Here is a 72089-nt window from a genome sequence, read left to right as displayed (position 1 = left end):
ATGTGTTGGCATGAGGATGGGTAAGATGGCAGTGTTGTAGCATGCCAGGCTTATGCCAGACTATGTGACTTCAATGTCAACTCGTATCATTCCAGTTCCTTCCATTCTTCCTTCCTTGTACTACCACAGATTTTTCGTAAGGAATATGGCTTAGTAAGTTGTAAACCGCTTCCTGGTACACACCAAAAAGGAGAGGCCGTGATGATGGTTCCATGGCCCTGGATTAAAGCCAGACATCCGGTCAGGGGGCATGGGTGTTTCCGGTTGGGACCGAGAGGGGGGCACCCCTTAGAGCGCGCATATATAAATTTGATCCCATGTTATTCGAGATTGTGATCTCCCCGTCTCAAAAGTTTTTCTTGGACGATGTCTAGGGTGAGTCCTGGCATCGAGAGGTAGGATGGGTGTGTACTGGTTAGCTGTGTTTTCTCCCGAAAAACCGTAAATGGAACTAGTCCTTCGGGACTACGGAAATCCGTTGGCTGTGGGAAAAATTTTGTACAAACTCTGTAGAGTCATATATTTCCTCCAAATCATCTATTCCATGTCCAAGTTCGATATTAACTTATCTTGACCAAATGTCAGTTTTGATGATAGAGACTCCGGTGAACCGCATGAGTGCTAAGTCCGGTTAAATGATTATTCCTGTGGATGGACTAACCCGTTTATTCTCATGAATTGAATATTTATTATGAGCATTATTTCCTTGTGAATAAAAGCCCTTTATGTGGTGTCGCTAAGACGCCCGACTGTGGTATTTCTTTTAAAGCCCTTTCTGTGATGTCGCCCCGACGTCCGACTGTGGCATTTCTTTTAAAGCCCTTTATGTGGTGTCGCTAAGACGCCCGACTGTGGTATTTCTTTTAAAGCCCTTTCTGTGATGTCGCCCCGACATCCGACTGTGGCATTTCTTTTAAAGCCCTTTATGTGGTGTCGCTAAGACGCCCGACTGTGGTATTTCTTTTAAAGCCCTTTCTGTGATGTCGCCCCGACGTCCGACTGTGGCATTTCTTTTAAAGCCCTTTACGTGGTGTCGCTAAGACGCCCGACTGTGGTATTTCTTTTAAAGCCCTTTCTGTGATGTCGCCCCGACGTCCGACTGTGGCATTTCTTTTAAAGCCCTTTATGTGGTGTCGCTAAGACGCCCGACTGTGGCATCATTTCCTTATATTTATTTGTTCACCTTTCGAGGCGTCGCTTCAGACACCCGATCGGTCTTCATTTATGCTTTGTGGGATTTCAGGCGGACTACCGCCGTTTTCCCTTTTACTTACCTCGCTATGCTAATTTTTGAATGTACATTGGTGAATTAATCATGACGCATTCATGCATGCATTTGTTATGTCTTATGTCCAAACTGTCTTGCGAGTACTTTCAAAGTACTCACTGGCTTGTTGATTTGGCCAGATGCTGACGAAGGCGATCTCATGGATGGAGAGTTCGATAGTGAGTCCGACGCCTAGAGGAATCCCAGTCAGTCTCGTGCGACCCTGGATTTGGTCACTGTATTATATCCGCTTCCGCAACCCGAATAAATTTATCGAGCCTCACCTCGACGCTCGATGAGATGCCAGTTTGAGAGTCGTGTTATCACACTCCCCACTGTGTTATTCCACCATCACTTTATCCTCGAGTCAGTAGTATGCCACCACACCATTGTGTTATATCCGCCATTATGTATAATTATTGGCGCGTTTGTAATAATTTGTTGAGCAGCCCTAGCTCAACCCTGTAATATATCCTATGCTACTGGCTTATTGTATCAAGAATTTGTCTACCAGTGAGGAGGATTTCTCTCATACTGGACTCAAAAGATTGGTTTCTCAATAAATATTTTTATTGGAAAACCGGTCGTGACAGCCAACGTAGGAGCTTTGCTACCTTAGGGTCCGTGATATACCGCTGTAGACGAGGAGTGATCGGAAAGTACCACACCACTTTTCGAGGAGCTTTCTTCCTCTTCTTGTATCGAGTGTCGTCGCACACCGGACATATGGTAGACTCCGCGTGCTCGTCCCGATAAATGATGCAATTGTTCATGCACATATGGTATTTCACGTGCGGTAAATTCAGAGGACACACGATTTTCTTCGCCTCCTCGAAACTAGTCAGGCACTTGTTCCCCTTGGGAAGACGTTCGTGTCAGAATGACATGTTCTCGTCGAAGCATGTGTCTGTCATTTTGTGTTTTAACTTCATCTCCATAGCCATGAGCGTTACTTTCAGGCGGGTATCCTCGGGCCTGCATCCTTCATACAATGGAGTAACCGCGTCTATCTCCAGTTGATCCAGTTTGGCTTTCTCTCGGGCGGCAGCTCTTGCGTTATCCGTCTGCTTGAGAAGCAGCTCTTGAATATGGGGGTCCTGCACCCAGCCCATCGATGGTCCATCGTAGTCTGCTCCACCGGCATCTTCATCTTCATGATCATGCCCTTCGTCTGCTCCGGCATCTTCCTCATCATCATGTCCGGCATCTTCTACATAATGACTGTGTATAGCATCACCATCGTGATCATGTCCTGGAGATTCTTCGTCTTCTCGCCCGCCCGAGCCGCGGTGGTTGTCTTGCTGCCCTTCCTCATTTCTTGCCCGGCCCCCATGGACGACTTCATAGTCATCTTCATCACCTTGCCACCGATAGCCATCCATGAAACCACGCAAGAGCAGGTGGTCCCTCACCTGCCCGGAATCCGGGTCCGCAATAAGGCTCTTCAGCTTGCATCTTCGACATGGACATCTTATCTCCGTCTCGTTCTTTTGAAGCATCTCGGCCTTCGCGGAGCTCAAAAACCTATTCACGATGCCTTCGGCCATCGTGCGGACCATGGTCGCCTGCGGGGTAGAGCAAAACGATATTTTAGAACCAAGAAAAAATTTGGCATGACTTTCCCTAAAAATAGGACCAAAAAGAATGCATAGTGCCAAAATTCTTGCCGAAACGGAAATGAATCAACATTCCGGCAAAATATTGGCAACTATCGCATTTCAAATATCGGTACCTGCAAACACAAACATATATGCAACACCACAAACATATGCAACACCACAAACATACATAGATCTAGCTAGGCCACAAGAAGTGCATGTGCACGTTGTTGGAGCGAGTTAGGGAGAAAAAAAGTAGATCTACAACATGAAGATAGTTTTCCCCTTACTTACCTATAAAAAAAAGGTAATTTTACCACTTAATTTTGATGAATCTATGGTGCAAATGAGGTGAGGAGGAGGAGGCAGCCGACAAGCTTGGAGAAGGAGGTGGAGGGAATGAAGTGGGGAAAGTGAGTGTGTAGGTGTGACTGTCCAAAATATCTAGCTGGTCTCAGGTTACTAATGGCGCACCACAGAGCCATGCGCCATTAGTAACCCAACATACTAATAGAGCACCTGCTGCTGATGCGCCATAGAAGTTTTGCAAAAAAAATAAAAAATACTCCCTCCATTCCAAAATATAGTGCGCCCGCGCTTCCCGAGGTCAAACTTTGACCATAAATTTAACTAACAAGACCGACTGCGGCGGGAGAAAAAATTACATAATTAAAAACTTCTTTCGAATACAAATTCACTGATATAACTTTTGCTCCCGCCGCAATCGGTCTTGGTAGTTAAATTTACGGTCAAAGTTGAAACACGGGGATAGAGGAAGCACTACATTGTGGAATGAAGGGAGTATATATATATTCTAATGGCGCACCGTGGCATAGACTAGTAATGGCGCACTATACTACGGTGCGCCATTAGTAGTTTTGCAAAAAAAAACAGTAGTGGCGCACTGTGCAGCTGGTGCGCCATTACTAGTTAGCACTAGTAATGGCGCACCGTGCAGTGATGCGCCATTAGTATGTTCGGAAAAATAAATAAAAAAATTTGTTACTAGTGGCGCACCATATGCCAGGTGCGCCATTAGTGTCTTCCACACTAATGGCGCACCAGCACATGGTGCGCCACTGCTATATAGTAGTGACGCACCACATGACTGGTGCAACATGAGTGTCCATTCCATCTATAGCCCTTTTCCTAGTAGTGTGGCAACCAAGGTAAAAATTGCCATGTTACTAAGGTCAAATAAATAGTAAAATTTGCCATGGCAATAAAACTTAAAAATTGCCATGGGAATTTAGGTAAATTTACCATGATAATAAGGGTCGACTTGGCATCGGCAAATAAAAAGTAAAACTTGCCATGGAAACAAATGTTAAATATTCCCATATGGATTTAGGTAAATCTGACATGTTACTGAATGTATATTAGCCATGGCAAAATAAATAGTAAAACTTGCCATGACAATTAAAATTGAATATTGCCATGTTAATAAAAGTCAAATAAATATTAAACTTGCCATAGCAATTAAAGTTAAATATTGCCATGCGGATTTAGGTAAATTTGCCATGGCAAATAAATAGTAAAACTTGCCATGGCAATAAATGTTAAGAAATTGCCATGGGGATTTAGGCAAAATTCGCCATGTTAATAAAGTGAAATAATTAATAAAACTTGCCACGGTAATATTTGCCATTTTGTGTTATTTTTGATAATTTAAAGAATTATAGCGGACAATTATAAAAATCAAAAGTTGCCATGGCAAGAAAGCAATGAATTTACCATGATCCGGAAACTAAATTTGCCATGATTCGATATCTATATTTGCCATCTTACAGGAAGCAAATTTGCTACAATGCGTAAACTAAATTTGCCATGTTCAATTAACTAAAATTTTGAAGTTTACATGGAAAAACAGTATAAGATTAGTTGTCATGGTCTACCAATAAAATGCCATGGTAGAAAACAGTAAAATTGCACCATGATCCAAAATAAAAAGTTGACATGGCAAGAAATCAATTAATTTTCCATAATCCGAGAACTAAATTTGCCATGATTCGATAACTATATTTGCCATCTTCCAAGAAAATTTAAGAAAAAACATACAGTGAGACAACAAATTTAAGAAAAAAATATATAGCACGGTACATGCTTAGTCTTAAATCCTTCTCTCTAAATTATTTGCCATGACAACTATCTACTAAAAAGCAGAAGATGGTACATATACAAGATTGTGAAATTGCCATGTCAATTGATTATAATTAGCCATGGAAAACGATCTACAATGCGTAGTGAATCCCCCATGGTCATATTCAAATTAAGCGAAGTAAATCATGATAAATTTAGAAAAAATGATATGTATTATAGATCATTTGTCATGGCAACTTTAGAGATCTCTAATTAGAGTTCTGAAATACATGGCAAAAATTTGAGAACATACATGGCAAAACGATCTATAAAAGAGTGAATATAAATTTACCATGGTCTGAAAAAGAATCATAGCAAAAACGTGGCAAATTTGCCATGGCAACTATTCACTTTACGAAACATGGTAGCTACAATTTGTTGATGTCGAAAAATTGATGAGAATTTACTCTGTTGCTGCACAAGTACAAAAGCAACAACAATCAAACTAGACAATAAAAAAATACAAAAATCAATAGACTTTTAAGCCATGATGGCAACTTCATGTTTACACAAAAGTTGCCATGGCAAAATCACATGAATTTGCCATCATTTATGAACATATATGGTAAGAAATAATCCAAAAACACTGGTGTTTTCGTCATCAGTGAGTCAAAGTAGTGTTGCTGACTTGCTGTAGGCTAAAAATAGTAGGGATGTGGACTCATTTTTGCATCATCATAACTCAAATAAAAGTAGCTCTTCCGCTTGCTGAAAGAATACTTCTCTTGTATGCTTTGTTTCTGAAGAGTAATAACAGCGGATTTCACAAACTAGGAGTAGACCTGCAACTAAATGACTACGATTCTGGAGTACTGATGGGAGTGTATAGCAATTTCAATGGGGGGGTGGTTGGTGGTGGCAGAGGGAAAACAGTGGCAAAATACCTTCAGTCTCTTCGTCGTCGTCGGTAGCTGCATTCACCCGGAACGCATCGCCTTGTGCTCGCCGCAGCGCAAGAGAACCACGTGTAGATAGGCGGCCCCAACGTCGGTCACGTCAGCACGGGCGAGCAGGTGGCGCTCGGCTCTCTTCCCGCGACGGCACCTCGAGTCGGTCGGCGAGGAGCTTGCATAAGGAGGTTGACTAGCTAGGGTGTGACAACTCACCCCCACTCAAAAGAATCTCGTCCCGAGATTTGGGTTCCTCCGGGAAGAAGGCGGGATACTCGAGTCGAAGATGATCCTCCTTTTCCCAAGTTGCTTCATTCTCAGAATGGTGCGACCATTGAACCTTGAGAAACTTGATATTATGACGTCGAGTGGTACGCTCAGCTTGATCGAGGATACGAACGGGGTACTCTCGATACATGAGATTATCTTGGAGATCAAGCGTTTCGTGGTCCACTCCACGGATAGGATCCGAGAAGCAACGCCTGAGTTGGGAAACGTGGAAGACATCGTGGACTCTGGAGAGATGCGGAGGTAGTTCCAATTGGTAGGCAACTTCTCCTTGTTTTGCGAGAATGCGAAAGGGTCCAATGTAACGAGGAGTCAATTTGCCCTTGATACCGAAGCGATGGGTTCCCTTCAGAGGAGTAACCCGAAGGTAAGCCTTCTCGTCAACCTCAAAAGTCATAGCCTTATGTTTCGGTCATATTGACTCTTTTGACGAGATTGGGCTGTTTTCAACTTTTCACGAACGATGCGAACTTGCTCTTCTGCTTCCTGAATCATATCCGGGCCAAAGAATTGTCTTTCCCCGGTTTCTGACCAGTTAAGAGGCGTTCGACACCTTCGTCCATAGAGAACTTCAAAAGGGGCTTTGCCCAAGCTGGATTGATAGCTGTTGTTATAAGCAAATTCGGCAAATGGAAGGCATTTCTCCCACTCCATTCCAAATGAGATAACAGAAGCTCGAAGCATGTCTTCTAGAATCTGGTTGACGCGTTCCACTTGACCACTTGATTGAGGGTGGAAAGCGGTACTAAAAGAAAGGCGGGTTCCCATAGCATTTTGGAAACTTTCCCAAAATCGAGAGGTGAAAAGACTTCCTCGACCGAGTTAAGTTCCAAAGGAACACCATGGAGAGACACTATTCGGGAGATGTATAAGTCTGCCAATTGACTAGCGGTTATACTCTCGCGAACAGGTAGGAAATGGGCTACTTTGGAAAGACGATCGACAACGACGAAGATAGCATTATTCCCTCTCTTGGTCCTGGGAAAACCGGTGATGAAGTCCATACCAATTTTATCTCATTTCCATTCAGGAATAGCTAGGGGTTGAAGGGTGCCAGCAGGCCGTTGATGCTCTACTTTTACACGACGGCAGACGTTGCAATTAGCAATATACTGAGCAATTTCTCTCTTCATCCTAGTCCACCAGAACCTCTGGCGTAGGTCCTGATACATCTTGGTACTACCGGGATGAATGGTGAGAGGAGATTCATGAGCCTCCTTAAGGATCATGTACATGTAGCACCTCCGCTAGCAATGTTCTCCTTGATCTTAGATATTCCCTTATCTCGCTTTTGGGCAGCGATGACTTGATCCGTAAGAGTAGGTTTCGCCACCAAGGTGGAAAGAAATCCTTGAGGAACAATGTGAAGGTTAAGCTTCCGAAATTCCTCATGGAGAAGCGGTTGACTTTGTTGTAACATCAGGTTGTTACAATAAGATTTACGACTTAGCGCATCAGCCATGACGTTGGCTTTCCCTGGGTGTAAGTTATTCGTAAGTCGAAATCTGTGATCAACTCGACTCAACGTCTTTGCCTGAGATTTAAATCCAGTTGGGTGAATATATACTTCAGACTTTGGTGATCAGTGTAGATTTCGCAACGATTACCGAGAAGGTAATGTCGCCATGTTTTGAGTGCATGGACTACAGCTGCAAGCTCTAGATCATGAGTAGGATAATTCTCCTCATGTGGATGCAATTGCCGTGAAGCATAAGCAATTACGTGTCGATCTTGCATGAGAATGCAACCTAGTCCTTGTCGCGAGGCGTCGCAGTAGATAACAAAGTCCTTAGAGAAATCTGGCGATACCAATACGGGAGCAGATGTCAGGCGTCTTTTCAGTTCCTGGAAACTGTGCTCACATTGTGGAGTCCACTCGAACTTTTTATCTTTCTTGAGGAGTTTAGTTAGAGGTTTGGCAACTTTGGAGAAATTCTCGACAAAGCGACGACAATAGCTCGCTAGGCCAAGGAAACTCCGAACTTGCTTGACCTATTCAGGTGGAGTCCAATTAAGGACGGCTTGAACTCGCTCAGGGTTAACAGCAATGCCTTTACCAGAAATTACATGTCCAAGATAGGTCACTTCTGACAACCAGAATTCACATTTAGAAAATTTGGCATAAAGGCGATGCTCTCGAAGTTTCTTCAACACTAGCCTTAGGTGTTCGGCATGTTCTTCCTCATTCTTGGAGTAGATAAGTATATCATCGAGGTAAACCACGACGAATTTATCCAAATACTCCATGAAGATAGAGTTCATCAACCGAGAGAAGGTGGCTGGAGCGTTGGTTAAACCGAAGGACATGACGGTGTACTCGTATTGGCCATAACGAGTAACAAAGGCCGTTTTCGGAATGTCCCCGTTCCTGATTTTGATTTGATGGTAGCCCAACCTCAAATCCATTTTAGAAAAGACTGAGGATCCAGCGAGCTGATCATACAGGTCGTTGATCCTGGGGAGCGGATACTTGTTCTTAATTGTGACCAAGTTGACAGGTCGATAATCTACAACCATCCGGTCCGTACCATCCTTCTTCTTGACGAAGAGGACGGGGCAAGCCCAAGGAGATGAACTAGGTCAGATGAAACCCTTTTTCAAGGACTCATCGAGTTGTTTCTTAAGCTCAGCTAGTTCAAAAGGTGCCATCTTGTAGGGTCTTCTGGAAATCGGGACAGTTCCTGGAATGAGATCTATTACGAACTCGACATCTCTGTCAGGTGGAACACCTGGCAATTCCTCTGGAAAGACATCCGGAAAGTCACGGACTACCGGAACGTCTTCGAGGTCTGGCAACGGGCTGGCGTTAAGAGAATATAGCTGTCGCTTGGCTACTCGGGTCAAGACATTGACTATCTTCCCCGAAGGATGGGTGAGTTGAACAGTCCTAGAGAAGCAATCAATCTTGGCATGATGGGCTGACATCCAATCCATACCCAAGATGATATTAATATCCAAAGATTTGAGAGCTATCAAAGATGCGAGAAAAACAAGTATGTCGACTTGAATTTCATTTCCATGGCTTACTCTAGAGGTTTGCCATCTAGAACCAGGAGTAGAAATTTCCATAGTGGATGGCATGTCACAGAATGCGGTGTTATGCAAACGAGCATAATTTTCGGATATGAAAGAATGAGATGCTCATGTATCGAAAAGAACAGATGCCAAGTGGCAATTAACAAGGAGCGTACTGAGAACGACGTTGGGATCCTCTTGAGCTTCCTCAGCAGAGATACAGTTGACATGGCCACGTGCAGCGGTGGCCGGCTTGGCGTGGAACACTTTCCCTGTTGGCTTGCCGCGGTCAACAGTTTTTGCTGTCTGGTTGGGGTTGGTTTGGGGACACTCGCGCATATAGTGGCCTGATTCCCCACACTTGAAACAAGTCACGGAACTGGTGCGTGGGGGAGCATTGTTGGTTGGACCACCATAGGGCTTGGCTGGTGCATATGGCTGAGCTGGGCGAGGTGCCTGGAAGGATGGCCTCGGTGTGAACCTGGGTGGCAGGGCAGTATTAGGCACCCACACGCGGCGCTTCTGAGGACCAGCACCGGATGAGGAACCCAAGTCAGGGCCATGCTTGCGTGTTGCTTCATAATCAGTCTGACCAGTCTCAGCAATGATGGCCTTGTTAACAAGATTCTGAAAAGATGTGCACTCATGCAGACGGAGGTCACGGCGAAGCTCAGGACTAAGTCCCTTACAGAACCTTGCTTGCTTCTTGGCATCAGTAGAAACTTCCTCAGTTGCATATCGTGCGAGGTTACCGAACTCCCTACTGTAAGCATCCACAGAGAGTCGACCTTGAGTGAAACTGCAAAATTCCTCACGTTTACGGTCCATGAGATCCTCCGGAATGTGGTGTTCACGGAAAGCCTTGCTGAATTCAGCCCAAGTAGTGACATGGTCCGCTGGGCGCATAGCTCCATAATTCTCCCACCATAGGCTGGCGGGGCCTTCAAGATGATATGCAGCAAAGGTGACCTTGTCAGCCTCAGCTACTAGAGCAGAACGCAGTTTGTGAGAAATACTGCGAAGCCAGTCATCAGCGTCGAGAGGCTCGACGGAGTGGTGGAACGTGGGTGGATGTAACTTGATGAAATCACTAAGTGACACCAAGTTAGTCCTCTGATGGTGTGATGTGTTCTGTTCAATACGCTCCAACAAACGGTTGGTCTCCCTCTTGTTTCTCTCAGCCTCTAGCATAACTTCTGCCAGAGAGGGAGGGTGAGGCAGATTTGTTTCCCCAACTCTGCTGCCTTCGGCCTGCTCTTGGGGAGCAGGGTTGTTGCGGGTGTTGACCATTCTAGGAAAAACAAGACAATGGTTTAGTCCAAAATGACAAGATTCCGACATAGAATGTAGAATGTAATGGACAACTCAGAATGCAAGATGATCATCCGTATGACATGGTAGATACAGAAACTGCTTCTTTTATTCCATCGTCATACACACCATACAAGGTTTAGTACAAGACCAAACAAAGTACTACTACGGTGAAAGGAAGATTACATCTCATCGGAGGCATCCCAAGCTCCTATACATTATTTTTCCTACACCCCCGGAATTACTACACGCTAAGTCATATTCCACAAGTCACGCAGGACGGTGGAAATACAACTATTACAATACCTAGTGGAACTACTACTATCTCAGTCATCTCCGTAGTAGTTCTCATAGAAGTCTCCTCCATAGCCTGGAAGTTCAACATGAGCATCCGAAAACAAACGGTCCTGAGGAGCCTGTGGACCAAAAGGGCTAGGGTGAGGTCTTGGACCAACAAACGGTGGCCTGCGAGGACCACGAGGTGGGGTGATGCCTCCCACATCACGCCAATCCATCATGTCCGGCAGAGCAGACCTAACAGGATACAGATCTCTCATATCCATGCATCCAGCTTGCACAGCCGGTGCAAACCGAGTCAAGGTGGCCCAATGATCGGCGCGGGTGTTGAAAAGCTCCATTCTCAAGGCCCGATTCTCTCGGTCCTTACCCTCGAGCAACTCAGCAGTGGTGCGAGTTAGTGAGTCCTCTTGACTGGGGTCAACATAGATAGCCCGGAGATAACCGTGCGCTCCAGGAAGTGAAGCTGGCATATACCGGAAGTCGGTGTTGCGAAGCAGGCCAGACCTGACTCGCATGATGGTCATCATAGAATAAGCCGCATCTTGCACAGCCATCTCAATAGTAACACCGAGCCCATAGGAACAGTGAAGAGCCTCGGTAGAACCAGGATAAGAGGGAAATATCCGGACGGTGCAAAGATACTGGCTTTGGTTAAAATCTCGAAACTGCTCTTCGACCGTGTATTCGGGATACCAACGGTAACCCGTCTCGATCATCACTTGGACTAACATAGACGTATGACCGGTCACACCAATGCATCGGGTCAGGCGAACCGCTTGATTTTGGTCGCGAGTGGCCATCTGAAAGCACAACCATAATGCAAAGGCATTAGAATTTCTAGCAAAATTTTGACAGCATGACGGCTGTAAATGCTCAAGAAGGGTTTGAGACATTTATCGAAAAAAATTGCATAGACACTCAACAATATCATATCAAGGTTCTGGGTTCAACTTATCAGCATAACAAGGTAGTAGAACTGAACTAGGCTTGTAGTCATCAAACCTATAAGGTACTACTGATTCGTAACACGTGAACCTGATAGAGAGAGAAGATCCTAATCCTTAATCCCCGGTAGAAGAATGGACTGACTCAGATCAGAATGCCATGAGGTAAAGAAGTAAAAAGAGCCTTATGTACCATCCCACAATCAATTCCCCTACATATAACTAAAGCATTTCTAGACTCAACATCGACCAGTTTGGCTTGGAGAACCTACAGGCAGTTCGGCTCTGATACCAACGATGTCAGGACCCCGACTCAATGTCACATCGATCTAGCCTGTAACACCTCATATCACTTTGCGGCCTCACGCACGGTATTCCCACGGGTGTCGCCTTACCTTTGCCCGGGACCGTTTGCGCCTTTTGGCTCATGTATATGATGATGTCGCTAGCATCCATATGATAAGGAGCCCGGGCTGACATGACTAGTCGTAAACCCAAAGTGGCACAGACTTACAGGGACAGGCATCCATGACCCAGCATCGAACGTGTCGGTCATCAGAAAGTGGGTCCGGGCTGTAGCACTGGGCTAGCAGGACTCCGGTAAACCGGGCTGTAGCGGGCTAACAGGGCAACGGTACTCAATGCGTGACATTTCCCCGAAGGGACAGACACAGGAACGAAGAAGGACACATGCCGGCCAGCCTAAGTGTTCCGGAGCAGTAGCAAGCTACCATGGCTCAATGGAAACACTAGGAGACATTTCCCGGTAAGAGAGGCTACTAAAGATAAACAACTAGATAGTCAGATCCCACACATACCAAGCATTTCGATCATACACACAATATGCTCGATATGTGCAAATACAACAAGGCATCACAACATGACTCTACGACACAAGTACTTTATTTAAAGGCTCAGAGAGCCATACATAACATACATACAAGTACGGGTCACATGACCCACATTCAAATCATACAGTCATACAAACCAGCAGCGGAAGTAACTTGTCTGAGTACAGACAACTTGTAAAATAAAAGAGGCTTGGAAAGCCTAGCTATACTACGTGGACCTTCACAAGCTCAGGATTACCACCTGGGCCTTAGTCTACTCGTCGATGTCAACGTCCACGAAGAACCCATCAGAAGGGGTTGCAGCGCCTTCTGTAAAATGTAAATTATAGCAACATGAGTACAAAGGTACCCAGCAAGACTTACGTCAGATCCTACATACATGCACATTATCAAGAAGGGTTGATGGAGTTATTGCAGCAAGCCAGCTTTGACTCTTGGCTAAGCTATTCTACGAGACTCCAACTTGAAATGGTTTTGCGCACACAAGTCCACTACTCACCACTTCAATACACTACCAAGAATCCACCTCCGTCTTCCTACGGAGGGCCATCCTCGGCACTCACGCTTATCTTGAGGCTTTTAGTAGTATCCAGTTTACTTGTCTATGAACTGTATAGGCAACCAAGTAGTCCTTTACCGTGGACGCGGCTATTCGAATAGATCATGTTAACCCTGCAGGGGTGTACTTCTTCATACATGTTTCCACCACTTAGCGTTTGCACACGACATGTGCTCGGCAGACTTCAAGCGAAAGCCGACGTGGGTGTAGACCACGACCTACCTAAACACCTAAGTCTCTAGTCCAGGTTTATCGCCTATCCAGGTTCCATCCGCAGGGAGTCCGGCCGAGGTTTCCCATACGGCCCCGAACGATGTGTACAGGGTTCCGTGACACCTAACGGGTGCCCGGTATTCCCGGCCACGTACCTACCGCATCACAGCCCACCCCTACGGTCAGCGCTGTCCACGGCCTCCAGTAGGCTACAAACACCAGAAACTACTTGCAACTCCTGGACAGAGGACTAGGGTGAATAAGAAGTCGAGCGGGGTCATATTTCAGGGCCCAATGCATGGTAGTAGCTGTATCTTAAATCACATATACAGATCTCAGTGCTTAAGGTCGGCTTCAATGAAACAACCCACCATGTACTCCTACATGGCCTCTCATCGATACCTTTACCAATCGTGTTCACCACATCACTCTCATTATCGACATGATCATTTCACTCTAGCCCATCACCCAGATGAACCAGACCTGACACGACTCTAAGCATAGCAGTCATAGCAAGGTAGGAACAACACATACATATGGCTCAATCAATTCCTACACATGCTAGTGGGTTTCATCTAATTACTGTGGCAATGATAGGTCATGCAGAGGAAATGGGTTCAACTACCGTAGCACACAGCAGTTTGAAACGCGTTGTCTTAATGCAGTAAAAGAGAGCAAGAGCGAGAACATGGGATTGTATCGATATGATCAAATGGTTGGTTGCTTGCCTGATGGATCGATGCACAGATACGGTTCTTCGCTAGGGTAATCACGGTACTCCTCAGAGGCAGAACCTGCCGCAAAGAACACCGATACACAACCATCACCAAACAATGTGCGACAATATGATGCATGCATGAAACATGGCAATATGAGTCTGTTGGGCTAATGCAACTAAAACCAGATGGGTTTGAATTAATTTGAACCAAAGATTCAAATTTCAAACTCATAAATGGCCCTTTAAAGTGTTTTATCTTGTTCTGCACTAAACCCCAAGTTATCTTGTTTAAACATGCACGATACTAGTACAGATGAATAGATTGGATTTTTTTGATCATTTTTCATATATAATTTGTTTGATTTGGAGCTACGGTTGAATTTATATGAATTTTTGAAGTTTGCAACAATTTCTGGAATTTACAAATCATTTTAGATTTGTTTTAATTTTAGAAAAGGTTTACTGCGTCAGCATGAGGTCATGCTGACCTCAGCAAGTCAACAGACCCGGTCTAGGTCAAACCTGACGCGTGGGTCCAGGGTGTCAGTGGCTAATTAACTAATTTAATTTAGTTTAAACTAATCTGGATAATTAGCAAAAGGGGGCCCCACCTGTCATTGACTCAACAGAGTCAACCGGGGCCCACCCGTGGTCAAAGTCAAAACGGCTGCACCGGCGTTTAGCCGCCGGTGAGCCCGACGCGGCGGCGGAAGTGGTTTTTGCCGTTCCGGCCACCAAATGGGTCGCGGAGGTCATCGGGGTGGAGCTGAGGACGAGCCGCGGCTCTTGGTGGAGTCAGTTGGGGTCGGGTGGCCGGAGTTGGCGCCGGCGACGACCTAGGCGGCCACCGGAGTTCGGTTGGGGACGAACTCGAGGCTAGGGTGTGCGGTGAGGTGCGGGGAGTGCACGGTTGGACTCAACGCAGCATGGTGAGTGCGTTGGACACCGAGAGGTGGCCGGAGGATGGCCGGGAGCACGTCGGCGACGAGATCCGCGACGGTGCGTGCGGGTGATCTTCGTGCGGTGGCTACACGGATCGGGGCGAGAGAGGAAGGGTAGGAGGGGTAGCTAGGCTCACAGAGCACCCGTAGAGGCCACCGGCGAGGTCGGGGACGAGTTGATGCGGCGACGGCGTTGAAGGGGATCTCCGGCGACGGCGGACTCGGGCGAGGTCGGTGCGGTGGACTCGGGCCTTGCGAGCACACGGGGCTCGGGTAGCTCGACAAAGTGGACGGCGGCGGAGCTCCTGGACATGACGAGACGACGCACGGGCGGCGGGGAGCACGGCTACGGCGATGGAGCGGCGGCGGTGGCGTCGGCCATGGCTGGGGAGCGCGAGGGGGAGGAGCTGGAGAGGAGAGGGGACATCTGGGGGGTTCGGGGGAGAGAGAGGGGTCGATCCACGGCGTTAGCCGGGCGAGTGGAGCGGCAAGGCGGCGAGCAGGTGCGTGGCACCCATGCGGTGCTCGTCGTCGAGCACCTGCCTGCCTGCCTGGCCGGGCAAGCAGCTCGCTGGCGCGGCGCTGGGCTGGGCCGGCAGGTGGGCCGGGTTGCAGGCGCCAGGTAAGTTTTCCTTTTTGTTTTTTTTGTTTTTCTATTATTCTGCAACTTTGTTGAATTATTAAAAATACCTAGGCAACTCCTAAAATCACCAAACTGCTTTTGGTCCATAGTTGGATTATTTCCAACATGAAACATTTTAGTTTGGAGATATTTGAGCATTTGAAATATTTTATAAATTTAAAATGCCCAAATTCAAATAATTATGAATTAACTCAAAGACCTTAGGATGACCTAGAAAACTGTGCATCACTTTTGGCAGAGGTTCTGAACCAGGACAAAAATGATGGACATTTTAGAAGGGCATTTCAGGTTCATTGAAATTAATTTTAGTAAACCCTAGTTGTTTTCAGAGGGGGCTGGGGGTTCTGGCATCCCCATTTCAAGTTTCTGATGAAATGATAGACATGATGCAACACTCTAATGCATGAACTAGCTAGGGTGTGACACTTGGAGATGAAGTCAGAAGAGCCACGAGGTGGGCACAAGGACGGAGGGCGAGCCCCCACCCTTGTGGGCCCCTCATGACTCCACCGACCTAATTCACTCGCCTATATATACTCTTATATCCCCTAACCGCCAGAACAAGCCACGAAAACACTTTTTCACTGCCGCAACCTGCTGTACCCGTGAGATCCCATCTAGGGGCCTTTTCCGGCATCCTGCTGAAGGGGGATTAAATCACAGACGGATTCTACATCAACTCTATTGCCCTTCCGATGAACCGTGAGTTGTTTATTTCGGACCTACGGGTCCATAGCTAGTAGCTAGATGGCTTCTTCTCTCTCTTTGATTCTCAATACCATGTTCTCCTCGATGTTCTTGGAGATCTAATCGATGTAATACTCTTTTGCGGTGTGTTTGTCGAGATCCGATGACTTGTGGATTTATGATCAGCTTATCTATGAATATTATTTGAATCTTCTCTGAATTCTTTTATGCATGATTTGATGTCTTTGTAATTCTCTTCGAACTACCGGTCTGGTTTGGCCAATTAGATTGGTTTTTCTTACAATGGGAGAAGTGCTTAGATTTGGGTTCAATCTTGTGGTGTCCTTTCTCAGTGACAGTAAGGACAACAAGACATGTATTGTATTATTGCCATCGAGGATAAAAAGATGGGGTTTTCATCATATTGCTTGAGTTAATTCCTCTACATCATGTCATCTTGTTTAATGTGTTACTCCGTTCTTTATGAACTTAATACTCTATATGCATGCTGGATAGCGGTCGATGTGTGGAGTAATTGTAGTAGATGCAGAATTATTTTGGTCTACTTGACACGGACGTGATGCCTATATTCATGATCATTGCCTTAGATATCGTCATAACTTTGCACTTTTTTATCAATTGCTCTGCAGTAATTTGTTCACCCACCGTATTATTTGCAATCATGAGAGAAGCCTCTAGTGAAACCTATGGCTCCCGGGTCTCTTTTCCACCATATAAGTTCTATTTTCCATCATATTAGTTTCCGATCTACTATTTGCAATCTTTTACTTTCCGATCTATAAACCAAAAATACAAAAAATATTTACTTTACCATTTATATATCTCTATCAGATCTCACATTTGCAAGTAACCTTGAAGGGATTGACAACCCCTTTATCGCGTTGGGTGCAAGTTGTTGTTTGATTGTGCAGGTATTCGGTGACTTGTGCATTATTGTCTCCTACTGGATTGATACCTTGGTTCTCAAACTGAGGGAAATACTTATCTCTACTTTGCTGCATCACCCTTTCCTCTTCAAGGGAAAAACCAATGCAAGCTCAAGAAGTAGCATCGCCGCTAGCATCAACACTTCCTCTGACAATGCTCCCAGTAACATCGTGAAAGTGCAACTATCCCTAGGTGGTTTTGGTAATTCATAACAACATATAGCTCATTGAGCTAATACTATTCCAAGATAATTATTTCAGGAAAGCTCAATGATTGGCACGGCATGGATGTGAAAGTGGAACCCTCAAAATGCTAAGAACAATGGATTGGCTCAAGCTCAAAAGCTCAAGACTCTTCATTTTATATTTTAGTGATCCAAGATCACATTGAGTCCATAGGAAAAGCCAATACTATTAAGGAGGGATGAGGTGTTGCTTAATGAGCCTCTTGCTTCATGTGCTTAGTGATATGCTCCAAAAACCTTCAACTACTTTCTCATATCCACATATGACCTAAACTCTAAGCCAAACTCGGTCCTACCGATTCTTCCTATCCGGCGCCACCGAGTTTCACTTGTCATTAGCCACTGCCAAACCCTAGCAATTCGGTTCTACCGATAAGGATCTCGGTCCCACCGAGATGGGGTTGCAAACTCTCTGTTTCCCTTTCGTAACTTTTCGGTCCCACCGAAAGAGCGAATCGGTCCCACCGAGATTGCAATGTAAACTTAGTGTTTCCCCTTTGTAACTTTTCGGTCTCACCGAGTTCCACTCGGTCTCATCGAAAGAGCAAATCGGTCCCACCGAGTTTGCCTGACCAACTCTCTGGTTAGCTAATTACCAAATTCGGTCTCACCGAGTTTGTGTAATCGGTCTCACCGAGATTACGTTATGCCCAAACCCTAACTGAATCGGTCCTACCGAGTTGCATGTCAGTCCCACCGAAATTCCTAACGGTCACTAGGTTTACTACTTCGGTCAGACCGAGTTTATTTATTCGGTCCCACCGAGATTGGAAAACTGTGTAACAGTTGGATTTTGTGTGGAGGCTATATATACCCCTCCACCTCCTTCTCATTAAGTGAGAGAGCCATCAGAACACACACACCATTCCTACTGATATGTTCTGAGAGAAAACCACCTACTCATGTGTTGAGACCAAGACATTCCATTCCTACCATATGAATCTTGATCTCTAGCCTTCCCAAGTTGCTTTCCACTCAAATCTTCTTTCCACCAAATCCAAATCCTATGAGAGAGAGTTGAGTGTTGGGGAGACTATCATTTGAAGCACAAGAGCAAGGAGTTCATTACCTACACACAATTTGTTACTTCTTGGAGAGTGGTGTCTCCTAGATTGGCTAGGTGTCACTTGGGAGCCTCCGACAAGATTGTGGAGTTGAACCAAGGAGTTTGTAAGGGCAAGGAGATCGCCTACTTCGTGAAGATCTACCGCTAGTGAGGAAAGTCCTTCGTGGGTGATGGCCATGGTGGGATAGACAAGGTTGCTTCTTCGTGGACCCTTTGTGGGTGGTTGCTTCTTCGTGGACCCTTCGTGGGTGGAGCCCTATGTGGACTCGCGCAACCGTTGCCCTTGGGTGGAGCCCTGTGTGGACTCGCGCAACCGTTACCCTTCGTGGGTTGAAGTCTCCATCAACGTGGATGTAGGATAGCACCACCTATCCGAACCACGGGAAAAACATCCGTGTCTCCAATTGCGTTTGAATTCTCCAAACCCTTCCCTTTACATTCTTGCAAGTTGCATGCTTTACTTTCCGCTGCCAATATACTCTTTGCATGCTTGCTTGAATTGTGTGATGATTGCTTGACTTGTCCTAAAATAGCTAAAATCTGCCAAGAACTAAAATTGAGAAAAGGTTAAGTTTTTATTTGGTCAAGTAGTCTAATCACCCCCCCCCTCTAGACATACTTTCGATCCTACAAGTGGTATCAGAGCTTTGGTCTCCATTTGCTTGATCCATAGCTTTTGGTGGTCATAGTCTTGGTTTCACAACCTAGGAGAGTATGGCGTCTAGCGAGGGAAATTATCACCGTAGAGGTCCTTACTTTGATGGTACTAATTTTGCTAGTTGGAAGCATAAAATGAAAATGCATATTCTTGGACATAACCCCACTGTTTGGGCTATTGTGTGTGTTGGTTTGCAAGGTGACTTCTTTGATGGGAGAGAACCAAACCGTGAAGCTACCGCGGATGAGTTGAAGATGTTGCAATACAATGCTCAAGCTTGTGATATTCTCTTCAACGAATTATGCCCCGAAGAATTCAGCAAAATCAGCCGCCTTGAGAATGCAAAGGAAATTTGGGACACTCTGATTGATATGCACGGAGGTACCGACTCCGTCAAGGAATCCAAGTTGGATGTGCTTCAAAGCCAACTTGACAAGTTCAAGATGAAGGATGGTGAAGGTGTCGCTGAAATGTACTCTAGGCTTGCTCTCATCACAAATGAGAGTGCCGGCTTTGGAAGTGAAGAGATGACCGATAAATTCATCATCAAGAAGATCCTAAGAGCCTTGGATGGAAAATATGATACCGTGTGCACATTGATCCAAATGATGCCCAATTACAAAGATCTCAAGCCAACGGAGGTGATTGGAAGAATTGTTGCTCATGAGATGTCACTTAAGGATAAAGAGGAACTTCACAACAAATCAAGTGGTGCCTATAAAGCCTCATGTGAAGCCCCTACATCATCAAGTGAAAAACAAGACTTCAATGAAGAATTGAGCTTAATGGTGAAAAACTTCAACAAGTTCTACAAGAGTAGAAGCAAAGATAGAAGCTGCAAGTCAAGGTCCTACAATGACAAAAGATCTTCTAGTCGAGAGCGAAACTGTTACAATTGTGGAAGACCCGGACAATATTCTAATGAGTGTACGGCTCCCTACAAGAGAAGAGAAGATTCTCCAAAAAGAAGAAGCAAAGGATCACCACAAAGAGAGAGAAGGAGTAGAGATGATCGTTATGAACGAAGATACTCACGGAGAAGCAAGGATTCGGAAAGGAAGGAAAAATCATCAAGGAGCTACACAAGACGAAGACATCAAGCTCATGTTGGTGAATGGGTATCCGGCTCCGACTCCGACAGCCACTCCGAGAGAAGTTATCACTCCGACTCCGAAGATACTCAAGATGAAGGTGTTGCCGGTCTAGCACTTGTGTCAACCAACTCCTACGACATATTTTACTCACCAAATGAAGGAATTGGAAGATGCTTCATGGCCAAGGGTCCTAAGGTAACACACCCCGAGTATGTTGATTTCAATAGTGATGAAGATGACTTGTTAGGTGATGATTTGCTTGGTGACAACTCTAGTGATGAATACTATGATGAAATACCAATTAATCATGCTAATCAAGATAAAACGAATGACAATGATAAGGAGAAGATTGAGGCTCTAACTAAAGAACTAAAAACTCTTAAGTTAGCTCATGACACTATCTTCGAAGATCATCGAGAACTTTTAAGAGCTCATGAGAAGCTACGCTTTAAAAAGCTCAATCTTGAGCAAGAGCATGAGTTCTTAAAGGTAATCAATGATGATCCCCGCAAGAAAAGTTCTTCTTACATTGCCAAGCGTTTACTCTTATCCACTTACATGCCTCAAGTCAAATCTAACAAGAAAGATTCTTCCGCTAGTAGTAACAATGATCATGCTAAATCCAATATTGTTGCTTCTAGTAGTTCTCTTGATTCCACTAATGATTCTCTTAGCCAAGTTACACTTGAGCAAGAAAATAGCTTATTGAAGGGAATTATAGAGAAAGGAGTGTACAAAAGCCTTGCCGGGAGTAAGCAATTCGAGGAAATTGTGCGCAAGCAAGGAATGCACCGGAAGAATCAAGGGGTTGGTTTTGAACGAAAGTTTAATGCCAATGGAGTTAAATGGGAAGAAGATCAATACCCCAAGACAAAGTTTGTCCCTCAACAAGAGAAGTATACTTCTTTCAAGGGGACACAAGCTCAAGATGATGTTCCACCACAAGACTACGAACAAAAAGGCAAGGACAAGCTTCAAGAGGAAATTGATGCATTTGAAGAAGCTCCTAAGACCTTAGTCAAGTGGATTCACAAGACTACTTCAAGTTCCACTTCATCAAGTATGACTACAACTCCAAGGATTCCCATCAAGATGATGTGGATCCAAAAGAAGAAGAACTAGAGAGTTCTTGAGGGTGACTCCGCCAACATACTTCACTCTTATCATTTTGGCAAGAACAAGTGCAATCAACTTCCACATCTTGCACTAGTTCAAGGAGTCACAAACCCTCTTGTTGGTAAGACAAGGGACAAGGTAACCTAAAAGCTTTCATGGACATCATCTTTTGTGTGCATCACTCCATGTCTATGGATATCCTTGTTTGTTCCTTGTGGGACTAACCCATTGTAATGCCCCGAGACCGATGTGCCAAGTGTCGATCAGTTATTCGTTGTTGTTGCTTTGTCATTGCTTGCGTGTCATGCATTGCATATCATGTCATCATGTGCATTTCATTTGCATATGTGTTCGTCTCATGCATCCGAGCATTTTCCCCGTTGTCCGTTTTGCATTTCGGCGCTTCGTTCTCCTCCGGTGGTCATTTCTACGTTTCTTTCTTGTGTGGGGATTAAACATTTCCGGATTGGACCGAGACTTGTCATGCGGCCTTGGTTTACTACCGGTAGACCGCCTGTCAAGTTTCATACCATTTGGACTTCGTTTGATACTCCAACGGTTAACCGAGGGACCGAGAAGGCCTCGTGTGTGTTGCAGCCCAACACCCCTCCAATTTGGCCCAAAACTCCACCTACCTCTGCTCCATCGTCTCGGTCGTTCGATCACGATCGCGTGGCCGAAAACCGCACCTCATTTGGAGCTTCCTAGCTCCCTCTACCTATAAAAGAGCACCCCTCCCCGAAATTTCGGATCATTTCGCAGTCTAAACCCTAGATCCACTCCTCCCCGCGCCACCGGACGCGTCCGCGCTGCACCAGACATGTCCGCCCCCGCGCGCCACCTCACTCCAGTCAATCGGAGCGCGCCACCTCAGCCCCGCCGCCGCTCTCCTCCAACCCGCGGCCGCCACCTGTCCCAACCGGCTTCCGCGTCGCCCCACTTCGCCGCCGGCCCGCGGAGCCCATCCGGGGCCCGCGCGAGCCCGGATCTCCGACGCCACCCGCAGGCACCCCGCGCCTCCTCGCTCCCGTAGCCGGTCGAGGGGAGGAGCCCCTCGATCCGCGCCTCCGCCGCCTAGCGTCTCTCCGCCGGCGACCTCGCCTGCAACCTTCGCCGGAGCGCGCCGCCCTGCGACTTGGAGCCTCGTCCAGCGCCGCTGTCGCCAGATCCGGTCATCACGCGCCGGGATCCGCCCCTTCCTGCTCACGGCCGGCCTCCCCTCGCCGGAGCACATCTCCGCCGGAACCGCGCCGCCGACCACGGCTTCACCGGAGTCATCGCTCCCTGCGCCAGATCGGGAGGAGCCCGATCCATCTGCGTTGACCGCGCCGCGCCTCCACGTGGGCCACGCCCGAGTCTGGCCCAGCTCGCCGGCCTCCTTCCTCTTCATTTCGGGCCGCGCTCCCAGGCCCATCTCCAGCGCCGGCCTCGCTCGGCCTCCTCCCCAGCTCCCTTCGCCAGCCGCGTGGGCCGCAGCGCCAGGCCCAGCCGGGCCACCTCCTCCGCACCGCGCCAGCCCAGCTGGCCTGCCTCTCCCTCCGACCGGGCCAGGCCCAAGGGTGAGCCGACCCCAGCGCCCCTCCTCTTTTCTCTTCCTCGCTGTTGGGCTTCCTCAGATTCGGCCCGATGCATGTTTTTTTCAGCGTCTGGACGATTTGTCTATTATTCCTGAGACTGCCAGTTTTACAGTTTAGTCCCCCTAGTTCATGCATTTAATAACTCACTAACCGTGCATCGGATTAAAATGTTTTATATATGAAACTTGCTCAGAATTTTGTGTAGTTTAATAATATCCAACTTTCATCTATGTTTGAAATGTTTAAAATGTTGTTTGCATTAATTTACTCCTATGCCATGCTAAAATGATTTAATTCATAACTAAATAACCGTAGCTCCGATTTTAATAAATTATATATGTAAATGGGGTAGAAAAATGTCTAGTTTAACGTGGTGCACTCATCTTGCATGTTTAACAACTCTAAAATATTGTTTAGGGCAGAACAGTACCAAATCTAAAATATACTATGGGGATTTACCGGAATTGTTGTTCGTTACTTCCGGCCTCATTTAAACTTGCCTAGATAGGTAGTTTCGTTGTGCTTCACCCTCTTGACATGTTAACCAACATTTAATATTGTTGAGTACATAAACAAGATCAAACTAAATAACGTGTCGTGGTGTTTCATCAATATGCAACTCGTTGCGTATTGAGCTCCACTTAATTTGTAGTGTTGTTTGTTGCACTTTGCCATGCCATGTTTCATTAAACCGGACATGCATCATACTCGATTGTGCATCGTGCCATGTCGATGTGTTGGTTGTTTACTATGTTGTGTGCTTCTTTTCCGGTGTTTGCTTCTTCGGGTTGGTTCCGATAACGTCGAGGTTGTGAGGATCCATTCGTCTACGTCCGTTTGTCTTCTTCATGGACTCGTTCTTCTTCCTTGCGGGATTTCAGGCAAGATGACCATACCCTCGAAATCACTACTATCTTTGCTATGCTAGTTTGCTCGCTCTTTTGCTATACCAATGCTACGATGCCTACCATTTGCTTGTCAGCCTCCCAAATTGCCATGCTAAACCTCTAATCCACCATGTCCTAGCAAACCGTTGTTTGGCTATGTTACCGCTTTGCTCAGCCCCTCTTATAGCGTTGCTAGTTGCAGGTGAAGATTGGATGTCGTTCCTTGTTGGGATATTTATTTACTTGTTGGGATATCACTATATATCTGATTTAATTAATGCATCTATATACTTGGTAAAGGGTGGAAGGCTCGGCCCTATGCCTGGTGTTTTGTTCCACTCATGCCGCCCTAGTTTCCGTCATATCGGTGTTATGTTCCCGGATTTTGCGTCCCTTACGCGGTTGGGCTATAATGGGAACCCCTTGACAGTTCGCTTTAAGTAAAGCTTTTCCAGCAATGCCCAACATTGGTTTTACCATTTGCCACCTAGCCTTTTCTTTTCCCTTGGGGGTCGCGCGCCCAAGGGTCATCATTATTTTTAACCCCCCCCCCCGGGCCAGTGCTCCTCTGAGTGTTGGCCCGAACTGAGCTGCCTGCGGGGCCACCTCGGGGAAACTTGAGGGTTGGTTTTACTCGTAGCTAGTCTCATCTGAGTGTGCCCTGAGAAAGAGATATGTGCAGCTCCTATCGGGATTTGTCGGCACATTCGGGCGGTGTTGCTGGTTTAGTTTTACCCTGTCGAAATGTCTTGTTGTACCAGGATACCGAGTCTGATCGGAATGTCTCGGGTGGAGGTCTATTCCTTCGTTGACCGTGAGAGCTTGTGATGGGCTAAGTTGGGACACCCCTGCAGGGATTTGAACTTTCGAAAGCCGTGCCCGCGGTTATGGGCAGATGGGAATTTGTTAACGTCCGGTTGTAGAAAACCCGAAGTTGACCTTATTTAAAATACATCAACCGCGTGCGTAACCGTGATGGTCTCTTCTCGGTGGAGTCCGGGAAGTGAACATGGTGTTGGAGTTATGTTTGACGTAAGTAGTTTCAGGATCACTTCTTGATCGCTACTAGCTTCACGACCGTGCCTTGCTTCTCTTCTCGCTCTCTTTTGCGAATGTAGCCACCATATATGCTAGTCGCTTGCTGCAGCTCCACCTCATTACTCCCAGCCTTCCTATAAGCTTAAATAGTCTTGATCTCGCGGGTGCGAGATTGCTGAGTCCCTGTGGCTCACAGATACTTCCAAAACCAGCTTGCAGGTGCCGTTGAGTCCGTGCAGATGACTCAACCAAACTCAAGGAGGAGCTCGATGAAGATCTTGTCCTTTGTGGTGTTTCGTTCTAGTTGATCAGTAGTGGAGCCCAGTTGGGGTCGATCAGGGACCTTTGTCGCATTTGGGGTTCTTCTTTTATTTTGGTTCCGTAGTCGGACCTTGATTGTATCAGGATGATGTAATGCTTTGTTCATGTAATTGTGTGAAGTGGCGATTGTAAGCCAACTATGTATCTCTTTCCCTTATGTATTACATGGGTTGTGTGAAGATTACCTCACTTGCGACATTGCTTTCAATGCGGTTATGCCTCTAAGTCGTGCTTCGACACGTGGGAGATATAGCCGCATCGAGGGCGTTACAAGTTGGTAATCAGAGCCTTCCCCGACCTTAGGAGGCCCCACTGATTGGTCGTTTTTAGCGGCCGAGTTGTGTCTAGAAAAAATGTTTTGAGTCCTTTAGGAATTATATATCGGAGAGTTTAGGAATTATTTTTACTCCCCAGTCCCTTCGTCGCTCTGGTGAGGCATCCTGACGTAGAGTTTTGACTCTTCTCTTCTCAAATTTCACTAAAAAAAATTTAGGATCACGCGGATATCTTGGAATCGTTCCGATGGTTTTATGATGAGAACATTGTCTTGGTGCCTCCTGTCAGGGGTTTAGTGGAAGTGTCCCTGGGAGTTGAGCTCTGAGGTGTTGTCATCATAATTTTATCGTTGCAGTTCTGGAATACCTGAGTTTAGTACGCCGACATCGAAAATCTCTTTTATGCAGTTCGTTGGTGAGATAACCTCGACGCCACCCAGTACTGGGGCGGGAGTTCGGGAGTATCGCCATAACTTGTATAACGGATGATTTTCGAAGGTTGAGGTAGATGATTTCCGAAGGTTTCTTGGTTATGTGTTGAAGGATGGATACAGCTGGATGTAGGATTTGCTAGTTTGGGTGAGATATTATGCTTCCCCTGTATCCCCAACACCTGATTGCATAACCGGAAAATTTCGGGAGTTTGATAGGTGGGAATTCAAGTAGCTCTTAGGATATCTTTCCGACAGATGTATGATATGAAATTGGGGTTCGACGCCTAGTGGTCCGCCTATTCACGGTCGATTTTACAGTGGTCTCGTTGTGTCTTAAAGAGTCCTTGGCTATGCCGACTCGGGGACGCTTCGTATGTCGTGTGCACTGCCTTGTACATGATGGTGCTGTATGATCGAGCCCGTGTAGGCCCCACCACGAAAACTTCGGACGAAATCTCTATCATATGTTTGTTCCGGCTTATTTCACAAGTCAATTCTTTGTTTTGTTTTGAGTTGTGGCATTCGAGTTGCTTCGAAGTCAAATGTTGATTCCATACCTTCCCCAAATGGTGTTCTCATACTTCGGTGTGAATACTAATCCTTCTTGATCATCGAGATTGTGCTGTCAATCCTTTTTAACCGGTGTGCTCCTCCTCAAGTGGATCCAATCATTTCAACATCAGTAAGATCAATTATCTCTTCTTCTCAACGGTGTTATTTCTTCCGTCTCCAAGTTGCCTTTGTTTTTTTCCCACCCTTCCTCCCTTTGTTTTTCTCCAAGGATTCAGATTTCTTATCCAAGTATCCTTTATTGATGGAAAGCATCTCCATTCCTTTTCGTCAATTTTCTTATCCGGTGATGCTCATGAAGATGCTAACGAAGTTTCTAGTTCATCATTCTTCATTCTTTTTTCTTCTCCGGTGGAACCAATTCAAGCTTTCGGTGTTGATCATATTCTTTTCCGTATTTCAATGTATTTCTCATACCGTTGCACCTCATAATCATCCACCTCTTGCTATTCAATTGTTCCGGAGTGCTCAAGAAATCCCGAAGATTCGTGCTTACACTCTGCTTTCGTTCAAGCTCTTTCAAGGACGTTATCTCATTCAAGCCATTTAAATTCAACCGGTGCAATCTCTATTTGAAATTGTTCTACGGTGTATCTTTTCAGTGGGCCCTAACCCACAGGTCTTTTCCCAGGATCTTACCTGACTCTTCTAATTCTCCCGGAGATGTCCTTAAAATTCTTTTCGAAGTTTGACGTAAGAATGAGTTATCATTAGTCAAATGCCATCTCCTAGATCTTTCACAATTATTTTCATCGTTGGCTCAACCTCTTCGTTTTGATTCTTCCGGAGTGTCTAAATAATTCATGGTGGTGTTCTCGTCGTCATTCTCGGATTTTGAAGACCGAAGAAGAGTTTCTCTTTAATCTTGCTCTTTTCTCTTCAAGATTCGTGATTCTAGCTTGTTGCCATCCTCTCATAACTGTGTTCGATTGTGAGATATTCTTTTCACCCATCTGGAGTAATTTAAGAGTCTTCTCAGTTTGTTATCCGGAGTCCATCAAGTCAGGTTTATTCATTCTCAGTTTTCACTTATCATTCTCCGATCTTACCGGTGCAGCGTTCAAGTGATCTCTAATCGGTCCATAATCTATTACATTCACTTGTATCTAAATTCTCTCAAGCATCTTCGTCCATTTGCTAATTCTTCTGGTGGTTCGTTCAAGACCTTCTCAAGTTTATGTTATATCTCTCTTAATCTTTTCTATGAGAATAAGTAATATGTCAAATCCGTTGATTGTCATCAATTTAATTGGTGAAGGATAGACATAACATAATTCTTATTCTTGTTTAATCAAGTTTATTCAATTCCGGAGTGGCTCATCGTATCACATTCTCAGTTCGAGTTGCTCATCTTTTCTTTCCCGGAGTTCCAAGCTCTAATTATCATTCTATCTAACCATTGCAAGGGTTCAACTTGTGTTTTCAACTTCTCTTTCTTCTCGTTATCCTTTCATTACCGGAGTTCTTCTTGGAGATTCTACATGTTGGTTCATCAAGGATTTATATTCCTTCTCGAAATGTTCATCGAGATTCTTTTCTAAGGAGTTCAAGCATTCTTCATCTTGCTATCCGGAGTGCATTTCTGTCTGCCTTATCATTCGAGGTGGTATTATGTCATTCTTGATAATTAAGTTCGGGTTTTCATGATTCACATGTTGTCATGAATGAGATATTTTAAATCCATCAATCTCTTCATTGGAATTATCTTGAGTTATATTTCACCTATAGCCTTCCCTAAGGATTGTTGCTAATTTTGGTGCTTGTAAATGATCCAAGTACTTCATTTATCCTCCCGGTGATATAAGTTTCTCGTCTCCTCGTTCATATCAATCCAATTCTTCTTCCCGTGAGTGGCAGGTTGTCATCTCATAATTTGAGATGTATTTCATAAGACCATATCAAGATTATTCTTTTCGTTGTTGGTTTTCAACAACTCCATTCTAGCATTTGTTGTATCCGTGATCTCTCAAGATCTTGTTTCCCTTCGTTCCGGAGTCATTGTGATGTTTCTCTTTTCAACCCATCATCTCGTTTGTCAAAGATCATGTTCTTTTCGTGCTTATCCATTTAACCAAAGTGTCGTGTCCTCTGCTCAAGTTCTTTTCATCTTATCTAGTCTTGTATCACTTTTCAACCGGAGTGTTGTTCGAATTTGGTCTTCCTTGATCCCCTTCCTTAACCGGCGTGTTTTCAATATATATCTTCCCTTCAACCTCAAGGTTTTTCGCAAATGCTCTTTGTCCCTCGTTTCTAACGTAGTGTTTTCGACCTAGTTCACCTTCGTGGTATTCTTTTCTCGAAGTTGTTCAACCTCGCAAGGTTCTTTGGTTTCACTTATTTGTAAAAGAAGCAACTTAGTTTTACCTCTTCTCTTTCTTTTCCGTTGCCCCTCCGGTGCCATTCTAGATCTCGGGACGAGATCCTCTCGTAGTGGTGGAGTGTTGTAACGCCCCGAGACCGATGTGCCAAGTGTCGATCAGTTATTCGTTGTTGTTGCTTTGTCATTGCTTGCGTGTCATGCATTGCATATCATGTCATCATGTGCATTTCATTTGCATACGTGTTCGTCTCATGCATCCGAGCATTTTCCCCATTGTCCGTTTTGCATTTCGGCGCTTCGTTCTCCTCCGGTGGTCATTTCTACCTTTCTTTCTTGTGTGGGGATTAAACATTTCCGGATTGGACCGAGACTTGTCATGCGGCCTCGGTTTACTACCGGTAGACCGCCTGTCAAGTTTCGTACCATTTGGACTTCGTTTGATACTCCAACGGTTAACCGAGGGACCGCGAAGGCCTCGTGTGTGTTGCAGCCCAACACCCCTCCAATTTGGCCCAAAAACCCACCTAACTCTGCTCCATCGTCTCGGTGGTTCGATCACGATCGCGTGGCCGAAAACCGCACCTCATTTCGAGCTTCCTAGCTCCCTCTACCTATAAAAGAGCACCCCTCCCCGAAATTTCGGATCATTTCGCAGTCTAAACCCTAGATCCACTCCTCCCCGCGCCACCGGACGCGTCCGCGCTGCACCAGACATGTCCGCCCCCGCGCGCCACCTCACTCCAGTCAATCGGAGCGCGCCACCTCAGCCCCGCCGCCGCTCTCCTCCAACCCGCGGCCGCCACCTGTCCCAACCGGCTTCCGCGTCGCCCCACTTCGCCGCCGGCCCGCGGAGCCCATCCGGGGCCCGCGCGAGCCCGGATCTCCGCCGCCACCCGCAGGCACCCCGTGCCTCCTCGCTCCCGTAGCCGGTCGAGGGGAGGAGCCCCTCGATCCGCACCTCCGCCGCCTAGCGTCTCTCCGCCGGCGACCTCGCCTGCAACCTTCGCCGGAGCGCGCCACCCTGCGACTTGGAGCCCCGTCCAGCGCCGCTGTCGCCAGATCCGGTCATCACGCGCCGGGATCCGCCCCTTCCTGCTCACGGCCGGCCTCCCCTCGCCGGAGCACATCTCCGCCGGAACCGCGCTGCCGACCACGGCTTCACCGGAGTCATCGCTCCCTGCGCCAGATCGGGAGGAGCCCGATCCATCTGCGTTGACCGCGCCGCGCCTCCACGTGGGCCACGCCCGAGTCTGGCCCAGCTCGCCGGCCTCCTTCCTCTTCATTTCGGGCCACGCTCCTGGGCCCATCTCCAGCGCCGGCCTCGCTCGGCCTCCTCCCCAGCTCCCTTCGCTAGCCGCGTGGGCCGCAGCGCCAGGCCCAGCCGGGCCACCTCCTCCGCACCGCGCCAGCCCAGCTGGCCTGCCTCTCCCTCCGACCGGGCCAGGCCCAAGGGTGAGCCGACCCCAGCGCCCCTCCTCTTTTCTCTTCCTAGCTGTTGGGCTTCCTCAGATTCGGCCCGATGCATGTTTTTTTCAGCGTCTGGACGATTTGTCTATTATTCCTGAGACTGCCAGTTTTACAGTTTAGTCCCCCTAGTTCATGCATTTAATAACTCACTAACCGTGCATCGGATTAAAATGTTTTATATATGAAACTTGCTCAGAATTTTGTGTAGTTTAATAATATCCAACTTTCATCTATGTTTGAAATGTTTAAAATGTTGTTTGCATTAATTTACTCCTATGCCATGCTAAAATGATTTAATTCATAACTAAATAACCGTAGCTCCGATTTTAATAAATTATATATGTAAATGGGGTAGAAAAATGTCTAGTTTAACGTGGTGCACTCATCTTGCATGTTTAACAACTCTAAAATATTGTTTAGGGCAGAACAGTACCAAATCTAAAATATGCTATGGGGATTTACCGGAATTGTTGTTCGTTACTTCCGGCCTCATTTCAACTTGCCTAGATAGGTAGTTTCGTTGTGCTTCACCCTCTTGCCATGTTAACCAACATTTAATATTGTTGAGTACATAAACGAGATCAAACTAAATAACGTGTCGTGGTGTTTCATCAATATGCAACTCGTTGCGTATTGAGCTCCACTTAATTTGTAGTGTTGTTTGTTGCACTTTGCCATGCCATGTTTCATTAAACCGGACATGCATCATACTCGATTGTGCATCGTGCCATGTCGATGTGTTGGTTGTTTACTATGTTGTGTGCTTCTTTTCCGGTGTTTGCTTCTTCGGGTTGGTTCCGATAACGTCGAGGTTGTGAGGATCCATTCGTCTACGTCCGTTTGTCTTCTTCATGGACTCGTTCTTCTTCCTTGCGGGATTTCAGGCAAGATGACCATACCCTCGAAATCACTACTATCTTTGCTATGCTAGTTTGCTCGCTCTTTTGCTATACCAATGCTACGATGCCTACCATTTGCTTGTCAGCCTCCCAAATTGCCATGCTAAACCTCTAATCCACCATGTCCTAGCAAACCGTTGTTTGGCTATGTTACCGCTTTGCTCAGCCCCTCTTATAGCGTTGCTAGTTGCAGGTGAAGATTGGATGTCGTTCCTTGTTGGGATATTTATTTACTTGTTGGGATATCACTATATATCTGATTTAATTAATGCATCTATATACTTGGTAAAGGGTGGAAGGCTCGGCCCTATGCCTGGTGTTTTGTTCCACTCATGCCGCCCTAGTTTCCGTCATATCGGTGTTATGTTCCCGGATTTTGCGTCCCTTACGCGGTTGGGCTATAATGGGAACCCCTTGACAGTTCGCTTTAAGTAAAGCTTTTCCAGCAATGCCCAACATTGGTTTTACCATTTGCCACCTAGCCTTTTCTTTTCCCTTGGGGGTCGCGCGCCCAAGGGTCATCATTATTTTTAACCCCCCCCCCCGGGCCAGTGCTCCTCTGAGTGTTGGCCCGAACTGAGCTGCCTGCGGGGCCACCTCGGGGAAACTTGAGGGTTGGTTTTACTCGTAGCTAGTCTCATCTGAGTGTGCCCTGAGAAAGAGATATGTGCAGCTCCTATCGGGATTTGTCGGCACATTCGGGCGGTGTTGCTGGTTTAGTTTTACCCTGTCGAAATGTCTTGTTGTACCAGGATACCGAGTCTGATCGGAATGTCTCGGGTGGAGGTCTATTCCTTCGTTGACCGTGAGAGCTTGTGATGGGCTAAGTTGGGACACCCCTGCAGGGATTTGAACTTTCGAAAGCCGTGCCCGCGGTTATGGGCAGATGGGAATTTGTTAACGTCCGGTTGTAGAAAACCCGAAGTTGACCTTATTTAAAATACATCAACCGCGTGCGTAACCGTGATGGTCTCTTCTCGGTGGAGTCCGGGAAGTGAACATGGTGTTGGAGTTATGTTTGACGTAAGTAGTTTCAGGATCACTTCTTGATCGCTACTAGCTTCACGACCGTGCCTTGCTTCTCTTCTCGCTCTCTTTTGCGAATGTAGCCACCATATATGCTAGTCGCTTGCTGCAGCTCCACCTCATTACTCCCAGCCTTCCTATAAGCTTAAATAGTCTTGATCTCGCGGGTGCGAGATTGCTGAGTCCCTGTGGCTCACAGATACTTCCAAAACCAGCTTGCAGGTGCCGTTGAGTCCGTGCAGATGACTCAACCAAACTCAAGGAGGAGCTCGATGAAGATCTTGTCCTTTGTGGTGTTTCGTTCTAGTTGATCAGTAGTGGAGCCCAGTTGGGGTCGATCAGGGACCTTTGTCGCATTTGGGGTTCTTCTTTTATTTTGGTTCCGTAGTCGGACCTTGATTGTATCAGGATGATGTAATGCTTTGTTCATGTAATTGTGTGAAGTGGCGATTGTAAGCCAACTATGTATCTTTTTCCCTTATGTATTACATGGGTTGTGTGAAGATTACCTCACTTGCGACATTGCTTTCAATGCGGTTATGCCTCTAAGTCGTGCTTCGACACGTGGGAGATATAGCCGCATCGAGGGCGTTACACCCATGTAGGTATTGAAAGTGCAATTCACTCAAATGGATAGCTCCAAGAGATCTACATCAACATTGAGCATCCACATCTTCAATATCTACATGAAGTCATCATCGACAAAACCCAAGGTTAGTTCATCCCTCTTAGGGGGGATATCACATCTAGGGGGAGCTTTACTCTAAGACTGAGCTAAAGCAACTCTAAAGATGTGAACAAAACAATGCTTTATGTAAAAGTGGTAACCCCACTTGAGCTTAAACGATGAGTATGACCTACGATCAAGTGTTCTCACTTGACTCCTAAGTCAATATACTCATATATAGATGACCTAGTCATCACAAATTGCTTGATAGATGCTAGAATTGGTTGTGCATGCTTTGCCACATATTTCATTTGCTATCTTATTGTGTGAGCATGCTGATTGCATATTTTACTCATTCGAGGACATCCACTTGTTGCTTTGATTGTTCGGCTTTATCTTCTTTTGCCAAGTGTATGGACAAGAATGCCTAAGAACCTCCTCTAGCTATCTATGCTTTTCTCGTCTCAAACTCTATTCATGCTGCATCACAAAATTTGATCAAGTCAGATTCGAACCACTCTGTGTGAGGAGCGCTCGGAGTCCCCGATTCGTCATAGACTTAAACTTCCAAAACCTCTTTATGATTCTCGGTCTGACCGATACTCCACTTTCGGTCCTACCGAGATCATTAAGTTGATCTAGGTTTTTGATCTCGGTGCAACCGATTTGAACCTTTCGGTCACACCGAGTTTCAGTAACTGCACGCAGTTATGAATCTCGGTGCCACCGAGTTGTTCCACTCGGTCACACCGACAGGGTCGGGCTATATATAGTCACGGGCAAAATTTGGAAATTTCTCCGAACCCCTTCGCCCGCGCGATAGCCTACTCTGCCCCCGAGGTTTCCGGATCGTCTTCTCGCTGCCAGCAGCCTCCAGTCGCTGGTCTCCGTCGCCGTCAACGGGATTTCTGCCCCGCCGTTACCGCCGTAGCAAGTCCCCGCCGAACTAGGGTATGGACTTGACCTTTGTGCTATTCCTCAATCTGATTCCTAGCACATTGTGATCATATTGTTTCTAGCCACGTTTGATAAACTCCTATCCAGTCAAAACGCTCATAGATTAGGTTTGATTCGAAAATTGTAGGTTTAGGTTTCCGCCGAAACCATCTCGGACCCACCGAGTTGAAAAACTCGGTCCCACCGATTTGGCTTATGCCATTGCACAAGTGAGACTCGGTCTGACCGAGAATTACTTATCGGTGTGACCGATTTTTGAACTCAGTGAAACCCTAGCAGTCTTGGTGCCACCAAACTGTGACTCGGTCCTACCGAGTTCACTAGTTTAGGTTCCAAAACTGCTTCGGTATCACCGAGTTTGAAAATCGGTAGATCCGAGATGATTTTAGTGGGAAACTAAAACTAAGTTTTTGGATCATTCTTTTTGCAAAAATCTCTGCATTTTGTGATGCTCATCCACTCTATCTCTTCTATAACCTATTCACAGGGTCAGCAGTCAGTTTGCAGCATGTCAGACCAGAGTGATAGCTAGAATCTGTCAGAGCAGCAAGTGCAGTTGAGTGAGGGCACTAGCCCCTCAAGTTCCTCAGATGATGACAGCAGGAGCACACCCAGCAACCTGCCTAAAGATGCCACGAGACAAAGGAAGAAGAAAACCTCAGATTCTGAAGATGAGGACTATGTGGCAGAGGAAGAGGCCACCTCCAAGAGAGTTGAGCCAGCTCAAGGCTCAAAGCCAGGCCTGAAAATCAAGAGGCCAGCAGGCAGGCAACCCATGTCAAAGGCAAGAGCCTTAACTGAGAAGCCCACTCCCCAAGAGCCAGTTGCTGCAGAAGGCAAGAAGAGAAAGGAAAGGGTAAAGAAGACTATTGCTAGAGTACTTGGCAAAGCTTCCATCATGGAAGAGGAAGAAGAAGAAGAGGCAGCTGCACCAACGCCCAAGGCAGCCAAACTTATGGGAGATGCCATAAGATCAGGGGGAGCTGCTTCCAAAGCCAAGTCAGCTCCAAAGCCAAAGCCCAAGAGGAATACACGGAGCATCCCTGCAGCTGAAAAGAACAAGGCCCCAGTGCCTGAGACTGTTGCTGAAGAAGAAGAGGAAAATGTCCTAAGGAAGCTAAAGCCCAAGATCCCAGACCACAACGATGCTCATCCTGTGGCTGAGGACATGAAGCTCAGAAGAGATTCAGGGCTGAGGAAATGGAGAGAAGCAGACCCATATGCTTCAAGGAGAAGGACTGCAGTGGACTACAGGTTTCACACCAAGGAGCAGCAGGATTTCTATGAGACGGTGCCGCTAGATAAAAAGCCAATTGTCTGTGATATGCGATGGGTTGACTGGACATATATCAAGGAGAATGAGGAGTACTACCTAGGAGTATTTGACAGCTTTAGTGCTTGTGGAGTAGCTGACTTTGTTGGGCAGAAGCTCACAAAGTGGAATGAGGAACTTATCATGCAGTTCTACTCCACGGCACACTTTTATCCAGATGGGAGGATCACATGGATGTCTGAGGGTACAAGGTACCAATCTACAGTTGCTGAGTGGGCACAGATCATTAATGCCCCAGAGGAGCAAGATGAGGACTTGGATATCTATGCCAAGAAGAAGATGGACCATAACTCCATGTCAAATATGTACAAGGAAATTCCCAATGAAGCTCTTGACACATTCAAGTTTGGCTCAGTGCATTATCTGCTATCAGGATTGCCTACGATCAACTGGATCCTTAGGCACACCCTTCTGCCCAAGTCTGGAGATCACAAGATGATCAGAGGCCATGCTATCAACTTGCTACATGTGTTTGATGTGCCTCAGAAATTCAAAGTCATGAGCCTCATAGTGGAAACAATTAAGAGGACTGCAGCAGATCAAAAGAGGAGCTGTGGATATGCCCCTCAAATTCAGGAGCTCATCAACTCCAAAATAGGCACAGGCATATATTTGTTGGATAAGGAACACCTGCCCATCCGTCCAGATTTTGAGGATAATGAAGTTGTCATGACTGAGAACGAGCCATCATCTGCCCAAGCATTTGCAAAGAAGGAGAAGGCAAGGAAGGAGAAAGCTGCCAAGATGCCTACTCAAGAGGAGGCATCTGAGTACTTCTTGAAGACCAAACAAGAGCAGCTCGGTTACTTTATTGCATCCACGCTGAGAATTGAGCAAAGTCTGGCCAACCTCACTAAGAATCAGCAGAGCCTAGAGAGGATCATGGAACAGAAGTTCTATGACTTGGATGTCAAAGTAACGGAAGTTCAGTCTGCAGTGGAGCAGCTCCAGGAGGACATGAATGAGAGGAGAGGTAGGACCACGACTCATGCTCTTTCTAGAGTGCCACGAGGCCCGAGGTCGTCTGCCATGCCAGTTGCTGACACCAGAGCCACTACTTCAGCACCAGCTACAGCCTCAGCTCCAGCATCTACTTCAGCTCCAACTCCAGTGACTACTTCAACATCTACAGAAGCCTTCGTCCTTGGAGTGATCCGGACTCCACCACCACCTGAAGATCAAGCCTGAGCGTCGATCTAGTGCTATGCATTTTCTAGGAACTTTTTGGTAACTTGTTTCCAAAGGGGGAGAAGATGTATAGATCATAGGCTCTGAGAGAGAGAGTGTTGCTTTTCTCTCTTGCTTTATTTGGTGGTTTTTCGAACCTTGTTTGCTTTTGTGTGTGAGATACTACGTCCTTATGTTTGTGAGACATCGATGATCATGTGTTTGATCATAAGCTACACTTAATGCTTGATGAATGCTATTATCCTATCTATCTTATGTGATCATTCACTATTCTTGGTGATGAGTGCATGTATTTGATTCTTATCATTTTGAGCGCTCCACCAAGATGTATGTGACATGGAAGAGTAACCCATGACTCTAACTCTTTGTGCATTTGCAGTCCAAAGCAAATTTTAAATATGCACAAATTTAGGGGGATCTCTTACTTATCACATACTTCTCAAAGCGACGATATACTTCATGCTTATTATCATTTGTCGAAGCTTTGATCTATATGTTGTCATCAATTACCAAAAAGGGGGAGATTGAAAGTGCAACTATCCCTAGGTGGTTTTGGTAATTCATAACAACATATAGCTCATTGAGCTAATACTATTCCAAGATAATTATTTCAGAAAGCTCAATGATTGGCATGGCATGGATGTGAAAGTGGAACCCTCAAAATGCTAAGGACAATGGATTGGCTCAAGCTCAAAAGCTCAAGACTCTTCATTTTATATTTTAGTGATCCAAGATCACATTGAGTCCATAAGAAAAGCCAATACTATTAAGGAGGGATGAGGTGTTGCTTAATGAGCCTCTTGCTTCATGTGCTTAGTGATATGCTCCAAAAACCCTGAACTACTTTCCCATATCCACATATGACCTAAACTCTAAGCCAAACTCGGTCCTACCGATTCTTCCTATCCGGCGCCACCGAGTTTCACTTGTCATTAGCCACTGCCAAACCCTAGCAATTCGGTTCTACCGATAAGGATCTCGGTCCCACCGAGATGGGGTTGCAAACTCTCTGTTTCCCTTTCATAACTTTTCGGTCCCACCGAAAGAGAGAATCGGTCCCACCAAGATTGCAATGTAAACTCAGTGTTTCCCCTTTGTAACTTTTCGGTCTCACCGAGTTCCACTCGGTCTCACCGAAAGAGCAAATCGGTCCCACCGAGTTTGCCTGACCAACTCTCTGGTTAGCTAATTACCAAATTCGGTCTCACCGAGTTTGTGTAATCGGTCTCACCGAGTTACGTTATGCCCAAACCCTAACCAAATCGGTCCTACCGAGTTGCATGTCAGTCCCACCGAAATTCCTAATGGTCACTAGGTTTACTACTTCGGTCAGACCGAGTTTATTTATTCGGTCCCACCGAGATTGGAAAACTGTGTAACGGTTGGATTTTGTGTGGAGGCTATATATACCCCTCCACCTCCTTCTCATTAAGTGAGAGAGCCATCAGAACACACACACCATTCCTACTGATATGTTCTGAGAGAAAACCACCTACTCATGTGTTGAGACCAAGACATTCCATTCCTACCATATGAATCTTGATCTCTAGCCTTCCCAAGTTGCTTTCCACTCAAATCTTCTTTCCACCAAATCCAAATCCTATGAGAGAGAGTTGAGTGTTGGGGAGACTATCATTTGAAGCACAAGAGCAAGGAGTTCATTACCTACACACCATTTGTTACTTCTTGGAGAGTGGTGTCTCCTAGATTGACTAGGTGTCACTTGGGAGCCTCCGACAAGATTGTGGAGTTGAACCAAGGAGTTTGTAAGGGCAAGGAGGTCGCCTACTTCGTGAAGATCTACCGCTAGTGAGGCAAGTCCTTCGTGGGCGATGGCCATGGTGGGATAGACAAGGTTGCTTCTTCGTGGACCCTTTGTGGGTGGTTGCTTCTTCGTGGACCCTTCGTGGGTGGAGCCCTGTGTGGACTCGCGCAACCGTTGCCCTTGGGTGGAGCCCTGTGTGGACTCGCGCAACCGTTACCCTTCGTGGGTTGAAGTCTCCATCAACGTGGATGTAGGATAGCACCACCTATCCGAACCACGGGAAAAACATCCGTGTCTCCAATTGCGTTTGAATTCTCCAAACCCTTCCCTTTACATTCTTGCAAGTCGCATGATTTACATTCTGCTGCCAATATACTCTTTGCATGCTTGCTTGAATTGTGTGATGATTGCTTGACTTGTCCTAAAATAGCTAAAATCTGCCAAGAACTAAAATTGGAAAAATGTTAAGTTTTTATTTGGTCAAGTAGTCTAATCACCCCCCCCCCTCTAGACATACTTTCGATCCTACACATCACCCATGCCCTCTTGCTCTTGCTGGCGTCGATCGCCATGCCTTCCACCAGAGCAACCACCCCCATAGCCCCTGGGCATCAAGGATGGCCTCCACCTTGATTGCCTAGGAGGTGTAGTTCGTCGGTGTCAACTGCGGGATCGGCCGACGGACACCTTCGAACCGTAGCTCCGATGCCACTTGTTGGTGGCGCAACCTTCTCCCTTGCTTGTTGCCACACTCTCGCTCACTCTGTGGACACCTCTACCTCACCCTGGCCCCAAACCGAGAAGAAGAAGGAAGAAGATCAGAAGGAGCATGGTGGACACAGCAAGGTTTTCCCGGCGCACGAACATCGCCGCAACAATGACTGTTTTCCACAAGCCACAAGGAAATACATAGGGGTGGGGGAGTCTTGTACGCCCGTGCACACATGCCACACCATGTCGCGCCCCCAACACGCCCACTCAACCCACTAGCCATGTCCTGCACCCCTGGCTCGCGCACCCGCCGCGCTCCGACGCGAACGACGCGACCACTCCCAGCGTTGGCAACGCGGTCACACCTCCTTGTTCCTCGCCAACAGACACACACACGCATACACACTCGCCATGGAGTGGGTGCTGTCACGAACTCACGTCCAACACGCTCACTGCACATACAGGCTCCCATACACTAGTCGGACTAAGCCTAGACACAGTTCGGACTAAGCCTGGACACAACTCAAACTATGCCCAACCGTGGCTTATTTGCCCAACAGTAACTGCATGTTTCATTGGGTTGCAACTGCAAGTTTCAAATGGGGTAACATTTTGAAGTCTTCAATGGGTCGCAGCTGTTGGTTCTCAAATGGGGTCGCAATTGCAAGTTTCAAGGGGGGCGGGAATACAAGTTATCAAATTGGGTCACAATTGCAAGTTTTCAAGAGAGGTTGCAACTATATGTTTTCAAGAGGGGTCACAATTGCATGATTACAAAGGGGGTCATAAATGCAGAGTTTCAAGGGTCACAACTTCATGTTCTTGATGGGGGTTACAACTGCAAATTTTCAAATGGGTCACTACTGCAATTTTCGTGAGGGTCGCAACTGCAAGTTCAAAATTGGGTCGCCAATGCAAAATTTCAGATGGGGTTTTAACAACATGTTTTCAAATGGGTTTGCAAGGGGGTTGCAACTGCAAGCTTTTAAATATTGTCGCAACTGCATGTTTTCAAAGGGGTCGCAACTACAAGTTTTCAAATGGGGTCACAACTGTATGTGTTCAAGGGGGTCACAATTGAATGTTTTTAAATGTGGTTGCAACTGCAATTTTTCGTGCAAGCCACAACTGCAAATCTTCAAATGGGGTCTAACGGGGTCGCAACTACAAGGTTTCAAATATAATCTCGACTATGAATTTTCAATGTGGGAAGCAGCTGGTAGTCCGAGTGTCTCAACACATATGGAGTTTTAGGTTTTTAGGAAGATGTTGTTTACTACAAATGAAGGTATGTTTTTTCTACCACACGAAAATGGCATCATGAGCCAAGACAAGTTTCTTTATTTTTTTTATTTGTTAGATTGATATTTCTTTAATGATCTTGCTTCATTTTTGGGGATTTGGCTTTTAAAGTTATATGTATTTTTGAAGTATTTTTTTACACACACGTTACACTTTTTCTATGCATCTGCTGCCCGTGATTCGACATCCTTGTTAAAATCACCCTTGTGCTAGAAATGTTAGAGGCATCCGAACCTCTGATGACTGGATTACTTGGTTTGTCATGATGTTCACATTGCTTTGCCTTGCCGGCCCTTCATGCTGACCTAGGTTTAGGGCATCTCCAAAGCTGGCCCGCAAATGTCTTTGGTATATGTCCGTTTTATGTCCGGACGTGGTCCAAGAACATAATGCGGGAGGGATCCATCCAATGCTAATCACAATTCACAAAGTATCCGATGGGAGAAGAAAAAGTAAATGGAGACCATGCATGTGGTGGGATGTTTATTGTTTGTGTCTGATCGGGAGGAGAGAGAGGAGAGGGGGGGCATGCATGTGCGGTTGGAAGGAGAGAGAAGAGTGGGACCGTGCATGTGTTTGGTCAAGTGCATGTTCAGACTCCGACAAAGCCCCCCACGTTTATCTCTTGGATACCAAAATCCGTATGTCCGGACTGCTAAACGGGCATATATAGGTTCCCGTCGAATGACAAACACTGGTGGAAAAAAGGCCTTTGGTCGCGGTTCGCAACTGCCATTAGTCGCGGTTGCGCAACCGCGACCAAATAAGCGCGACTAAAGCCCCCCACCTTTAGTCGCGGCTGCTTAAGAACCGCGACTAACGGCCCGTCCACGTGGGCGCCAGGCGGCCGTCGGGGCGGAGGACCTTTAGTCGCGGTTCTTCTGGCCAACCGCGACTAAAGGCTGCCACAGGTTTAGGGTTTTAGCCCCCCCCCCTAAACCTGTTTTCTGTTTAATTTATATTGTTTTATTTCTTTTGTGCTTTATTTTAATTTTGAAGGAGTTTCATATATTCTACGGTACTACATACATGCATATGAATGTACAATTTCAAATAAATTTGAAATTAGAACTAAAAAGAATTCAAGAGGAATATACAATATATATTCAATATCATCGGATGACCATATACAATTTTGAACAAGTTTCCATACATGATTTAATGCATATAAAGTTCTACGTCCTCGTAATAGTGTTCTCCTTTAGGATGGAGGACTTCCCTGCTGAACCATCCAGCTAGTTCCTCTTGAAGTGGTCGGAAGCGAGCTTCTGGACTAAGCATCCACCGGATGTTATTCCGCTGAGCATTGGTATCACTCGGAACCCGCTCAGAGGTGTTTCTCCGGATCATCTCACAGACATAGTATCCACATAGATTGGTCTCCGGTGGCTGAATATCCCCAGCATTCTTAGCCTTTAACATTTTGAATTCTAGCTCTTTTTTGAATTCACCGACCTTTGTATCTACGAACCGTCTCCAAACCCTACGAGGCAAAGAAAATTAAATTAACAAGAGAGTTATTAATTAGTTACTTGATATTAGGAAATGAACGAAATAGGCCGATCGATATAGAGCGCAAATGAATGAAAATAATTACTTCTGCAGCATTCTTCTCATGCCGCCCCAAAGCTTTGGATCCATATTCACAGAGTCGTGGACGAGACATTCTGAGGTGTTAACTTTAATTACTAGCAGAATCCAGTGGAACCTGCGGACACGATACATGCACAGTACGTCATGCATAACTCATCGATTAGCCGGCCACATACCATGCATGGAGTAAACAAAAGAGAATGTGCTCAAGACAGAAACACTCACTCAAAATGGTAAGGAAATAGAATATCACTTTTGAGTTCCTGCTTTGTAAGAAACTGCCACAGGTCTGCCTCCACGTCGGCGGGGTGACGCTCCAACACATGTCCATTAACGATGTGTGGGTCAATGAACCCAACATCATGGATGTTCCTTACTCTGCATTCCTTAATCTTCATTCTGCATGTATAATAGCGGACACAACAATATAGTTAGGACATATATATAGTCCAGGCAATATGAACGAGATGGGGTAGAAATTAATAAATCACTTACAGAACGTAGCAACTGATGATAGATTTATCGAGCTCGCGCAGATTGAAAAGCTGGAACAATTCACTCAGTTCAATTTGTACATAGTAATGTTTGAAGTGATGCTCATGTCTAACTTCGCATAAATATATTCTTTGGCGTTTTTATTTTTTATGTAACCCTTGTACCATTTCAGCAGACCTTTCATTTGTGGAGGTAGATCCTTTTCCTGCGCAGGCTCGACGAGAGGCCCATTCTTGACATATGTAATTACTACCTCCTTCACTGGCGCCTCATCAAGGCCTAACAGTTCACGAAGAGTAATACCTAAGTTGGCCGCTTGTTCTCTGGCACTCGTTACAGTCAATCCCTGTGCTGCCGCAGCTTGTATGATCTCGGGGGCATCCGGACAGAAGGCTTCCACTATAAGCGGGGCAATCGATTGTTTACTTTGTTCCCCGAGCTGGGCAACTTGTTTCCCGCTTTTTTTACTTTCGGCCTTCTCCCGCTCTTTGTTATCCTTGAACATGAGTGCCTGCCTGCGAAGTTCACGTGCATAGTCGTTAGGCAGATTCTTCGCGGCTTGGGACGGTGTGCTCAAAAATGACTTAGCCCACTTCTTTTGCTCATCAGAAAATACTGGCTTGGGCTCGGGCTCTCTTTTCTTCTTGCAGTCCACCTTCCATTTCTCCAAATCAGCAGCCGCGGCCGCGTCGACTTCCTCGGCACTACGTTCCCAAGGCCTTGTGGGGAGAGGCTTCAGTGATGGCTCCGGTACCTTTGTGGTCTTAGGTACATAAGGGTCCGGGTTAATAATCCAGGACTGCTTCTGCTTCTTTGCCGGAGGTGGATTGGGGGGCGGCGTCTGATCACCCGCCGGACGAGGACTGGGGGGCGGCGGCTGATCACCCGCCGGACGTTGTGGACTGGGGGGCGGCGTCGGCTGACGTGACGGAGGTGTAGGTGAACCGCCACCACCACCACCACCACCACCACCGCCACCGCCACCACCACCACCGTAGGGGGGTGGACTTGTTGTCCTTGGCGCCTCGCCTGGAAACTTGATAAACTTCTTTTGCCATATAATGAAATGGCGCTTGACATCTCCAAGTCTTTTCTCCCCTTCAGGTGTAGCAATGTCAATCTCCAGGTCCTCAAACCCTTGGACTATGTCCTCCACCGTGACACGAGCATAGCCATCTTGAATGGGGTTGTTGTGGTGGAGTGCTCCAGGTAAACATGGTAAAGCACTGCCGATGGCTACCTTCATGGACATGTTCCCGATAGGATAATACAGATGACATTCTTTCATCTCCTTTATATCGTCCACGGGGTAGCGAGGATGCTCCGGTGAAGTAATTTCGACCACCAGAGGCTCCGGTGCAGTAATTTGGACCACCAGAGGCTCCGGTGCAGTAATTTCGATCGTCGGTGCATCTGCACCAGCCGGTGGGGCCTCCGTGGAAGCCACGCTGCTTCTCCGCTGTTGGCTTCCGAGATCCGCTGGATGATCTTCATGCTGCACCCGAGCTGCATCTCTTTCGGCTACTAGTACACTCATGGTTTTCTTCATCACATCCATTTCCGATGCCAACCGCGCCACAACATCTGCTTCCCGATCCATCTTTCTCTTACGGCTTCTGTAACCATACGGGTCATCGTTCTGGGGGAACCCTATTTTCCACGGAATGTGCCCCATGCCTCGTACACGTCCTCCGTGTTCAGGATTCCCGAGGGCTTTTGTCAGCGCGTCGTTCTCTCTGTTGAACTTGATCTTCCCCTGTTGAGCATCCCTCATTGCGTTAATAAGGGCTTGGGTGGGTTTAATTAATTTGCCCCGGTAAACACACTCCCCTGTCTCCGGGTTCAGCGTTCCCCCATGCCCGTACCACCAGCTTTTGGCCCTTGGGTCCCATCCCTCCGTACCTGGACGGATTCCTCGCGCCCTCAGCTCGTTCTCCATCTTCTCCAACCTAGGCACCCAAATGCGATACCCTCCTGGCCCCATAACATGATTGTACTCCTTCTTAGCCGCATTTTCCTTATTTTTTTTCGATATTTGAATGAACTGCTCCGATTTCTTTTGCTTTACAAATTCTGGCCAATCATGTTTCAGTTTCTCATATTGTCCTTTGAAATCCGGAGTCTTGTTCTGCTTGACAAAGTCATGGGCTAGATTTTGCTTGAATTTCCGGAATGCGTCGGCCATCTTATGAAGAGCGAACTGTTTGACTAGCCTCCTCCTCTCCTTGTTTTCCTCAATCTTGTTACCCTCCTCATCGAATTTGTTGTATTCCGGAGGTAGAACGAAATGTTCCATAAGCTTCTTGAAGCAATCTTTTTTTGTTCTCTTATCGACAAAAGTGAAACCATCAATTCGTGCCTTCTTTGGCTCATTCCACTCCTGGACGGTGATCGAGACGTTGTCTCTAACAATGGCTCCGCATTGGCTGACAAACTTGGTGGCGTTCTTGCGGGGCTCCAGCGGCCTGCCGGTTGCACTGTCGACAACCTCGATGGTGCATGTTTCTCCTTGTTTCATCGTCTTGGTTGCGCCACGCTGTGACGACGTACTCGATTGTTTCGACGATCCGGCCGAGGGCTAAAATAAGAAAGAGTCGCGCGCGTTAGTACACACATATTTATTCAAATCAGTTAGTTTGTATCACCAGAGGCTCAATGTATATATATACCTCGGCGCCGGAGGTGGTTGCTACTTCCATTTGAAGATCGTCGTTTATCGACGTTTGTTCGGCATCATCTTGCTGACGGCGCCCTTCATCTTCACCGTCAAGGTTCAGATAAGAAGAGATATCATCTTCTTCTTCTCCGGTCGGCACATATAGAATATCGCCGTTTATGATGCCGAACATATGTGCTTCACCGTCCGGATCATAGTTGTCCATAATCGGGTCAGCTCTATCGTCCGCCATTATGTCAGTCCTGAAAACATGTAGTAAAAACAAATTAATTAAGTGAAGAAGGGGGGCGGTGGCGGTGGCGGTGGCGAAAGGGCGGTGGCAAAAGGAGGGGGCGAGGAAGGGGTGGGAGAGGGTGTCGCGGTAGAGCGCGAGACGGGGCGGCAGACGACGGCGTCACGGAGAGGGGAGGCGAGGACAACACATTTATAACCCTCGCCGTCCCCTCTCGATCCCTAAAAAAACACCCACGATAAGCAAACATATTATAATCTTCTGACATGTCTGTCTTGTCCTCCACTCCCACGATGTTTCTTTTCCCTGAAAGAACAATGTGGCGCTTTGGATCATCGCATGATGTACTGATCGTTTTCTTATCTTTCCGTTTCCTCGGTTTGCTACTCATGTCCTTCACATAGAAAACCTGAGCGACATCTTTCGCTAGGACGAATGGTTCGTCAAGGTAACCAAGATTGTTGAAATCCACCATTGTCATTCCGTATTGCTGGTCCACCTTTACCCCACCTCCTGTTAGCTTGAACCATTTGCACCGGAACAAAGGGACCTTAAAGGAGGGTCCATAGTCAAGTTCCCATATCTCCTCTATGTAACCATAATATGTGACCTTTTGCCCATTCTCGGTTGCTGCATCAAAGCGGACACCACTGTTTTGGTTGGTGCTCTTTTTATCTTGGGCGATCGTGTAAAATGTATTCCCATTTATCTCGTACCCTTGGAAAGTCGTTATAGTCGAAGATGGTGTCTTGGCCAACATGTACAGCTGATCTACAACATCATTGTCATTCATTAAATGTTTTCTCAACCAACTGCCGAAAGTCTCCATGTGGGCCTTCCTAATCCAGGATTCAGGCTTCCCCGGGTTGTCCGAGCGTAAAATATTTCTTGTGTTTCTCAAAGTACGGAGCCACCAAGCTGGAATTGGTCAGTACAGTGTGGTGTGCTTCAGTCAGAGAATGGCCGTCCATACATATCGTTGATTTCCTTCCGATCGTGCCTTTTCCACTTAGTCTCCCCTCGTGCCGCGATCGAGGAAGACCAATCGGCTTAAGGTCAGGAACAAAGTCAACACAAAACTCAATTACCTCCTCATTTCCATAGCCCTTGGCGATGCTTCCTTCTGGCCTAGCACAGTTACGAACATATTTCTTTAATACTCCCATGAACCTCTCGAAGGGGAACATATTGTGTAGAAATACAGGACCGAGAACGAAAATCTCTTCGACTAGGTGAACCAGGAGGTGCGTCATAATATTGAAGAAGGATGGCGGGAACACCAACTCGAAACTGACAAGACATTGGATCACATCGTTCTGTAACCGTGGTAGAACTTCTGGATTGATTACCTTCTGAGAGATTGCATTGAGGAATGCACATAGCTTCACAATGGCTACTCGAACATTTTCCGGCAGGAGCCCCCTCAAAGCAATCGGAAGCAATTGCGTCATAATCACGTGGCAGTCGTGAGACTTCAGGTTTTGGAACTTTTTCTCTGCCATGTTTATTATTCCCTTTATATTGGACGAGAATCCAGACGGGACCTTCATACTGCTCAGGCATTCAAAAAAGATGACCTTCTCTTCTTTGGTCAGAGCGTAGCTGGCACGACCTTGAAACCATTCCGGATGCCGGTCATCAGGGTCTTTCAAACGTTGCTGGTCCTGCCGTGCTTCCTTTGTATCATTTGTCTTCCCATACACGCCCAAGAAGCTTAGGCGGTTCACGCAAATATTCTTCGTAACGTGCATCACGTCGATTGCAGAGCGGACATCTAGGACTTTCCAATATTCTAGCTCCCAGAATATAGATTTCTTCTTCCACATGGCTGCGTGCCCGTCAGCTCCCTTCGGAACTGATTGTCCGCCAGGACCCTTTCCAAAGATGACATTCAAATCCTTAACCATATCAAATACCTCAGCACCAGTGCGTTCCGCAGGCTTCGGCCGGTGATCTGCCTTGCCGTTGTAATGCTTGCCTTTCTTTCTTACTGGATGAATTTTCGGAAGAAATCGACGATGCCCAAGGTACACGTTCTTCTTACAATTTGGCAAATGTACACTTTCAGTCTCATGTAAGCAGTGCGTGCATGCATTGTATCCCTTATTTGACAGTCCCGAAAGGTTACTAAGAGCAGGCCAATCGTTGATGGTTACGAAAAGCAACGCTCGTAGGTCAAATTCCTCTTGTTTGTGCTCATCCCACACACGGACACCACCCCACAGCTGTAAAAGTTCATCAACTAATGGCCTTAGGTACACATCGATGTCGTTGCCGGGTTGCTTCGGACCTTGGATGAGCACTGGCATCATAATGAACTTCCGCTTCATGCACAACCGAGGAGGAAGGTTGTAGATGCATAGAGTCACGGGCCAGGTGCTATGGCTGGAGCTCTGCTCGCCAAAAGGATTCATGCCATCCGTACTTAGAGCAAATCTTATGTTCCTTGCGTCAGCTGCAAAATCTTTGAACCATCTGTCGATCTTTCTCCATTGCGTTCCATCTGCGGTGTGTCTCAACTCCCCGTCCGACTTACGGTCCTCTTTGTGCCATCGCAACAACTTGGCATGCTCTTTGTTCCTGAACAGACGTTTCAACCGTGGTATTATAGGAGCATACCACATCACCTTGGCGGGAACCCTCTTCCTGGGTTTCTGGCCCTCAACATCGTCACCAGGGTCATCGCCTCTGATCTTATAACGCAATGCAGTGCATACCGGGCATTCATTCAAATTCTCGTATTCACCGCGGTAGAGGACGCAGTCGTTGATGCATGCATGTATCTTCAGAACCTCTAAACCTAGAGGGCAGACAACCTTCTTTGCTTCGTACGTACTGGCGGGCAACTCGTTATCCTTTGGAAACATATTCTTCAACATTTTCAGCAAGTTTTCAAATGCCGAGTCAGCTACACCTGCCTCTGCCTTCCATTTCAGCAAATCCAGTGTGCAGCCCAGCTTTTTCAGACCATCATCGCATCCGGGGTACAGCGCCTTTCTGTGATCCTCTAACATGCGATCCAAATTCTCCCTCTCCTTTTCAGTTTCGCAGCGTCTCCGTGCATCAGCAATGGTCCGACCAAGATCATCAACGGGATCATCACGTGCCTCTTCTTCACCTTCCCCTTCACCTTCAGCATCCTCCATGAAAGTATCACCGAAATGAGCAAGATAGCTTTCATCGATGAAATCATCCCCTTCTTCATCTTCTTCCGTTATAACCCCTCTTTCTCCATGCTTGGTCCAACAATTATAGCTTGGCATGAAACCGTGCCGAAGCAGATGCATGTGAACATCTCTTGAGGAAGAGTAACCCTTCTGATTCTTACAGATAACACATGGACAGATAACAAAACCCCCCTGCTTGTTCGCATTAGCCACTACGAGGAAATCTTTCAAACCCGTAGTGAACTCGCCGGAGAGTCGGTTACCGTACATCCATTGCCGATTCATCTGCATTATTATAATATAAAATATATAATTAACCATCATGCATTTGTTAAACTAACTAGCTACAAACAATATAAATTAAACAATGAACTGCACACATGCATATTTTATCAATGACACATCAAAGGTTCATCAAGTTGCTAACCGCGATCGAGGAGTGTGGCTCCAACACTTCATGTCATGTTTGTTTCATGCTCTTGGGGCATTTCATCAAACACCTTATGTGCATAAGAGGAATCAAAAGCAAACCTACACCCACTTGTGAAGAGAATGGCTCCAAATGGCTAAGTGTTGGCTGCTGGATGGGTATATATAGGGGAGGGGCTTTAGTTGCGGTTGGCCTGGCAAACCGTGACTAAAGGTGCCCGAAGGCCTTTAGTCGCGGTTGTCCTGGCCAACCGCGACTAAAGACCCTCACGTGCGCCAGCTGGCCACCGAGCGCCCTGGGCCCAGGCCTTTGGTCGCGGTTCACCTCCAGAACCGCGACTAAAGGTCCCATTAGTCGCGGTTCCTACAGCTTCGCGACTTATGGGGCTGGATGGAAGCCTGTTTTTCCACCAGTGAAAAATGGTCCAAACATATAGTGAAGGTTTGAGGCTCCGCTTTGGAGATGTCCGTAGTAGTTTCCGCACACTGTCCTGGACAGGATAATTATATCGTGGAAACCAAAGACCCATCAGCCATCATCCTAAATTCAGTACACTGTCAACATGGATGTAGTTCAATATGGGTCCAGCCGAGGCACACATTGTTCAGTTGAGGCGGAAAAATTAATTTATGAATAAATTCATAAAAAATTGATCATCAATTTAAGACCAAAAAATTATTGGTAAATGGTAAACTGTTAATATACTTGCAGTCATCTTTACTAGCATAAGGTGTACTTTGGACTAGCTTTTTTTAGTTTACAGGACATACTTTACATTTTCTTATTTATTAGTTTTCTATACTAAAGCAACTACAGGTATAGTAGACACCCTACATCCAGAAAGAGCAAATGGTGCAACAAGCCATCTATATAGTGTCTGTTATGCTCAAACAATACTGCTGAAGAGTTAGGACTTCGTCAGAACTTCAACCGATAAATAGTGACTAAATGAATCATAGAACATGAACACATCCTTGGGATTAACAACTCATTCTCACCGGATAGTTCCTGGCGAAGAACAATGAACTCTATCAGGAGATGAAGCCTCTACGTCTTTAGTTTAGCGGCAGAATACTGATATCAAGTAAATTGGTAACTACTCCCTTCGTTTCTGAATATAAGCCATTTTAGAGATACGGAGCAAAATGAATGAGTCTACACTCTAAAACATGCATATATACATATGTATGTATTTCGTATTGAAATCTCTAAAAAGTATTATATTTAGAAACAGAGAAAGTAGAAGGAAGGTTAAATACAAAACCTATAATTTCTATATGGATCTTTCTAATATGTCCATCTCTTTCCATTGCTCTGATATTAGCTCAAAAGCTAAGTTCCAGGAAATGAGGCACACCTAAGGGCGTTCAGTTCTTCCTAATACAACATACTAAACTAAAATGCATGTATGGATTGTTCAGTACGGCTGCACCACCTTCAGCTGCTCCAAAATTCAATCAGGTGTATGGATCCAACCAGTTTCTTAGAGAACAATAAAACCTCTGATTTCTACGTAATATCCAGCATAAAAATTAATTTAATTACCGCCATGCGCTACTGCGCTGATCTCTGCCCCTCCGTCAGAGCGGCTTGCATCTGTTATCTCCATGGTCCAGTGGGGCGATGGGGAGAAGGGGAAATGGAGGTAACGACGGCCAAGATAAGAAGTGGAACCGGCGGCGAATGAATGCAGATGTGGGGCGAGGTGACGGCGGCCCAGGCGACAGCTGAGCAGGCATGGCAAGCTCATGTGTGCCATCAACTTCACAACCTTTGTGATGATTCCATTTGTTATAATAAATCAAGGCGCATTGTCGATCATCCGAGAAGCAACCAATCAAACAAAGCACGACACTGAGATTTATTAATGAGGTTCACCGAACTCGGCTACATCCTTGCCGTCGGACTATGGGCGCTCTCCCGTTACACTGGCACAATACCGCACCCCGGCCGCCCGGGCCACGGCACACGCTGCCGCCCCCCGCCCCTGCGCGAATGTGCTATTATATTGACATAGATTACATCATATTTATATAAGATGTCTATTAGGATACAAGTGTCGTACTAAAACACGACTCCAGACCTTGTAAATACAATACAACTCAGCGTGCTACTGTAACTTACTTTGTACCTAATTTCCATCATAGATTGAAAAGGAAAGGAATATAGCTACCGGCAAAGTTGTAAAGCGCTTTGTTTCAGGCACTTTCATGGATGAGAAGGCTATGAAAATTTAGCAGTGCAACCAAATGATCAAAATAATAATTCGGCAAACTACTCTATGGTATTGCCATATTGGCCTCTTCAGAAAGCGACGCAATTGCTTCCCCAATGGTCAAATAGAGACAATCTGGCCTGAAATGGTTGTGTGTGTCGTTCGCTCGTTGTATTTTCTCCATGACTTCTCCTGTTGGATTCACAAGTACAAGCTGCACAGACAGAGGAAATAAAATGTTGATTTTCCATGTAACTAAAATTGGCAGCTTATGAACAAGAAAATTCAGTATATATATATATACACATACATATATACATACATTTACCTCTAGGCCAAGTTTCTCTGTTGGTTTCTTTAGGTCAATGAGGAACGCTATGCCACTTGTATCAATTGCAGGGACAGCTGAAGAGACAAAAAAAAGATGTGTTAGTGAAGATGCTACTAAAAATACTAAATTTCTAACACGTATCCAACACTCAAGTACATACATATGGTTTATGAGTATGAGTTAAGTAATACGAGAAAAGTATTCGGCGAGTGGTCCAAAAATAGTGATAGAACGTGGATGTCTGTTTCTGAAATCACTAATTAAGAAGTACTCATTGCAAAGATCACTTCCACCCTCAAGGCGCGACAACTGACGCGCTGCATGTGCGCCACTTGTCGCAACCTAGTAGTTTTCCTTTTTTCACAGACCTGTTTATTCAAAATGTTTTATCTTTTAAACAGTTCATCCAAATATAGAACCGTTTTCACCATCGGATTCCTCACGCCGAGATCTTCAAAACTAGATCCCATGTTGATAGATTTTGACAAACTTTTTTTATGAAAAAACCGGACGAAAAAACTGAATCGGGACCATTGGTTTTTTTCCTTTACGAAAGAGGCACGCCTGTGCTTCTCGCGAAATCACAACCGTGCTTCTCGCGGAAGAAAAACCGTGCCTCCCACGGAAGGAATAAAAAGAAGAGAAAACATGTTTTTTTTTCGTTTCCGAGGAGGCACGGCCGTGCCTCTCGCGAAAGCACAACCATACCTCCCACGAAAGCAAAACTGTGTCTCTCGCGAAAGAAAAAAATAGAAAACACATTCTTTTCCGTTTTCGAGAGGCACGGTCATGCCTCTTTCGAAAACACAACCGTGCCTCTCGCGGAAGCAAAACCATGTCTCTCGCAGAAGATAAAAAAAAACAGAAAACGTGTTCTTTTTCGAGAGGCACGGCCGTGATTGTCACGAAAGCACAACCGTGCCTCTCACGAAAGCAAAACGTGCCTCTCATGGAAGGAAAAAAATAAGACGCGTTTTTTCGTTTCCGAGAGGCACGGCTGTGACTCGCGAAAGCAATACCGTGCCTCTCGCGAAAGCAAAACCGTAACTCTCACGGAAGAAAAAGAAAGAAAACGTGTTTTTCGTGCAAAAGTTAAGGAAGACCGGTGAAAAACCGAAACTTCAAAAAAGAACCAATTTTTTTTAAAAAGCCGAAAACACGTGCAGAGAAAAAATCCGAAAGAAACATCCAGAGTGCGACACGTGACGGATGGCTGAGAGCACGTCAAGTGACGTTGATCGTTGCGAGGCTCCCGTAAAAGCGCTCGTCAACTAGTTGCTCCCGTCTGTTTCCTTTATTTTTCCCCATGCTTCGCTAGCCACATAGCCAAACCTGGCCTAGGATCTCACATCGATCTCTAGCTCAGGCCCATCTCCTATGATTTTTCTTTTTTCTTTTTGGCATGCTCACAATCGCTAGCTTCAGTGCGTTCTCTCCCAAGTCCATGTTATAAAGCCAAAAGATCACGCGGTGGATGGGAATCAAACCCAAGCACTCCGTGTTAATTTCAACACACCAGCCACTTGAGCAGCACACTGTTTTGATTACACACAACACACGTTTCTTTTTTATGTCACACACAACACTATCGGCCTGTTCTGATTTCCTCCAACTCCAAACTTCACAAATTCTCAGCGAGGAACCAGCCCGAATGTGTCAACTCCAGGAAAATAAAATTCCACAAGCTATCTTTGGTTGTAGTGCAATTTTTTAAACGAGCGATTCCGAGCGCAATAGGTTACTTAGGTTGGGTTGTCTGGATCAATCCTACAACGAATAGCTCTCTTTCCTTTTAACGGAACACTCACTAGATTCTGCTAAATAAGGATAACTGCAAAGATAAGCCGGGTCATCCGAAAATCCAGGAAATATTTCCTTGATTTTCTGCATGGCATATTTCCTATCATTTCACAACCTATTTTTTTTCTTCGTTAGATACTATAGCACCTTCCCTTCATGGGGAAATGTTTATATACCATCTAAATTCATTCATTCATTCATTACTTACTTGCGGAATCTGGAGTTGGACTTATTTAAGGCCATAATGCCACCGCCAAAGAAAATGATTCGACCCCTCTGAGGGAGCCCTGGATTAAGCGGTCCCCAGGCCGCCGGCCCATTGCTCATGGGCTAGACTGATGGGCCACTATGGAGCCAAGCTAGAGCCCGGATTCGTGGCTGGATAGAAGATATTTCGAGCCGTGGTGTGCCCTCCAAGTCAAGATTTAGCATGATCTTTTATTTATTGTAACCGATCGTATTTAACCCTAACCCCACTGGTTCCTATATAAACCAAAGGGCGTTAGTCTTTAGGGCTAGAGCAACTTCCAATACCCCCTAAACCTAGGGTTTTAGCTCGCCTGATCTCAAGGTAGATCGACTCTATAACCATATCATACACATAAAATACAATCAAGCAGGACGTTAGGGTTTACCTCTTAGAGAGGGCCCGAACATGGGTAAACACCGTGTCCTTCGTCCTTTGTTCCCCATTTACCCTAGATCCACAGCTCGGGACCCCCTAACCAAGATCCGCTGATTTTGACACCGACATTGGTGCTTTCATTAAGAGTTCCGCTGCGGATCACCAAATGATCGATGGCCTAACCATTCGTTGGAAACCTCGGCAGCGCCAGGGACATCTTCGTCCCTGGCTAGATCTTCATGTTCGGCAGCATTACCTTACGCGCCGACCTCACCGGTTGTTTGTACCAGCTTGAGAACCTCACCTCTGATCACGAAGCCGACCACTGGAACTTAGAGCCCAGCGCTGGCCCTCGGGAAAGCCCTACTCCCGTAGAATCCGCTACCCCTGCGGAAGAACCCGCCGAGCCCGACGCCTCGACCTCGAATTCAGTGGACACCGCCATGGATTGGCCTTAAAGCCGGATCCCACCGAAGTATCCGAAGAACATCCTGCCGAATATCCAGAAGGCGTGGCCCCGATGGGAGTCTCTTCGGTAAACAACATGTTGGATCGATTCCTCGCTATGGGAATCTCCGTCAGCAGGCCTACGACCTATAACCAGATCGGGCTTAAACCTGACAACAAAGAGATCCGCATCCCGCCGATCACCCACCTCGTCGCTACCATCGAAGAAAGGGTAGAGGGATTGCGATCTCCGAAGTTGAAGACATTATATACCCGGGTCTCTAGCCCGAAGATAGACACCTGTCAAGAGAAGAGTGGGGACTCGGCCTAGGATACAGGATCCAACCTCGAGTCGGCCCAACCACATACAGGCGTTCGCCCAAACACTATGCGATCCGATCTGGACATGGCCCAGGCATGGTTCGCCGTTGCTGACGCTCCGGACTCATAGCAGACGGGAATGCTAAAAATTCTCTCACCCACCTCCCACGTTGAATATTGTCCGGATGCGGGAAGTCTGGACGTATGGGACCTAACGTACGTCAAGCAGCAGCCCGAAGGAGCGGTCCATCATTACTAGGCCAGATTTATCCTGGTCAAAAATAAGATAACAAACTAACATGATGAAGAAATAATTGAATCTTTTTGGTTCAACTGCGGTGATGCAGGGATATTAAATACCCTCACCCGTCACCACGTGCAAAACTTCGCCGAACTATCGGACATGGTACACAAATATTGCGCCATGGAAAGCACCTGGAGGTTGCAGCAAATGCGCAAGGAGTCAGTCCCTGCCCCGCAGCCCAGGAAAGCCCAAGCAAAGCGAGCATATGCGAGACGGCCGCCCGAGCACGAGCCTGGCGAAAAAAATAAACCCAGAACGGTCCTGGACGAATTGCTGGATAAACCATGCCCTATACACTCAGCCCTGCTTAACGCAAACCCGACCCACATGCTTCAAACTTGTTGGGTGGTGAGGCAGGTGGCCAAAAGTGGTGAAAATATCCTTGGTCTCACACCCCGTGATAGACAATTAACAACCTCACCCCATGACAACAACATCCTGACAGTTTACGAAACATTCTCTTCAAACAATCAAAGCAAAAGGGTTCTTCGAGAGCTCGACCAAGTCTACCAGGTGACAGCCACACGGCCATGGGCGGACACGCCTATCACCTTCGATCAGAAGGACGAGACAAGGTCCCGCCCCGCCCACGCGCCCGCCGCACTAGTCCTTGATCCCATAATCGAGGGCTTCAGGATAACTAAAGTACTGATGGATGGGGGCAGTGTCCTGAACCTCATTTATGAGGACACTATTGACAAAATGCAACTCAACAAATCCCGCGTCGAGCGTAGTCATACTACATTCCGAGGAATTATACCTGGGAGGGAGGCGCACTGTTCCGGACGCATAACCTTGGACGTAGTGTTCGGTACTCCTGACTACTACAGAACCAAACACTTGCTATTCCACACTTTCATAGTGGATACCACGCCCTCTTAGGACGAGAGGCATTTGCAAGGTTCCAGGAAGTAACGCATTGTGGATACATGAAACTCAAAATGCCAGGGCTTAACGGCATGATCTTGCTCTCCAGCGATCCGAACATGGACCTCCGAGTTGAAAATAAGACCACATCGCTCTCCCTTGAGGCACTATCTGAGGCCCCCGCGGCCGAAGAATTAACAACGCTCCGCACTAGAGTCAACAGGGACGACGTGGTCATCAGTAAAAGGCCAAAATCCACGTCATTTAAACCAGCTGACGAGATAGTAAAATTCCAAGTACACCTGACAGAGCCGAATAAAACGGCATCCATCGGAGCATAGCTAGACCCCATTGTTGATGAAGCTTTGCGCGCATTCTTATGCAAAACTGGGACATATTCGTCTGGCACCCTTCAGATGTGCTAGGCATCCCATGGAGGATGGCAGAGCACAGCTTGAACATCATAAAATGGGCTGATGTTAGCCGGCCCAAGGTGGTAACGGACGCGCCTATAGTCCCATAGTTGGGCTGCCAGCTCAACATGGTGCTCGGAGAAGCTACGTGGCAGTCATACGCTTTCCAGTTGCCACCTGGAGAAGCTACGGGGCAGTTGGATGCTTTCCAATCGCCACCTGAACCGAGAAGCCATGCGAGAAGTTGAATCTAGGAAATTTTGGGGAACCTGGGAAGTTTCATAACACGCCCTTCATGATACTTGTACCTTGTTATTATGAGTTTGAACTCCAAAAAAATAGCAACCAAACTGATGATTCTACCATTACTCCTGCACATTTTGCTACTAGTATACATGGTTCTACCCATTTTTCTTCACATCTCCACCAGCTCACATGGTCTTTTCTGAACTTTTTACACCGGTTCATACCTACTCATGCCGAAGTTATTGGAATCTCTCATGCTATAGTTACCACGCTGCTTGTACTCTAGTTACTAGCGCTCTCATGTCATAGTTATAGTCTGCTCATGCTAGAGTTACCAGACTGCCCATGCCATAGTTTCAAGCATAGTGGTTATGTAGCTAATAGCCAATCCATGCTATAGTTACCAACATGAGACAAGTGTGGTTATCAGGTTCCACAACTATATTTTCTCTAGTGTGTTAGGTTGCATTCTCCAGCGTAATAGCCATGTAGTTACATTGTTGTTTGCGGCGAAGAGTCCCTTTTTGGAATCGATAACCGTCTACTCGTAATTGCACAATCCACATAATCTTTGGAGGTAACAACACAAGAATATTATGGGTAACTCTTGTAGTACCGGGTGATAACTTGCAGCTAACAAAATCATTGAAACATAGCAAAAAAAAAACTTTAGGTTTTCATGGAAGTAACTTTGGTGTAAATAATATGGTAACTCGCGTATAGTTATCAAAACATACCCACATGAGGTCTAGTTTTGAACGTCTCGCTACAACAAGTTTAATAGTGAAAACCAGTTTTGAATTGGAGCAACTGTTTGAGCTAGCTACAGAACATTTTGAATCTTTGAAATGGGCAGAATTCATGATGACATTAACTTTTATCCCCTGGTGCATTAATGCATGTGCATGTTGGGAAAAGGCTGGTTGAAACATTTTTATGACACGGAAATTTCTGGGCAAACAACATGGTGACTTTTGACTGAAAAAGTCATTGAAACATACTAACATGAGATCTAGTTTCAATGGTCTCGTCACAAAGGATTGAATGAAAAAAAAACATATTTTGAATCCACCAACAGTTTAAGCCACAAAACATTTAATTTTATAAATGAGGAGAATCTGTGATGACATCAAATTTTTTCCTCTAGTGGATGCATGCATGTGCATATGGAAAGACGGGAATGGACCGTTTGTCCCCAAAAACATATTCCGTCAATTCCAAAATATAAGGTGTATTAGTTTCTCGAAAGTCAAACATGTGCATGTTTAACCAAATTTTTGTGAAAATATATCAATATCTACAATACTAAATTGATATCATTTGATCCATCACGAAATGTATTTTTCATATTTTATCTATTAGGTGTTGCATATGTTCATATTTTATTCTCTAGTCTTGGTTAAGCATACAATTATTTGACTTGCATGAAAACTGATACATCTTATATTCTGGAATGGAGGGAGTAACATTCACCAGTTAGTGAGGTCTGATGCTAAACTTAGCAGTGGACAACTTTTTTTGTTGGCGGTTACAAACCTGATAGGTCAAAGATTACGAAGCGGAGTTCGGTTTGTTTATTCCCTGAAAAACTTTCATCCTCTAACCATCTTTTAGTCCTACAAATGAAATATTGCATTGTAAGTTGTTCAACAACCTAACATGAACATCTTTTTATGGAATTTGAAATTTCTTCTTACCTTTCATTCAGATAGTTGGTGTTTGCGAAGTTTATAGGAGCCTCAACTGTTAGTATCAAGAATCCGGGAACTCTCTGAGCCTCCTCATACTGATGGACGTTGCGGTATATATCAGTTCCCTTTATGTTCCCTTGAATTATCATTCTTGGCCTTGTGATTTGCATCAATACCCTAAATATAGATATACCAACCTACAAATTTGGCAACTTCAGTGACAACAAAAAAATTCAACTATGAACTTCCTCTACAGAAAAATCAGTAATACAACTCTGTAATATATCTGTTCGTTACCGCTATCGCGAGGCCTTGTTGGACTGAGAAGAAGATGACACCAATAAATGCGCACAAACACACGAGGAAATCCATCTTATCCATCTTCCAGAGATGGTATGCCGCAGGCACATCGATCAGGCCAATTACAGCAACAATTATGATGGCTCCAAGGACGACATTCGGGGTGTAGACAAACAATGGCATGAGAAACAACAGTGTGACCATGACTGTAAGTGCCATGATCACATTGGACATGGCGGTCTTGCAGCCGGCATTATGATTAACAGCAGAGCGAGAAAATCCTCCTGATAGGAATAGAGAGAGCAATCAATCTTTCTTCCTATGGTTGTGTGCATTATATGATGCAGTCTGGGAACCTTGTCAAGAATGCATGAAAATATTGGAGGTCATTTAGTCTGAAAATGTAGGTTACCTGTTGTAACATAGCATGATGTACATGAGCCCACAATGTTCATCAACCCAATGGCCATCATCTCTTTGTTACCATCCACCTGGTAGTCCCTGATTGAAGCAAATGTCCTGCCAACAGCCACTCCTTCCTGACAGAGTGAAATTTAGGGCACATGTCAGCTTGTTAGTGGCAACAGTTATGACAAATAAATTTCAACTACTTTTCTAATTTCTAATGCAATCTGAGGTTGTGCATAGGATGATTAGCGTACTGTAAGGGAGATGATACCAGTGACGAGACCAGTCTTCACGGTGAGTCCTAGATATTTGGGATCAAAGAGTAGTTTGTCCCATGACGGGTGATTCAGGCCACATTTGAGATGCCCAATCTGCGGCGAAAAGATGCATACACTTCCTGTTTACCATCATGTTGCATAACACAGTTGTAATATATGAACAATTATTCCATTTTATTGTTTCTTACGGTGCTTATGTTGTGGTTCTGTCCTTTGAAGAGGTCAATGAGCACCGTGGATATGATGATAGATACCAAGGGAGCACATGCTGAAATCCAGAAGAACTCTGGCCATCTCATGCTCTGTATATTCACATGTAGAGCCAGATGAATAAGTACTGCTGCAGGACATAGCTACAATTAACAGGTGAAAAGAATAGTTCTAATTTTAGGTTCTGAAAATGAAATGTTCTGTTATAGTTCAGCATAAATGGAGAACTGGGGCTAATATCGTGAACTATCCTTATAATATCCGAGCCTTATGCTGAACTATATAAACTAGCCTCTTGGACTTCAATACCCAGGCCTATATAATATCGTGAAGTGACCAGACGTTTTCGTTGCTTCGGCATTAGGGACAAGTCTGCAGAATATCAAGTTTTGAAGTGTGCTTACTGGGGATAAGTGGACGACATGGTTGCATCTAGTCCATAGGTTGATAGGGGATCAACTTACCGCGTGAACCCGACGTGTTCCATTACATTGGAAGTTACATATGTCTCAGGTCTTCTCTATTCAGTTCATGTACACAGACCTCATCGACAATGGGTCCAGTTTTCCACAAGAAATACATTTGGACAATTAAACTGTCGCTAAAAATAATGATTTTTATATGGTGCATGGACAAAGGTATGGTCCTAGCAAGAAGTGAACCCAACAATGGGTCCAGTTTTCCACAAGAAATACCCGGGCCTAGCTAGTGAAACAACCTAGCAAAAGACAGATGGCAGGGGGTGCAAGAAGTGCTGCTTATGTTCCACTAGGAAACAATTCATCATTTGTTCTTATCTTGCCCTTTTGCCACCCTCCTTATGGGTACCATCCATGTAGCTTTTAAAGTCCCTTCACTAACATGTAGCACAACAAATATGTTTGGAAACTGGTTGATTGGGGTCCACCCAAAACATACAGTTCAGATTTGGCTAGGAGCATGTGCTTTAGTGTGGTGAACTAGAGTTGCCAAAATGAATGTGTTTTGAACAGGTTGATACTTCCAAAGAAAACTTTGCATGCTATTTTTTCGAACTAAGAGTGGGATCCATGCGCGGGAGAACTGGAGTTTCCCACTAGTCCATGAATTTTAGGTGCAGCTGGTGAAAGATGATTGCACATGCTATGTTCAACCGGTTTGGGTAGCTACCATTGAAAAGGATATGTGTATATGTATTTTAATTATCGAACGGTTGTTGTTGAGACCTTTTAAAGTGCATCAAATATATTTGGACCGTTCATTTTATGTGATTGGAGGGTCCAGATGAGGCAATACTACAGTAGATTTCTGGTAGTATATTGAGTAGTTAAGGGCATTTTAGGTAGTTAACTTTTTATCAATCAATCAGGCAGGTTCCTGCACGAAGGTCTCCTAGTGGCCAAAGTAATTTAGATTGAGTACGAGGCTCCTCCCCGGACGAACTGAACGTCGGCGCTGGCACTGCTGCTTGCCGCGTTCTCGTCCATTGTCATCTAAGGAGAGCCGTAGTCGAAGTCGATGTCAATCATATCGCCGGACACCTCGGGCACCGGCTGGAGGCCGCACGCTTGCCCGCCTTCTACGTCCATCCTCTCGATAAAGGCACAATGCTTCCATGCAAAATTGTTCCTGCACATTGCCGTTGACAATATCTAGCCGGCCAAGAAGGGCCTCCATCTCGCCGGAAAACTCCATGAGCTCGGTCGTCAGGAAGAAGCCGACAAGGCTGAACCGCTGAACGGTTGCCTGGAGACGCCGTCGTAGCAGGTTGGGCGACAGACTCACCCGCTAATGGCTCCACGCAAGGGGGTTCACGGAGTGCACCGAGGTGTCGCTCCCCTGGCACAGGAACTTGTAGTCCGCCGTGGCACGCACGCGCCGCCTTGCTCGCCATCATACTGTCCGCCGCCTTCCCAAAGCTACTGATCAACTGAAAATCAAAGTGGCAAGCCGCACCACGCACCATATGAAACTAGATTTTATTTCGTGTCGCTTTATGCATGCACTTGGCTGCAGTGGCTCCGGTCGGAGGTCCGCCGCCGGCGTGGAGATTTTGCGGCGGCGTGGTATCAGGAGTAGCGGAGGAATCGGTCGGCGTGGATGGGATGAGAATAACTAATTAGTTAGATCAATCAGGATTTATTAAACTGAAAAGAAAAAAAATCTATCTTTATGTAGAATTACCAATATATCCTAGAGTTTAAATTTTACCGATCCATATTAACCGTTAGATCAACTAAATACTACTCACTCTGTTGGGTAGTATGATGTACCGTAAAAACTGTCTTGTTCTATGCTTTCTTTCCTCCACTCGTGTAACATCTTGAATGATTTTGGTTTAATTTAGATGGATGTGTGAATACAGAGGCCGGAGGGTTTACCATCATTTTAGAAAAAGAAAGCAGACCAAAAACAGCATTTGCGCGCAAGACAGTAGACGATCGACGCCAGTGATCAACGGTACAAGAGCTGAATTGAAGAAAGGAAGCGCACGGCCACACGTACGTACCACATGTCTGGCTGAGAGCAGGAGCACGAGGAAGCACGCACCCATCAGTATCGTCTGCCACGACCACTGCACGAAATCAACCATCAGCTAAGCATGCATGCACGCACCGTGTATATATATGCGTGTATATGTGCATGCAGCAGGGGTTCAGAGGTGGAAGGATGGATGGGTGACCTCGTCGGTGTGCTGGAAGACGGAGGCCATGACGGTCACGAGGTTCATTTCGTCGGTGAAGTGGACGATACCCAGCAGGTCCTTGAGCTCCTGTAGGGACACGATGATCGCCGCGCCCGCCTTGAACCCTAGCAGCGTCGCCTTGGACAAGAAATCGATGATGAAACCCAGCCTGCGCCGTCGAACAACAACAACACGTGCATTAATGTGTCCGTGCATCGATCTTTCGCTTGAACCTAGGCAGATTGGTTGTTGGATGCATCAGATCATTGCAAGTTACCTGAGGATGCCGAGGGAGGCCTGCAGGAGGCCGGCGAACAAGGTGGAGGTTAAGGCGAGCTGCAGGAACAGCGTCGGCTCCGCGGAGGGGCTCACTGACACCCCCTTTTGCAGCATTGACCCCATGATGAGCGACGTGATTGACGTCGGACCTACTGCCAGGTCACGGGAGCTCCCCAGCAGCGTGTACACCAACGGCGGCACGAAGCTCGAATCTGCACACATGTATGATGGATACGTCAATTATTAGTTCGCACGCTAGGCACCGCCTGTAGAATGGGAAAGCATGTGCGTCATTTTCTTCTTTGGTGTCAGCTGTGGTGGTGTCAGAGACAGGTGATAGGTGTTGCTGTCAAGCTCAAGGTGTTGGTGCCAAGCTCAGAGGATTTTTGGTCTTGCTTGTAATTTTTCTTTGTGCAAATGCTAGCATTTTGATGTCTTTTTCGTTTTGTCAGGTTGGTATTTACATGGTTTGTACTATGATCTTTATGATATAAATGAGAATCATACTATATTATCATAAAAAAAGAAAAGAAAAGCATCTGCATACGTACATAGGCCTGTGAGCGGAGGCATGTCGGCCAACTTCGCGTAGCTAATACCCTGCAAAGAGCACACATGCAAGAGAGTAGGAGCAGCACAGTTGGTAAGGAAGGGCGTTCGTGGAGAATAATTAAACATGCATGCACAGGTTAGCTTCCAAATTATTACGGGCTATAGCAATTTCATCTGCATGCACGTGCTAAACGCTACGCAGTAGGTAAATATGCAAACAATCAATCTTGTCTAGGAATCATTAGTGCGTGCACATGCCTGAGGGATGGCGACGCTGGCAATGGTGAGGCCGGCGATGAGATCGGACCTGAAGAGGGACAAGGAGTAGCCGGGCACCCACTCCAGGACGGGGAACACGTACTTGACCGCCATCAGGCACTTCTTCTGCAGCGGCTGCCCCTTGAAGCTCCGGAACGGGTCGTCAGGGAAAAAGGTCTCCTTCACCTTCCCTTTCATCTTGCTCGCTGAGCTTTGCGCCGGCTGCGCCATAACCTTGTGCACCACTGCCGGCTGCGGCGCCTCGACCACCACAGCTTGCATGGGCGGCAGGATCTCGCTGCCATTGTGGCCACCATAGGGATCGCTCGTCCCCTCCATGCGATATTATTGTGCTGAGAGAGCTACAGGCTCACTGAGCGGGACACTGCACGGCACAGGTGTGTCTGCATGCACTGTATGCACAACCTTAGTGACTGGTGAATTTAGTAAGAAAATTAAGGGTTGGCTCAAAGTTAACGATGAGAAAACTAAATGCCATCTTAAAGAGAAAAAGGCATTATCGCGTAATCATTTTGTCCAAATAAGCTAAGATTTTGCCAGAATACTACTAAAAACATATGTATTATTTCTATCATTTTCTTGTTTTTTTAATATCGAATTTTGAACAGAAATTCAATTCTATCTAGCTCAATACTCCATCCGTCCAGCAATACTTGTCGCTCACACGGATGTATTTAGCACTGAAATACGACTAGATACATTCGTTTGCGCGACAAGTATTTCTGGGCGGAGGTCATTATCTCCCAGTCCTTTTCTCCAAGCAAGCTCAAACTTTTCTAGATTACTGCTGGAAATATCGATAAATCGCGAGTGGACATGCCACCACGCGCTGCCGAAATCCACACCGTATGTTGCCGCGCGATGCGTGCAACTTTAATACCCTTCGGCCGTATAATGACTTCCCCTTGTCTATAGCAATCAGGTATAGCCACGTATTTGTAGCTGACACGTGCAGTGCATGGCGCACGAGGCAGCGCGTTCATTGAACTAGGTGGTGGGCCACCTGAATGTCAGTCGCAATGGCTAGCTCCAGGACGCTCCCGACGGCCTTTTTAAACAATCGGAGTGCTTGTATTCACATCCTGTTCAAGTTTTCATATCATATCTCCTTCTCTCTGCCTCACAAGCATGTGTTCATCTAAGTCCAAGCAAGTACTAATGAAGACCACTTCTCCAAATGTAATAGTTGAGCTTTGCAACGTTGTACTTAAGGTCCACCATTAGCACTTGCCTGCCTTGGTCACAAACAGTAAGCATTTGTACATTAGGATAAATCTCCATCTTCTCATACAATGAGTATCAAGGAAATGACATAATTTGATTGTCCCTAGCAAAACAGGCATATAAACAGTCACATGCGGTCAATATGCATTTAGTTCGCGTGAAGCTAGTGGTTTAATGGCTTGCGGGCTATCAATTCACCCAGAATGAATTAATATTCAGCCAGTGCATTGAAAGCACATGCACTTTCTTTAATCGTTGACACAGGCCGTCGGGTCAATATTATAAAGTGATCAACATCTTAGATGGTTAGATTAGCATAAAAACTAGTATGCATTGGATTGCCTAAGCACTTTTAATTCAACATTGATGCACATGGCAGTAATATACAACATTCAGATATAAATCGCTTGTGTTTAAGAGATATGAACCAGATATAAAACCACAGACCATTCATAGTGAGTTATATTTAAGCGATGACAGTGGGCAGCTAGGTGGTGATACTAATTAGCGTGAGTAGGGAAAACCTTAAGGGAATACTAATGGGATGATAAGACAGAGACCTATTATAAAATCTATATCTATTTTAAAACATTTTCAATAATATATTTTAAACGCACTGTCTTAATGTTCTTCTAAGTTCATTTTCTTACATATCTCGAAGGGTCAACAAATATCCGAAAACTGAAATTAACATGAAATTATTTTTCTGATTCAACTTGCATATTCCAATGCACTTTCACGAAAAATCTCATCAGTTTACAGTTAGTCGTCTCACAAGCTGAAAGTTTGCATGGTCACATGCTCATCTTTAAGCTACATAACCCCAAGTTCCCAAGCACGCAACCTTACAATCTGATGCGGCGAAAATTTTCTGCGCATATAGATCCACAGCAAGCGCCGGTGCTTCCCTGGTGGCCAGGACTTTAGAACCTCCGGATCTTCCATGTTTCTGAATATGACGGCCAAGGCGCCCTGAAAGACCCCTGAGACGTCACGACATATTGTACCCACAGCCCCAAAACGGCCCGCGCTATCATGCTTGCCTGCTCGATGTGTTGTGCGCTATTTGCCCGTGGGCTGTTGGTGTTGTTGTCTGAGAATGTGAGATTGGGTTGATGTGCTGGGATGCGTAGTAGTAATTCATTTTGTATTTTTGGATGGTAGGCTAGAGCCTGTTGAAGCCCCCATACTAGACTCGCCTGTGTTGCATGCATATATAGAACGGGCCTGGGCTGGGATCTCACCGAGGCCTAGCTACAAAAGAAAAAAAAAATGGTACGTACTACACAACTTCTGAAGGGGAGGTAGGTTCTGGGGCAGGGGTCTTCAAGGCTCATGAGAAGACAGGAGAAATGGAGAATCCGAGACAGAGCCTTGCATTGGTGGGCTGGTAGACGACAAAGAGACCACCATCACTCACTATTGGCAATCGTAGAACGATATGGACCACTTTTATGACATGGCCACGATACTGGGGAATGTTAAAACTCTAGTCCTACCTTAATGAGGATGAATTTGGATTGGGGGCTGCAAATCGCAAAAAATTGCTCCATTGATTTTTTGCAATATATCCAAGGGCAAAAATCTTACGGGCATGGCCTTGGATTTTAAGTATCAATACAAATCAGGCCTCACGATGCAACTTATCATTGAATTTTTGGAGCTACAAAGGTCAGTCTGCAAGAAGTTCACCTCACCGAGGATGTTGAAGATGGCATTGTTTGGAACCTTAACACTTGGGGCGAATACTCGATATCATCGGCGTACTCTGCTCAGATTGACTCCACGATCATTTCCATAACGAAACCGGTTCTTTGAGCGCTAGCAAAGCACAAATTATTTATGTGGCTCATCTTAATGACTGGGTTTGCATGACCGGTATGCTTGAACACAGAGGATGGCCTAATTGTGGCTTATGACAATTATACAAGAGCTGAGAGGGAGTCAGAGAGGGTGGCATATATTATTTTCAGGTGTAGATTCACGATACACATTTGAAAAAACGTTTACTTCCCTGAGTCATAAGATCGAGCGGACAACGGTGACCAACATGTACCTGCAGCGGCTGCTCGTCTGCAGGATTGTACGCTTGGTGCGAGGTAAGGCGTGCGACCCTGTTTCCCGACAAGGCAGACATCACAGAGACAAGACAACCGGCACCATCTCATCACGTGCAGGGCCGGTCTGACTCCTGATATTACGGGGGCGGGCCGATATTTTAGGGCCCTTTAAGTATAACACTACAATACTTACTAACCAATATTATGACTACATGGAAAGAGGATGGACATCGGATGCTCACTCTGGAGACAAGAGGAGAGACATCACCCCGAAGAGGAGATGACTGCCTCCATTTGTCGTTCAAGGACATAGACGAGACCACCAGTTGTTGGAGAACATGTCGTGTCACTATTGACAAGGAGGAGTCGACTCAACTGGGATGAAACTCCTCACCAAGAAGCGTTCCACGTGTCCAGGCTGCATGGATCGACCATAACTAGGCGAAAGCTTCCCACCCCGGCCTTCGCCAAATGCGAATAAGCTTTTGTCCGAGAACGGTGCGAGAGGTCTGATCCACATGGATGAAACCAAAGTCCTCGTTGATCCCATCTAAGATCTAACTAAACAAGGCTAAAGGAACAATCTAAATGAAGTCCACCCACCATGATGCATTGTAGTGATGGCAAAAGCCTCTGAATCTTTGCGTCGGGCTCTCATTCAATCAAGTTCTCGATCAATAAGTGCTTGGGGAAGGAAATGGACACGTATGAACAGCCGCGAGCCCATAGGCTGGTTCGTCGGTCATTGGTGTGTCCCCTGACCCGGTGTCGATCTATCGACCCAGATCGATGCTCGGGGACGAGGCCGGATCGAGCAGGATCCATGGATGGGTCGTGACCCCGATCAATGGGTGCTGACCCAGATCGGTATGCAAGAGGACAATGAGTCCTTGATGAATTGAGGCTTACCTGAGCACCAGGAAATCGCGCTCCACCACCGGACTGCCGGAGTCCGTCCTTCCGCCATCTGCCACTCGCCTGCCGGTGGCCGGCCGTCGACCTGTCCGCCGCCGTATGCGGCCTCCTATCCCACTTCCGTCAATGACGGATATGGCACCGGGAGATGGATCCACGGGGTACCAATGACGATATGGGACCTGCAGATGGATCCACGGGAGACTGTTCCGCTGGAGCTTTGGAGAAGAACAATGGTGAGGGGTTGGCGATACTTCTTTTTATTCGGAGATGATTTGAGATACTCCCTGGAGCAGAACGCTTGGTGTACAAAAAAGGAAGACGAGAAAATCACGGCGTGGTCATCAGTACACTTGTGGCCCCATTTCTTCTGACCATTTTTGTCGGTTCCTGAGAGGGATGACAATTTAATGTTAAAAAAATAGACGTAAAATTTTCTGGCGGGATTCCCCGTATGCAATATTGGGAAATATATTAGCACAGATTGTATTATTTTTGGAGAGAGCGTCTAGATCTTTGTATCGCGTATCTTGTCCCGACGTATCATACCAGGGTCATTGACCTCCAAAATTCTTTGTCCCTCAACGAAAAAAGACCCAAAATTCTTTGGATCCTCGTCCCGGAGTGGTGACTGGCAACCCTCGACCCGCGCGACCTCGTTCCTCGACCTGGTCGCCCAGAATTCTTGGCAACTATGCTTCAGATTAGCATCAGCGCAGCCCAAATATAATTCACAAGACGCAAAACGTAGCTAGCAACTGTGCTACCAATTACCAAACTCACCAGCCCAGTTGGCATTAACCCAAATAAAGCCTGAACTCTAGATCACACTCCAAAAAAATTGACAGAGTGATTTTTGAACTTGGAGGATTACGTGATTCCTCAGAAAAAGGAATGATAGTTACTTTTTTCTCTATAACAGGATTCTTAGTTTCTCGGTGTCGGTTTCGGGTATAGGTACCCTTTTGTTGAAGGTCGTTCGAGCTTTTCCTGGGAGTATGGCATCAGTTACATACTTCAGCGTTAACAAGCCATTTTAGCGTAAGTGTTCAATTTCTTTTTACCAACTTCTCTTGTGTTGTTTTAGGTCCGGAGATTCAAAGAGTTTTGTTTCACAGTGAGAGAAATAACATGATATATGGATACACTAATAACAGCTGCTCCCTCCGTTCCAAAATAGATGATGCACTTGGCCACTTAGACGGAGGGAGTAGCTATGATGATTGTTGGTATTCCCTCGGTTGACAACTTAGACTTCAGTATGTAGAGTGGTGCACTTGGCCATACTGTCATGGATCAGTTGCAGGGACATGAAAGCTTTGCCTGCGGTTACCGAGGCTATTACATCTGAAGAGTTGCTAACATGATCATTTCCCATATACATGTTATAGTAGAAATAAATGACTTCATTCTTCTTCATGTGATCGTCAAGCTTGAGAACTACAAACCTCTGCTACTTTTCCTATCTCTGTAGTTCACCTTGTTTTTCTAGTTGTGCTTCATTGGTTCTTTTACTTGCTACTAGGTAATTGCCCATGTGTTGCAATGGGGCTGCCTTAGTGTAACTTTAGACATTTCCTCGGTTAACACAAATCATATCCTCATGCACGTTAGACATTCAACCTTAGACCCATAATTCACTCCTATAATACCAGTACATAAAAAGGTGAGTTTGCCACATAGTTTTCGTACTTTTACTTGCTACTGGAGTTGGTGAACTCGGGTAAATGTATCCAAAGACAAAAACTCAATTATATACTCCAAATTTTAGATTTTTCAGGATATTCTAGTTTATATAAATTGTCGCCACACAGTCTCCTTCGTCCTCTACATATGCTGATATCCTCGCATTCTTGGGGTCCATGAGGATCGACTATGTCCTCCTCATGGCGTGCCCAACTACCATACCCATGACTTGTACAACTCGTTAATTCCGTTTGGAGGGGGGAGGGGGGGTGGATTCGAAGAGAATTCAACATCTTTGTCCTCTTTTGTACTCAATTCAGTAAATAAATTTCATTTTATCGTTGCAGTCCAAGCGGTTAGACCCCAGCGTTGAAGCCAGATTAAGACCAAATCGTAGGGTTGTTGCTTCTGCCATGAGCGCATCTCCAAACCATTCAAGTTTCCCGTTTCCAGCGCCAATAAATTTACCAGTAGTGTCCCTCAAAACAGCTCCATATGCCCCTTGAAGCAAATCAGAATCAAAAGATCCATCAACATTTAACTTGACATAGCCTCTCTTTGGTTTCACCAATCCATGATGTTTGATCTTTGCACCAGGGCTACTAACTGTAGAGAAATTTGCAACCAGGGGTCGGTATAGTTGTTGGTTGTATGTGATGTATGTTGAATGATACGAAAGCCTACCCGCTTGAAGATGGTCCAGATTAGCCCTTGGGCGCTGGGCTGGGTTGTGAAGGAGCCCATGTAGCCGTAGTACACGCTGGCCCAGCCCCGTGCACCCCTCGTCCAAGTATTACCGGTTAATCAAGCAGGCCATTACTACTTACAAACGATGAGTGTATGCGCGTGTATATGAGCGCTTGTGTTTGTACTGATATTTAAAAAAACTTAGAAACGGATAGGTAACGACAACAGTCGGTACCATGATGCCATGACCGCGGTTGACGATGGATGCGTTGGCGGGGGTGTAGGAGTGGTTGAGGTGGCCACCGCCCGGACTGCGTCTTGGGCGTCCACGCAGCCTTCAGTTGCACTGGAGGGGCAACGGTTTGTCGACCACCGCCTTGCAAGAAAACGGGAAGATGCATTGCTGCAGCGAGACATAGGACAGAGAAGAAAGAGAATATGAGAGTTGTTTCCATCGCTTCTCCTGTGTCTCATCCAGGAGAACAATCCGGAGTGGAAGAGACGTATCAACCGGCAAACGGAGTAGTCTATATCGGCTCCGGCATGGCCAAACGGCTCCCACTTCCTGCTGGCTTCCGCAGCCTACGGCCAATGCACAGGGACGCCTAACAACGACGGCACATCACAGCCCGTCAATGCGGTTGGGAAGCACAACTAGACCGGATGTGTGGTGGCACCAAACACGGCGGTAGCGGGTATCAAGGTGGCTCCAAGTGGCGACTCTTGACCCCGACACCGCTTCTCTGTTCTCTCGGTGCACCGCCGCGTGGTGCGGCCACCTAGGCGCTACGGTGATGAACCAAGACCGTTGCGCAGAGCGGGTGCGCGTGGCGGCGTGGCTCTAGGGTGGATGGTGGCGGCGCACAGGGCCTCACTGTCAGCGACGAACAAAACCATATGGTGATTTGCCAATTTAGTCCTTGGATATGATGCTATTCACGAATAAACCCCTTTACTTACCGGTCAGCTCTTTGACTTTACTATAAATCTGTATCAGAAATCCTTTGACGTCACATGAATTTTCTTTTTGCCAAGCAATTGAGAGGCAATTACCTGAATAAGTTCAGTGGGAGTTCCTCTATCACTTCTCAGAGGATCTCGTGTGAATAAGTTCCTCTATATATATTGTACTACATCACATGGAGTTTCTTTTTGCTAAGCAACTGAAAGGCTCTTGCAGAGATTCTCTCATTTGGGGAAAAGCATAGCTACCTTCTTTATGTCGCATATCTCCACCTCGATATTAATTCTTATCATAAACACCATGAAGTGCTTTTCTAATTTCCCGCAGCTCCTAAGTATGACATAATCGATGACAGCTGGCAATCAGTTTATATGGATCCCACAGGAACTGCGTGTATACTAATAATGGAATCAGGTAAGCAACTGAGTAGTAATCATGCCTTACCTTTGCCTGTAATGTTCCCTGTAATCTCTTGGCAATATCCTAATTACAACATCGATTTAAGCGCTCATTTAAATCTCTATTATTTGATACCCATTTGCAAGATTGTTGGTTGTATGAGCATCTCCAATTCATTCTAGATTGATAATGCCGTTGTGGTCTATCAGATTCGCTTGGTGAATTTTCAAGGTCGGTGACATTTTCCTCTATGGTGTAAGGCATACAAACTACTTCCTCGGTCCCATAATATAAGATCAAGCTTGTTGCCTTGGATTAATCACGTCCACCGTGAATAGGTGGACGTGACCACCATTGGCAACGGCGGTGAAGAGGGTGCATGTCCACATAAATGGGTTTGTTTTAGGCGTGTTAGGATTAGTTTTTCCTGCTGCAACGCATATGCTCCGTAGCAACGCACGAGCATTGTGCTAGTACAATACAAATGGACATAGTATAGAGGTTGCATTAATTAATTCAGATCGGAGGATGTATCATATTATGATGGGTAATGCTAAGTTACCAAATTTATCTTACTGGAGGCGTGAAAATCCGATGGTGGTTAGATTGAAATGACCAATGGGGAGAGGGGGTGGCTAAATCAAAATCAAGGGGGAGGCTTGTCCTTGGGCCCCATGCGTAGACACCGTGCTCATAACTTTAGCATTTTCGTATGATCATACATTATCATAGAACATCGAATAAAAAAGTTAATAAAAAATATATCATATCCACATTGTTCTACACAAATAAATAAATAAAATGATAATAATGTATGATTGTACGCAATGTGAATGTAGTAACTACAATGTATATATCCACACTATGATAGTAACACATAGTACTAAGCAAAGCGAGTTGCCTTAAGTTGGACAATTCCTTTTTGGGTCCAGAGAAATGCCACCTTTCTAGAAGTTAGGGCCTTTTTTTTTGTCCGAAGACACCCTCGATCTGACTTTAATTAACCCCTCACATTAAGTAGACGGGAAAACAGGGAAGTCATGATTGATGCGTAAGAGCTGCTAGTAGCATCCTTTCGAGGTTGAGGTGGAGGAGGAAAAGC

At 45.9% G+C, this 72089-nt stretch overlaps 2 protein-coding genes across 2 annotated transcripts in view; both read right to left on the bottom strand.

Moving 5' to 3' along the window:
• Positions 1 to 50932: 50932 nt before the first annotated feature.
• On the bottom strand, positions 50933 to 63428 carry LOC119331969 (probable sulfate transporter 3.3). The gene is made up of 13 exons (XM_037605148.1): positions 63032 to 63428; positions 62773 to 62821; positions 62220 to 62433; positions 61940 to 62111; positions 61766 to 61831; positions 59256 to 59369; positions 59044 to 59160; positions 58794 to 58920; positions 58379 to 58665; positions 58088 to 58278; positions 57927 to 58006; positions 51365 to 51441; positions 50933 to 51250 (listed from the first exon to the last, which is right to left on the bottom strand). Exons 1-13 carry the CDS (start codon positions 63368 to 63370, stop codon positions 51101 to 51103), a joined length of 1983 nt encoding a protein of 660 aa, XP_037461045.1. The 5' UTR covers positions 63371 to 63428; the 3' UTR covers positions 50933 to 51100.
• An 8559-nt stretch (positions 63429 to 71987) lies between these two features.
• The window catches only part of LOC119333931 (nuclear transport factor 2-like), a 1949-nt gene continuing 1847 nt past the window's right edge, over positions 71988 to 72089 (bottom strand). Inside the window, exon 2 of the mRNA XM_037606644.1 lies at positions 71988 to 72089. This exon is cut by the window's right edge and continues 32 nt beyond it. Within this exon, the coding sequence (XP_037462541.1) occupies positions 71988 to 72089 (102 nt within the window).

The sequence above is a fragment of the Triticum dicoccoides genome, chromosome 7A (assembly GCF_002162155.2).
Source record: "Triticum dicoccoides isolate Atlit2015 ecotype Zavitan chromosome 7A, WEW_v2.0, whole genome shotgun sequence".
Classification (NCBI taxonomy): domain Eukaryota; kingdom Viridiplantae; phylum Streptophyta; class Magnoliopsida; order Poales; family Poaceae; genus Triticum; species Triticum dicoccoides.
The sequence above is the reverse complement of the archived record's forward strand: the minus strand, read 5'-3'. Positions and strand labels throughout refer to the sequence as shown.

Bases quoted from the DNA above. Each gene is read 5' to 3' on its own strand.
- LOC119331969 (XM_037605148.1), bottom strand. From the start codon at position 63,370: ATGGAGGGGACGAGCGATCCCTATGGTGGCCACAATGGCAGCGAGATC. The intron at 61,832-61,939 runs GTCACCCATCCA...GATTTCGTGCAG, and splicing joins TCTTCCAGCACACCGACGAG to TGGTCGTGGCAGACGATACT. The intron at 59,370-61,765 runs GTACGTACGTGT...GTGAATATACAG, and splicing joins TGCTCTCAGCCAGACATGTG to AGCATGAGATGGCCAGAGTT.